Consider the following 72,089-nt stretch of genomic DNA (forward strand, 5'->3'; position numbering starts at 1 on the left):
GTTGAGAGTAATATCCCAATAAGACCACATGGTGCACAAGAGGAGGGAGGGGCACACGTGTAAGGAGGCCATGATGTTTGATTTTGCGAGCGCACTAAATTCAATGACGGAATTCTATTCTGTCGTTGATTAGCGATGGACGATAGAATTTAAATCACTGATTCCATCGCTAAGATTTAGCGACACCAATTTTAGTGACAGAACCTGTTCGTCGCTAAATAATTTAGCGATGGAAATTTAACATTTAGCGACGGAATTTTTCGTCATTAAATGCTGAATTTTTTATAGTGCAGTATAATAAGAAGTTGATACCATTCTTAAATGTTAAGAATATGCGTGACGGATAATCCACAGTTCGTTATACTATAAATATGTTCCTGACCATAGAATTCCTAACCTAGATATTAGCAACTTGCAAAGGTCAACACATCATCTTTCTCCTTATTTAGTATAAGATACTAAAAGATAAGGTTGGTGAGTCTCATATCATTCTGTATGAGATATAAAAGGAAGATAAGTGGGTGCTTGTGACACCCCGCTCTTACCACGGGTACTACTGATGAATAATCGATCAGATTGCTCACCCATCAAGGCCATTAATGAATGGATGAACTATATTTCAATGAGAAACGCCCTAGATTGACACTAGGTTTTGTCATTCCCTTTGCTCCACTCAAGGATTCGGAAACAAAATACCTAAAGAAACCCATCGAAAAAATCCAAAACCCTAAGTGAGCGTCATCCTTCTTTAGCTTAGACCAAAACGAGCCAACGACGACATACCCAGAACCCCTAAAAACGACGCTGGCATCTCACTCAACAACTTGAAACTTACGGCCACCTTGCGAAAAGGCCGAATTTACCTTCATTTTAAAATACTTTGGGTCTCGATTTTAGTTTCACAAAATAGCCCAAAGCCTTGATTCTTAGAGGAAATATTATAGCTTAGTCCACACCTGATCCATTTTCTTTTCCTCAAAAATCCATAGAAAATTTCGGACTAAATCTCCCATAATTGTGTAAACCTAATATTAGATTAAAACGATAAATAAGATTTATCGTGACCCTCCATCGTCGTAGATGATCGTCACTCAGTTGGGACTCTAGCTAACCAAATGTGGGAGGCTACATTTCATGAGAGTAGACCAATGCCCAAGGGATGAGATATTGTTAGTGTACCCACACATATATGGCCTAGAAACCACCATAGTGTTGCGGTAAAAACTGTTCAAGTGGATCATTGACTGAGGCGGTAGGTCAAATCTAACTATGTTATTGTCCTAGAAACCACTATATTGTTACGGATTAGATGGCATGGGAGCCAAAGATCGAACCCCATATGAGATGTGGAAGGCAAGAGTTGCCTACTCAAATATATGGGTATCCCTATGTTGAGATATTTATATTTTGATTTATGACAAAAATAATCTTAAAAAATATATTTTCAATAAATTTGGTTTGTTGATTTCCAAAATATTTTATATAAATCCTTTTATATATGTATATTAAAAAACCTCATACTCATATAGTTATGTATATCTTTCAAAATAACTAAGTATTGATTTTTGGTTGAAGAAAGAATATGAAGCTTATAAATATATTTTTCTTTAAATTGGAGAACTTTATGCTCATGTATCCTTATATATTCTCAAACAGCAAAATATAGTTTTATATTAATCATGTTTGATGTTAAATGTTTGAGAAAATATTTTGAAAGTTTGGTTAAATATAAAAGCCTTTTATTCAACTAAGTATATGTATTTATGAAGCTTTTGAAGGCAAAGTAGCCAAATATACTAATATACTTTTAAAACTTATAAATGTTTCAATCAAGTATTGCTTAGTTCACTACAAAAAAATTAGATTTTAGTGTCAGTTTTCTTCGTCATTTTGCGACGATTTTGAAAATCGCTGCAGATACAGCTGTCGTGAAGTATTTTGCGACGATTTTCAGCAACCGTTGGAGTAATTGCCACAAAGTTATATTTTTTGCGACGTTACACCGTGACAAAAACTATTATTTAGCGACGGTTGGTAACATTTAGTAGCAGTTCTCAATTTAAATGATTTTAGCTATGATTTTAAAAAACCATCGTTGTTCCGACGAGCACGCAAGGGTATCAGCTACAGCCACAAGCGCGTGTGCAAGGCTATCGGTCGCGACCACTCACCTAGCTGCCATGCTACGCGCCCGCCTCCGCACCTACCCCCAGGCATGGCTCGCAAGCAACCCGCGCACAGCCGCTCGCTTGGCTACCCTGCGTGCCATATGGCCACACATCTGCTCACCAAGTGCCTTTCCCAATTTTGATCGCAGGACGTCCCGTACGCACGCACGTGAAGCCAATCGATCTGCAAAGCCTCCTTATCATATAACTATGCATATTAATTATATAGTAATCGAATCACTATTTTTCAGAATTACACTTGGATCTATAAACTCAAGTTTCCATAATTACAATTTGACCCCCAAGAATAATGGAATAAATTAAAAATAAATTAACTAATTAAAAAATAAAAAGAAGAGTTAGCATATTTTTTTAAATTTATTTGTATAAATGATCAAAATTTATATATTTTTTATAAATTAACAAAATTTATTTTTAATTTTATTTCTTAATAATTAAATTAATATATTTTACAACGGTACTTTACAACTGATCAGCCATGTCCGTGGGAGCCAATTTTGAGCTTTTTAGTTGACTCTAAGTACGGAGCAAAGAGGAAAACCCAAAAAAGAAATAAGTGTAGAACTTTTTCTCTTAATATTACTTGTACGCTTTTCTTTTATAAATACCTCTCTCTATATGTTACTACGAACTGCTTTTCACCCTTCATAGGTTCTTCTTCTTTGTAGGAACCATAACGAATACTATACATCGTCTTCCATATATGTTTCAAAGCTTAATTTGGTGCTACCATTTTAGCTAGGCAAAGCTTGGTGATTGAAAGGCGCATTAAGCTAGCTAGCTAGCTAGGGTTGTTCACATCTCCAAAAAAGAATATGATATGCATGCATGAGATGCAATTAATGGTACGTACTGGATATATATGTCTGGTTCCCCGGCCGTGTGCCATCGGCAAAAGTTCAACCAATGAATTGGTGGCCTTCGTCAATGGCATGCGAGGAGCCAGAGCCATACATGGCATTTTATATATTGCTTTATTTGCACCTCTCTCTACTTTAATTTCTCCTTTCCCTCTCTTGTGAGCTTCTTTTTGTAGGGTGATTTTAACACATATACTTCATACGTCAATTAAGAAAAAAAGGATAAGAAAACTTGTGTTTTGAAATTTGTAGTTGTCTAATGTATTATTAATAATGTAACATATGGTTTTGTATTATTTTGTATTTGTTAATGGTCAAATTTATCATTAAAATTATTTTAATGCTAAAACCCTACAATTGTTTTAAGGAACAAGAATAAATAAAAAAAAAAATCAACTTCAACTATCATGCCATGTGGGCAAAAAGTAAGGCTCTATTCTCTTTAGTGTTTTTTTGGCTATTTCTAATATTTCAAAATAATAAAAGCCTGTTTACTTACCTTTTTTTTAAAATAATAAAAAAATTTGTAAAGAAAACTCAAAATAATAAAAAGTTATTTTGAGTATTTTTAACGAAAACATGCTGAAATCTCCAAAACGCGTAAAATAATACTATTCTCCTCTTCTCTCTCCAAGATCCAGGTTGACTCATCTCTTCTTTTCTTTCTCTTTTCTCTTCAATGCTCGATCGTTGACCACGCCCGCCACCGTCGCGAGCCTCCATCAACTTTTCGTCGCTGACGTTGTTTGCTCCCTTTCATCACAACTAGCAACCCAGATCCACCATCGAACGACCATCGCCGTCCCCTTCCAGTCACCACCGCCATTCAAATCGCGGCCTCGCCTCGCCTTCGCCAGTCATTTTTTCTTCCCCTTTGCCATTCGCCTACGTTATCCGTCTCGACTTCTCATAAGGGCTAACCATCAACGACCCATCTTACTCAGATCACCTCTTCCACCACGAATTGCAAAAATTTCTCTACAAGTGAGTACATGGGCCATATCTCTTGCATTGCTTAAGGTCATTAGTAGAAGAGGTTTGTAGACATTACTGATCTTGGAGAAGCTTTACTCACTATTTTGATGGCTCTTATTACTCCCAGGTTTGGTGATACCATTTTTTCCGACGTTAATCGCGTGGTAATATGAATTTTGCAGATCTTATTTTTGTGTCAAAATTTATGTTGATTTATAATTGAAATAGAAAATAGTTTACATCTTTCAGATCATTTTGATGTTTTCTCGTTGAAGTTACGGTAACACTGTTCATGTAAGCACCCCTGCCCGGATATCCCAACCGCCCAGTCTATCCGAACGAGAGCGCCTACCTAAGAGAAGAGAAACAAACACAAGACGAAAATACCCTGGCATGCATACATATAAAAATACAATAGCAGAAGCAAAACAATATACATGCACGCCTACAAGTACCCCGCTGGAACAGCGGTCATGGAGTATATGAAAATATATACAAACCCTGTGCCAATAAGTAGGAAAAACGAGGGACAACCCGGCACAGTCAAAAATAAGAGTCAGGACTCCTAACAAAACATCAGAGAAGACGGGGGCAGCAAACTGTACACTTTACCGACACGGCTGGCTGCTAGGCGGCGCGGTCCTCGCCCTTGACTTTAGCTTTACCCTTGCCTGGAATGATGGAAAGCAAGGTGAGTCGCAAGACTCAGCAAGTTTATATGAAAAAAAAGGCTGTAAATGAAACAGAAGAGGAGATCACCCCAAATATAAACCCACATGTACACACAAGTCATGTGACGTAACAACGCAACAGTGCTGCATAATAAAACATATACTGGTCCTTGGGGCCCACATAAAACACCTGGCACCCAAGTCCCATACCAACCTGTCGCTGCCCTGAAAGGCAACATAAATCACCACAAACCTGTGCGCACTGTCCCGGGTCGGTACTCCCGTCACCCGTATCCCTGCCGGTACTCTCGACAGCCGAGCCAAAGGCTCCCTCGGAACGGTACTCCCGTCCGAGAACTAATAACTACCAATAACCATGCAATGCATATAAAATGCAAGGCGTAATGAGCACCAACGTGATACAAGGCGCCCATACATCCAGGCATCAGGCCATGCTCTGCCCACGTTGTAAATCACACGCAATGCATATGCCCGTGCTGGATGCAACCTGACCAATCTAAAATGTCCGTGATCAAGCATAACCAAATCATGATGATCCCATCATGCAGCCCGAACCCATGTGCATACCAAACCATGCAACAAAAATAAAATAATCAGGCATGCTATAATCACATAATGGTAGAGTAGGTCAGCAGTGCCTGACACCGGTCAGCGGTCAGTGAACAGGAGAGACCATCTAACTGCTTAAAATAGACCGTATAACAATCACACTGTCACCGTACAGCTAACCCTTGCCCTCACTGCCTAACCACTCTAGCCAATAAATAACCAAAAATCTAATAATAATACCCGACAGCTAAGAACCTAGCCCCGGATGAGTACGACATCATTCCCATAGGCTTGGGGGTGATACAAACCCCCATAGGTAATCAACGAATAATACTCTAGAAATCAGGTTAATAAATTAAATTATTAATCACACCGTTTAAATTTCATAATTTATTAACAGTCAAATCCAATGAAAGGAGGTCAAATAAATTGACATTGAAAGAATCGACAATGAGGGTATAAAGAACTTGCCTTTCCGAAGATAGCCTTAGGCTCAATTTGATCAAACGCGGTCAAAGTTATATAAACTGCAATATTCCAATTATAGACAAAATTAATAATATTGGGCTCTAAATAAAATTTCAACCGCAGAGAATATTAATTACTAGCTGCTCTACATACCTGGATAATTAAATCAGGGATTAAACGAGATTTAATCCAATCTTTGGCCTCAAAATTTCTCAAATTTACGTCGCGAGCTCGCTGCCATTTTCTGCAATTTTCCTTACTGTTCGCACGCAAAAAGGACGCCGAAATTAGCTTAAAATTCGGCCAAAAGTAAGCGGAGCAGGGGCGCCACGTGGCAGCGCGTGGCCAGTCGCTAGGGGAGGCCACCGCCTCACCGAAACGACGTCGTTTTGACGTCAAGGGCTGAATTAAATCAGCCATAATTCCTCAGCCTCGCGCGCCTGCCCGCGGATTCGATCCCGCATTCGCTGCCGGGTAGCCCTCGCGCGCGACCGCTCGCGCCCGCACCAACCTTCTCCCTATATAGGTTTTAACTTATACTTAAGGTGACTTTTTGGCCTTTCCGCAATTCGCACCAGCTACCCCCGAACTTCCTTAAATTACACACACACCCCCTATAATAATTACAGAAATGCCCGAACTTTCTAAAAATCACACAAATTAATTTATTTTAATTTTTTTCTTTTTCCAGAAATTCCTAAATAACAAAATTAATTATCTTAATTTCTTATTTCCTTAAAATCACATAATTTAATTTTATTTAATCACCACAAATTATTTTGATATTTCTCTTAAATCCAATTACCCCTAAAATTAAATTAATAGCTATTTACGGGCGTTACAGTTCAACTTCAAATTCTTATTTTATTTTTTGTTTGTATTTTATTTTTGTAATCAGAAAAAAATATTGCATGATTCACCAATTTCAAAATATATATTATTTAATAATATACATATTTTTTAATTTTTTGTTTTTGATAAATAATTTTTTAAAATAATAAAAAATATATATTTTCAACAATCTAAAAATAGACACTCAAAAAATAAAATTAAAAATAAATTCAAAACTCAAAGTTTACAAATGAAACTTGAAGAAAACACTACCTAAGTGTTGCTCCTTGTATTATATGTTTGTCCTTTCTCCCCTTAACAGTTTAATATACCTTATAGCTAAAAGTATTTAAAAACTAAAATCTCACTTAAAATAATTAGCTAAAATTATTTATTCTATGTGAACTATTCTTTTTGTTTTTTAATTTTATTTTTATTTGGATTAAATTACATTTATTAGAGCTAATTAAATTAAATTAATTTAACTTGGTTAATATTTAACTAAAGGAGAGTATAGCGGAGAAAAAAAAAAGTACAAAACCTTATCAAAAAAACTTTTAAATTATAAAAATTTTCACATAAATGGCCTAAAATATATTTTTACCTATTTAATGCCAGATGGTGATGGCTGTTTTGGCCTACATCTATCATCAGTCGTAAGTTTTTCAGTTGAGGTGAGATTCTGTTCATATTTACACATCGTGTTATCACTTAAATTTAACCAATAGAACGGGTGTTTTGTTAATGGAGGCTATGTGATGTAGATATTGATGAACCCACACTACAACAAATCTTAAATTAAGAGGCATTTAAAAATGCCTCAATAGATATTTTATTGGGACATTTTAACTATTAGGGCACTAATAATAATGTCCCGTATAATTGTGCCCCCACAATGTATTGAGACACTTATAAATGTCTCAAAAACAACTATAAATTTAAGTTTATTGCGACACTTAAAAATGCCTCAAAAATCACTATAAATTTATTTTTCATATAGGCCTTCTCTTAATTCTAATTTACTTCTCCCTTAGATCAAATCCTGAATCTTTCCTTCTTCTTGCACACGTGTGACAACCTAATCTACACATCATCTTATGAATATATGTGCCTATATTTATTTTATAGTATATTTAAGTTTCATTAGAATTATTCTATTGGGCACTTAAGATTTGTCTATTAGGGCACTTCATCAGAGTGTCTTGTTAGAATTATTTTAATGGGATATTTCAAAAATTCTGCCCTATTAGATTTATCTATTAAGACACTTATATTTATCTATTAGGGCATTTCATTATCTTGCCTTATTAGAATTGTTTTATTGGGGCACTTCTTTAAATTGTACCTTAAAATGGTATTTTATAGGGCACTTAATTGTTGTGCCTCATTAAAATTATTGTATTGGGGCACTTTTTTAGATTGTGCCTTAAAATAGTATTTTAGAGGACACTTTCTAAAAAATGCCCTAAAAAAAATGCCTCAATAAATAATTTTTGTTGTAGTGCCACCTTTCGAGGAGTAGTGAGCTCTGTACATGAAGCTTGGGCAGATTATCCACGATAGGCATATTGAAGAGTATTTGATCACAAGTGGTCAAGTCATATATCGAGCGATTGGGCAGATATATCAAATATATATTGATGGATCGTGAGTTTAATTTTTATTATGTGTAATGGGATAAAATTTTATATCGACAATATTCTTCCTCTGCCGAGCGACAAGGGCCGTGCAAGAGCAGTATTCCAAAAATATTTGACCACAAGAATTACCCGACATCTGGTAAGACTTGGCAAAATTAAACAAGGGGTAAGACTTTGCGGAATAAGGTATGATACATAATGTAAAATCCCAATTAAGCAAGGACCCACATTACTCTGGTGGTAATTCACAATTAGTGGCTAATTAAGGGATCGAATCTAATTATCTTAATTTAAATATGAACTTATATGTGGTAGTAGACTTAATTATATAAGTTGTGCACTATGGTAGGGCCAAGGGTGATGAGTTTGCGATAAAAAATAATAACTACAATTTAAACCAAATATTCTTTAATGAAAAAAAGGACTCTTATGATTTAAACATCATTAGTATATTCAAACCAAATATGTAATACAGCAGCATCTCTGTAATATATTCACAATACATTATTAAATCGTGTTATATGTACTAATAAAATATACAAATTTAATAATCGAACCAGACTTTATAAATTAAACTTCATTATCAATTATTATGTTTGTTTTATGAAATCCGATGGGATTTTCATTAAAAGGCGATAACAACAAATTAGGTGAGGATATTTTTGAATTTTAACACTTTTGATCATCCTTTTGATAACCTAATTATTTATACAAATAATAGTTTTTTACATTATTAGTGATGACACCATTAAACGTGGCATGACATTTTGCTAATAACATCCACATACACACACACAATGATGCTATTAATTATTTGTTACAAACCTTATAATCATTAACACCATATGGTACATACATGCAACACAGAAACATACATATGTATATATACATGCTTACAACCACAGGAGAGAGGGAAAGGGCAGGGGCAGCGGGCAGGGAAGGGAACTTACTCTCCAAATGTCGTTTGACTTCATTATTTTTTTTTTTTTTTTTTTTTTTGTTTTCATTAGTTAACAGGTGATTTTAAGGTTTTTACTTATTAAAACCTAATGGAATGCTATATTATATTCACAATATTTGTCCGATGCGAATAATAATTTCAGAGGAGGGCATAGGTCCTAGCATGGGCCCCACCTCCTGCATGCCCACGTCACGACCAACAGACCACCTCTGTCTGTTAAGAGCCATCACATCACACATAATTGAATTGAGTGAATTATCAATAGCGCTCTCTCTCTCTCTCTCTCTCTGTTGTGGCGCAGTTATCCGTAGCTTTCATCAGGGATGCTTTTGAACCATTCCGCCACCATTTTCATGCAAACTATAAATTCCACTTTAATAGTGAAATTTGTATTTTCTCATTTTGGTTTCTACACACAAATTTGGAGTGGTAACTGGGAAAGGGTAACTGCAATATTCTTCTTTCTTCTTCTTCTTCTGACACAGATTTGGTACTGCCGAAGACGATACTCCCTCTGCAAAAGTTGGTTATAGCTTTCATCTCCCAACGTGGCTTTGATACGCAGGGATTGCTTTCTTCACAGTCCAACAGAACGGGACGTACGGCGTGGCAGAGCAGCAATGTATACAGAGCCAAGCGCTCGAGACAAAGCAGCAGCAGCACCAGCCATGAAAGCTCTGGAAACAACTCTGCAGCGTCTGAGGCCCCTAGTTCAGTCCAGAGCCTGGGACTACTGCGTCGTTTGGCAGCTCGGCGATGACCCTTCCAGGCACTGCTCCTTCCTCCTTTTGGTTTCTGGTTGTGATTGTGATTTCGTTTTCAATCTCTTGATGATTACTCGTTTAGGTTTATCAAATGGATGGGCTGCTGCTGTAATGGTGGTTACGGTGATCATCCATCTGCTTCCATGGTGAACGAGGAGAGGGCAAGGGAAGAAGAAGACCGCCTGGTTCCGCTTTGCAGGGACTTGTTCTCCAGACATCCTGCAAAAACGAGCGCTTGTGTGGCTCTTTCTCGCTTTCCTCCTTCTATTCCCTTGTATTCCGGGTAAAACCTCCATGCAGATAACCGTACGTTAGATTGTTCGCGTATAAACAGCTATTTCTGGTTTAATTGTTGATTAATTGGGCCAATACTCAGGATCGTTGGAGTCACTTGTGAGTGGCCAATTATATAGAATTTTAGGGGTAGAATGATTTTTAATTTTGTTTGTGGAAAGAGTACCGTATAGTGGGAGGAGGACTTCGCAGTTTTTTAATAGATTATCCATTTGTTGTGTTGAACTATATATTTTAAATTTTTATGTCTTGTTTATCTCTTGATCTCTGTTTGTGATTGTGTAGAAACACTGATTTACAGAGTTTTAAAAGCAGGGTTCATGGGGAGGCAGTGATATCAATGGAAGCAAGGTGGCTTAGCTGCACCGAGGAATTATTGATTTCAAATCAATGCCATGTGCGTATTTGAATCTTTCTACCCTTTCTGGCATTATTGTTTCCGTGAAAATGATATCCTCACATAATTTTTATACAAAATCTCATGACGTTTGTTTAAACTCTGAGCCAGTTTGATCGATTTCTTGATTGGTAAGAACCAATGAGAGTGCTCTCTGAAGCAAATGCACACCAACTGTTTGGTTATTTTGTTGACTCGTAGACTATTTTCAAAGATGCTTACATGCATGTGGCTAACTGGTAGTAACTGTATCAAATTTATGATCAAAAGATGAGAAGATTATGGGATCTGGAGGAGTTTCTTTACAAGATAGTTTGATCTTTGATCGATACGACTTGAAGAATTTTCATTTTCTCCTTGCAGGAGTCAACTGGAACCCGAGTTCTGATCCCAGTTGTTGGGGGTCTTATTGAGATCTTTGCTGCAAAACAGGTAAGACTTGAGTATGTTTTTAATTTAGAATTTGGCTTTTCTTGTTTTGAACTAAGAAAGAATCGAATGAATTTTCTTTCCTATCTCTTTCTAGATTCCCAGAGATCAGAAGATAATAGACCTTGTCGCTGATCAGTGTAAAATCACAATGGCCCAAAAAGCCACAAGTGCACAGGACCACTCTGCAATGAGGCTCAATGCACAGCCTCATGATGCTGAATACTCGAACAATCGGCTATCTCACCTTCAGTATCTGAATCTTTTTCCTGGGCTTCCAATTCATTCCCGGGTTTCCCAACCCGGTGCCTATCCTGTCCTTGAAGGATCACCGGCCAGTTCCAATCCTTCAAATGAACACTTCTCGATGGATTCATGCTCTGGCCATCCCTCTCCAAATGTTTCAGTGAGTGAATCAACTCGAAAACATCCAACCTTGAAAAGGCCCATTAGTAGCAGGGATATGCCGGTGAAGCAAGAGTTTGGCTTTCTTGTTGAAAGTACTCCTAATCATTTGGTTGAGAGAGAGAATTTGAAGTCGAGGCTGAGCCTAGAAAGGGAACAGCACCAATCGAAGAATCTGATTACGGAGAGAAACAGGAGGAAGCGGATTAGAAATGCGCACTTTGCCCTACGCGCTTTGGTCCCCAAGATCACCAAGGTTTGCCTGGCTATACTTTGCGTGTATGCCACTTATTACGATTGCTAACGCACTTTAATCACTCTATTATTGAGTTTCTACAGATGGATACAGCTTCAATACTAAAAGATGCAATCGAATATATCGAGGAATTGCAGGAGGAGGAGAAGAAACTCGTTGATGAGCTCAGAGAAATGGCGAAAGAGGAGTTTGACAATAAGAATGGTCACCCGAACATCCCAGAAGCAGGTGCATACCAAGGCACCGGAAACTCAAATGCCACCATGCAAAACAAAGACCCGTCTAGCGTCGATGAGAAGAAACACATGGAGGTATTAAAAGCTCACAAGTCTAAAATAAGATGGTTATTGTTATTTTCATTGACTGTGTAACGGGATGTTACAGAAGAGAACCCTACAAATAAAAATGACTAGTGAGAGAATTAGTGTATCTGACCCTATATATAGTGAGATAAAAGTTTAATATATTATTGTTACTGTGTCATTTTTTGCATTGAAATCATCAATGAATGTTATAGACTCTTGGGTAGGTGCAAGTGGAAGTGAACCAGATTGGTGCAAGGGATTTCTTGCTCAAGTGCTTGTGCAAGAAGAAGCAGGGCGGGTTCCTGCGGTTGATGGAGGCTGTGGATTCTCTCGGGCTTCAAGTGATCGATGCTAATATCTCAGCATTTAACGGCAAGGTCTTGAACATTCTCCGGGTAGAGGTAAGATTGCAGACATGGATTCCCTGCCTTGAATCGAAGAGTTGAGACCGTCAACACTCCATTAAAACTGTTCTTATTGCAAACTCTCAATTCAAATTTGAAATCCCAGGTGAACAACATGGAGATCCAACCGAAAACATTGAAAGATTCAGTAATCAAAAGCTGCACGAGCAGATCGTCACGACAGTCGAGTATGGAGAATCCATGAAGAGAAGAAGAAGCTGGCAGATTCCTTAATGAAATGAGCCAATTCAAATGGGAGAATTGAGGGCTCTCTCCATTGGTGCCAGGTGTCTCAGTTTCTGTCTAACTTTCTACCTTTAACATCAGCTGTATATTGCTGTGCTTTCTGGTGATTAGCAATGGTTTCTTCTCTTGCTAGTGATTACACTTTCATGTTACATTTTGATCACATGCCTACCCACCCAGTTCAGATTTGGATCACATAATAGGTTTTCGGAACAACATAAAAAAAATTAATTTTATTAGCAAAACTTAAAATTATTAATCTTACGAGTGAACAAAGACATAATGTAGTGCCTTTTAAGTTGACAGGATTTAGCGCCCTAATTATCTCGGAATAATCTGAAAAAAGCCTTGCTGGTAGTTACAGATGCATCGCCATTAACGTCTTTGCCCTTATACATACAAACTGTACATGTGTCTTCCCCTCGTTTAAGCTTGATGTGTCATGAGAAAGCCTGTTAAATGATTAAAAAAGCCCAAAATACTAAAATAATTAAATGGGCTTAAAACGAAAAATCCCGATTAAACGAAATCTCGACCAAAACGGTGAAGGTCTCCTAGAGACTAGAATGAAATAATAGACACCCAAAAAAGTGGTGAATTAAGTTTTCAAGAGCTTTTCTTGATTTTAAAGAGTGTTTGAATAAAACACTTTGGCCTTTTTCAAACATTTGAAGGGTAATGGTTTAAAATATAATATTGACAGAAAATGATATGTATAAACTAAATTTAACACAATAAGATTTATCCTTTTAGAGTTTTTGAAATTTGTTTCTAGGAGTATTCAAAGTGATAATAATTTTGCTCACATAAAACACTTACTGAAAGAAGAATGAAAGTGTTGAAATAAAAGAAAAAAATGAACAATGCAGCACACAAAGAATTTATAATGATTCCACCCAACCAGCTTACTCCACCTCCTTGCCTCCCCATCAAGGATTTAACAAATCACTATAACTATTGCAGACTCAGCTATAATCTTAGTTTTTTACAAGTGCAATTGTAACTTATATTTTTCACAAGCTTAGTAATAACCAAATACACAACTTTTATAAGGCTCAATTGGAACCTCTTACACGGTGCTTTTTAAGGATTCAAGCACTAACCACAAAAGTAAATAATGTTTATGTCAACGTTTGAAATTGGTCGACTGTGATCCGTCGACCCGCACTGATTAAATAAACACGAATACGAAGAGAAGAAACAAACAACACAAATAACAAACGATACGCAAGAGAATTTTTACGTGGTTCGGCCAGAACGATGCCTACTCTACGACTGTTCTCTGATAATTTCGGTAGAGTAATAGTATCTGATTGATCCTATCTCCATACAATGGTGTTTTGACCCCTATTTATAGAGTGGGGTGTTTACAATTTTGATTACTTCTAAATATAAAAGGATAATATCACAGATATAATTTGTCCTTATCAACTCCACAAAATCAAGAATAGATTTCACATTGTCGGGGATGTGGTTTGCTCCAAATAAGGCAAATGGGTCTTACCTCCTGTTATTACGCGGCCTTTTTGTCTTGCGAGCTGAATAGTCGATCTGTGAGCTAAATGTGTTGCTGGGAGCTCGCATGATTCCGCGGCCTGAGTTCAGAGTAGGCGACGTGTGACCTGACTCTGATGACCTCAGCCTTGGGCCTATTTGGGCTTCAGGAGATTGGGTCGGCCTGTTGGATCGAGTCCAACCCGTTTCATGCGATTAAAAAATACATATAACATTAACCCCCCCAGCTCTTAGTGCGACCTGCAAACTAAGAGCTGATGCATGCTGGTTGAATCAGGCTATGCGATTTGTCGATCTTCCTTTTTGACTTCTGCCCAATCACTTCAAATCATGCCAACTCGTGCATGGCTCTGTCGAGAGTTGATCTGCATCGCCAAGCTATATGTCCAGGTAGATGTGCTGCTATCTCAGCTAACATACCATGGCTCTGTCGAGAGTTAATCTACATCGCCAAGCTATATGTCCAGGTAGATCGTGTTGCGATCTCAGCTAACATACCATGGCTTTTACTTGGTTTTAACGAGCTGAGAGGGCACACCTAGGAGCTCACAAACCATAACTTGAATCAAGATGAAATGACCCCAGTTAGTGAACCCTTACCTCGATATCACTAATTGAAGTGGTTGCTCAGTAGGTGTCAAACCATGACATTAAGTCAAGATGAATAGGTCTCAGCTCGCAAACCACGACCTGGGGGAGGACCAAGATGAATGCTTAGATAAGCTATAAACCATAGCACAAAGGCTAAGATGAATGGGCCCCAACTCGCAAACCATGGTATCTCTACCCCCAATTTTAAGGATATTCAATCGAATATGAATAAGAGTAAAGTGCAGTAAGCTTACAGAATGAAAAATTCATAAATTTCAATCAGAATTACGAGAGTTAATTGTAACAAAAAGTTGCAACATAAGTGAGAATCAGTTACGCTCATTGGGAGTGAGGATGGAGGTGCTCCGTATTCCAAGCACGTGGGAGAACAGCCCCATCTATATTTGTGAAGTGATATGCTCTGTTTCCCATGCTTTCTTTGATAATATAGGGGCCTTCGCAGTTCGGGCCTAGTGTCCGGTCGCTAGCCTTGTGAGCTCTATGAAGAATAAGGCTTAACCCGAGATCACTAACATCATAGCATCGAACTTGAATCCTCCTGTTTGTAATACCTCATAGCCCGTTGTTAATAGGCAACCACCTTCATGTGACCTATTAGAGGTTTCTGCAATACGAGGCCCACCATGGATAGTAAAAGTAGTACTTACTACAGGTGCTCAATCCTATTCTAGAGCTTGACGAGTCTCTGGTTGAGCTGGTTGTTGGGGTTGCTAGCTTTCTGGTCTCACCACATAATCATGCAAGTGACCTCTCTTGATCAATTCCTCAATTGTGTCCTTCCATGCCCAACATTCGGAGGTGTTGTGCCCCTCCTCGTTGTGGTAAGCACAGAACTTGTCCTTATTTCTGAATCTATTGGGAGTCCTTATGGGATTAGGCCTTCCAAAATCCTCCCGGCTCTTCTCAGTAGCGAAGATCATATCTTGAGTGTCAGACAGGATGTTATAGTTCTCATAACGACCTTGGCGCAGAGATTGCTCGCCTCCTTGCTCGTTCCTTGCTTTCTTAGCGACCTAATCATTGGAATTTCGCTCCTGGCCCCCTTTGTCATTGTCGCCATTGCCCATCTTCTTGTTTTGGTTAGAGATCCCGGTTTCATCCTTTTGGTTACCCGCTTCTTCCAACCAAAAGTCTCTTCCCATCTAATTTCCTTTACAGCTCATTCGTAGAGCTCGCCCAGGTCCCTTGCGGGAGATTTGTAGATGCTCTCATAGAGCTTCTCATCTTTCTGAAGTCCCACAAATATTGCAGTCAGAATACTCTCGTCTGATGGGTTCTCAACATTATTGACCTCGCGGCTGAACCTCTCTATGTAGTCCTTCAAGGATTCGCTGGATCGCTGGAAAACCGTAGCGAGGTGACATGTTGGGGCGAGCTGCCTTCAGAGTGATCTGTACTAGTTAATGAACCTCCTCTAACACTCATCCCAGCTACAAATACTGCAAGGACGAAGACTTCTTAACCATGTCCGAGATATGTCCCCAGGGTTGCGGGGAATACTCGACACTTCACCAACGAGCTAGAGGTCTGCAGATCCATTTAGAAGTTGAAAGCATCCAGATGGTCATATGGGTCGTGTTTAGCCAACTTGCTCATGTTAATTAAGTTTTAATGATTAACAAAATATTTTTATGATATAAATATTTTCTCTTACTCATGCAAAAAATAAATTTATTTTGAATTAAAAGAGAATTGATTTTAGACATGTTTTCTTGTTTGAATCATTTATGTCTCTAAAGCTTATATTTGAATTTTTAAATTTTGAATTAATGGATAATTGTTTTTAGACATATTTTCTCTTACTCATACAAAAAGTAAATTTATTTTGAATTAAAAGAGAATTGCTTTTAGACATGTTTTTTTGTTTTAATCATTTATGTCTCAAAAGCTTATATTTGAATTTTTAAATCTTGATTTCTCATGCAAAAAATAAATTTATTTTGAATTAAAGGTAAGACGTGTTTTCTTATTGTTTGAGAAAGTTTAAACATTTTTTGAATTTCAAATATCATATTAACCCTTTCTTTAGTGGCTAAAATGCTTATAAATATTCTCCCTAAACTCATTTTTTTTAGTATTCAAGTACTTCTATTGCATATCCAAAGCACCCAAAAGCTCTCAAACGCTCTCAAGCAAAGCATCCAAGCAATCCAAGGCTCTCAAAATATTATTGCACATCCACCGAAGAGCCACAAGGCAAGAGGAGAAAAATTCTTCAAGTCTTCTACGACAAATCCAAACTTCTCTATTTGAGGTTATAAATTTATTTATTTATTTAAATATTATTACCCTGTATAATTTGTTCTTAATTGCTTATTCGTGTCCAAGTGTAGACAAATTATTTGTGACATTTAGATTACTATTGTGGATTGTATAGGTTTCCTAGAACCATTAAAATATAGGTAAATCTAGTTTTCAAGTTAAGTTAAGAAGAAAACCTTGGTGTAGTGGTTGTCTAAAACTCATTATAATCTAGGTGTGTATCTAGTTTATAAGGTGAGTTAGTGTGGAAATCTTGGTGAAATTATTTTAGTGGAACCTCAAGGGTGGTTAGACATTGGGAGAATGGAATAAGTGTATTTGAAGACATCAAACTACTATAAATTGTCTTGTGCCTCATTGTATTTATTTTTGTTATATTTTGTGGTTTACATTTATTATTAATCTCAAATATAATTATTATATTTATCAAATATATATTTTTCAATAAAATCATTAATCGAGAATATTTATTAAAATTGAGAAATATTTTAATCACTCAATTCACCCCCTTTCTTGAGTAGCCATACCCTAAGGGACCAATGGGTAGCTATCTCCATTGTACTGAGGGATGTTGGGGACCTTGAATCTGCAAGGGAGAAGCTCCAACTTGATTTTCCTGGAGAATGGGGTCCTCTCGCTGCGGTCTCTCCTCCAATCATGAGCTCTATGTCGCGCTTCCAATTGTTGGACCCTTTGCAGTAATTCCTCCACGGTTGGGTTTTGATCCACGGATTGTTCGAGGGGAGACCGCCTCTCCCATCCGCTACCTCGCTCTAGTGAATAACAATCTCGTGGCATATGTCGTCTCCTATTCCCAGGATTTGGCGAGTTGCAATATGTGGCGCGACCTGGGCTAATCCTGGTCGAACTCTCCCTTGGACGTGGATCCCCACCTCGCCGACTCCCTTCATGAATCTCTTGACAGCGATCTCTATTACAATTTGCTTTCACCCTCAGATTTGTGGGATGTGCCTCCAGTTCTTTTCCTCGAGATCGCCGCTCCTCTGATCCCCTGGCCCGGGAGTTCAAGGAATGCATAGATCTAGCCTGCCGCGATGTTCCTCTACCTTCCCTTTCGTCCAGAATGGGTCTTTCATCTGGAGGTTGTAGGACATCTTTGGGTGGTGCTACTTCCACCTGATTTTGGACAACTTGTACCTGTGTTTAGGCTAACGCCCTTACTGCATCCGCGAGCTGCATGACTGTATTCTCTAATCCCTCATGTCGTTGTTTCCAGGTATAGATCACCTCTATCCCTGGGACAAGGGTCACAGACTGACCGGGAACCCAGGAGGGGATGCTTGAGGCAGTTCCAACCAATAGGGGAATGGAAGCAGTTGCAGCAGTAACGACTATGCCCCCGATAGGCGGAACTTCCGACAGTTGGCTAACATAGTCTTCAAGTTGGTTGACCACCACTTCAGAACTTCTTGTGTTTCTTCCTTTTTCCATTGCTATCGATCAGAGCGGTGCCCTCCTTCTAGCGCCAAAATGTAGACGTTTGGGATTGGTCGACTGTGATCCGTCAACCCGCATTGATTAAATAAACACGAATACGAAGGGAAGAAACAAACGGCACAAATAAAAAACAATACGTAAGAGAATTTTTATGTGGTTGGGACAAGACGATGCTTATTCCACGGTTGTTCTCTAATAATTTCGGCAGCGTAACAGTATGTGATTGATCCTATCTCCATACAATGGTGTTTTGACCCATATTTATAGAGTGGGGTGTTTACAATTTTGATGACTTTTAAATATAACAGGATAATATCACAGAGATAATTTGTCCTTATCAGCTCCACAAAATTGGGAATAGATTTCGCATTGTTGGGGATGTGGTTTGCTCTAGATAAAGCAGGTGGGCCTTGCCTCCAGTTATTACGTGGCCTTTTTGTCTTGCGAGCTAAATGGTCGATCTGTGAGCTGAATGTAGGGGTGGGCAAAAAAATCGATAAACCACGGAAATCGTCTGCACCAAACCGCGTGATTTTTTGGAGAGATCGGTTCGGTCTAGTTTGAGAAATCCCCAAACTATGCGGTTTGTGAATTTCTCAGTTTGGTTAAAACCGAACCAGCCAAGTAGTGTGTTAATAAAAAAAATTAAAAAAATTAAAAATATATAAAATGCATTATTATAAAAATGAAAGCAATGTTTTCCTAGTTTTATTTTAAAAAAATGAAAACAAGAACAAGAAACCAAAAACAAAAAGCATTATTAAACATTCCCTTAGTTTATTAATCAAGGTTCCAGTTCAATGATGCAGTGATGAGGACTAAATTGCAATCTTCCAAGATAATCACTACTTGGTTGTGTATGTCTAAAATTTGTTTTCATTTGTAGGTATAATTTTAGATTTTGTTTGGTAGTTAGTATTGATTTTATTATTTTACTTAAAAATTCATAAGGTACTAGATAAAGTAGCTGAGGAAGCACCAAACCGCGGAAACTACACCAGACCGCATCGCAAAATGCGGTGCGGTCTGGTGCGGTTTTTGGCACCAAATTAGATCGCGTGGTCTGATTTAATGCCAAACTGCATGTGCAGTTTGGTGAATTATATGTCCCCTAAACTGCCCAAACCGCACCATGCCCACCCCTAGTTGAATGCATGACTGGGAGCTTGCATGATTTCATGGCTCAAGCTTGGAGTAGGCCACATGCGACCTGGCTTTGACGACCTCAACCTTGGGCCTATTTGGGCTTCAGGAGATTGGGTCGGCCTGTTGGATCGAGTCCAACCCGCTTCATGCGATCAGAAAATACATATAATAGTTTATAATTTGAACACCTTGAGAAGTTCTACAAAATAGAGAACAAATAACAAGATTGATTTCTTATAAAGAAAAGAGAGATAGAAAGAATGAAAAAAAAAATAATATAAGCACTTATTCTCTCTTTTTCTAATTGAAGATGAAAGTTTATAAAAACTTTTTGGCTCAAGACAATAGAAAGTATTCAAGAACGACAGTCTTGTATCTTCATCTTCATCTCCTTTTATAGTTGTTGTCTAAAGAGTAAGATCTACATAGACAACTTTCTTTTTTTTTATATATATATAAAAAATCATTAAAAATATTCAAATATCAAGATAAATGATTGGGGTAAAATTTTGAACTTTTTGAAGCCTTAACGGTCCAAACTATGCATTAAAAGCACTTGTAACGGGTAGTTCAACTTCTAGTTTAACAGCTCTATTTTTAAGTATCGGCACAAAATTAATTGACTAATTTTGGCTCTTAGTCGAGTAATTTTGTTATTAGTCAACTAACAGATTTCAATAATCGAGTAACTTTTGTCTACACTCTATTATACTCTTAAACTACTCGATTGAACTCAATAGATACTTGATTATATATACACTGCATGCTGCCTGTAATACCCAAGAACTTCAGGTCAATTGGGAAATAAGTATTTTATTAAAAAAATGGGATTTAGGGAAAATCGGTATCAGAATAGCCCGAGAGATTGATCGAATCGACTGTAAGGAGTGCCTTGGAGCTGAGATGCCTAAGGAAAATGATATGGAATTGTCGAGTATTTCGAGGTATAATTTATGGCATCAAAAGAAATTGGATCGAAAACAGTTTTCAATACAGCTGTGATTTAGGTTGAAAAATCGAATAATTGTAGGGGGCTTTCGAGAAGTCAATGGAACCCCGAGTAGCGTCATATTTAGTATGTAAAGCAACTTTTCAGTGGTTTTAGGAAAAACAAAAGGTTTGCGACCAAAATGAAGATTCGGGCCTAAGTGTAATTTCTCGAATTTTTTTGAGGGAGGTCGAAATGGCATTTTTTTTTTATTTTTGGGGGAGAAATGAAAGGATTAGAACTTGAGAGTCTCATTGGAAATTAGGAAAAGTTCAGGGGCTTTGCGAAAAAGGGCCAAACCATAAGCGACAAAATAGGTGGGGCAAAAGTGAAAAAAAAACCAAAAAAGGTTGGCAATGGGAAACCGACCAAGCCACTATCGGTCGCTGGTCGCTGGCTGTCGATTTCAACCACAGGGAACACGAGGGGGTTGGTCAGGAATGCTTTAAGGTCGAGCTTGGGTCGACAACAGCCATAGGGGTGGTCGAAATTTTGAGAAAATCGATCGAAAATCTGGTCGATTTGTCAAAGCTCTGTAAATCATTTTTTTGGTCGGATAAGGGTGCTTCTAGGTCGATCTAGGGGAGGTAGAGACGTCTAAGGCGTTGGATTAAGTGGGCAAAGGCATTTCAAAGCTCGGTTTTGGCTATAAATAGAGGTCGAAATGGCCAAGAACTTTTAGAGAATTAAAGCTCAAATCGAAGGCGTTTGAGTAACAAGGATAGAGGGATTTTGATCCTTGAGAGTAGTAGAGCATTTCTGAAAATTTTGGTGAGCAAAGGAGTAGAAAGGAGTAGTAACAAGGATGGTCTGACCGAGAATTCGAGCTGTCGGTTGGACCCCTTCCGTCCATCCTTTCGAGCCATTCCAAGCACCTTCTTGATTGACTAGGCCTGTAGATTGTCAAGATGCAAAAATCCAGCATCGTCGGTGTGCCGGAGCCGAGGAAGAAGATCGAAGAGTGAAGCTCACGCGTTTTCTCCTGCTCGCAGATCACGCACGGTGGGTGCGGGCTCGTGAAGGGCTGGAAAAATCTAGAAAAATTCTTGGAAAATAGAGAAAAATAAGATCTAGGTGTTTGTGCAAAAAGTTTTGGAGTTAGTTTTTCTAGTTTCTCGATTTTACGTGCAAACAAAGCATCGGGGTAAGTTCTGGAATTTTATTTTGAAGTTCTTATCATATTATGAATTGTTGTAGAGAAAGATTTGAGGAATTAGTTAAGGAAGTATTTATTTGGAATATTAGAGAGGAAAATAGGTGAAAAAAAGAGAAATATGAAGAAATTATGAGGAAAAATAAGTTTTACCACTTACTTAAATGAATATGATGATTATGATGCTTTGAGGCTTAAGATGAAATGACTTGTGCGAATTTTGAGGTTGGCACGAAAATTGAGGTTGGGCACACAAATTGAAGCAGTGCATGTTTTTTGAGGTACCCTAAATTTTGTCAAAATTGAGAGTTTTTACCCCAAACTTGATTTATTGTGAGTGTTTTTACTTTAAAATTTGATTTGATTCTATCTTAAACTTGATTTGATTACATGCAAAGTTTTGTTGCATGTCAACGGTTTTAACCTAAGATGGTTGGTTTCATACGAGTTTGTCCCGAAATATTTTATGCATGTGCATTGAATTTTGAGCAATAAATTATGTACATGAAATATTGTTTCGTATGATGCATTGAATCATGGTATGTGGCATCGACATGTTTTTTTTAGTTGGATGTCAACATAGGATGTTGCCCCGATAGTGTAGCCATAATTCCCCAATGATGTTTTTCGGAATAACGTACAAGGATATCTCGTGTTGTGTGCTATGATGACTACCTGGGTTTCGTGTCGGGCTAGGTGGCTAGGGAATTTACACTAGGGTGACTGATTGTACATGTGGGATAGGATGTCAACTTATGATGTGGCAATTGAGTGATAGCACTAGGGAAGCGTGCCAAGCGAAAATGCTCATTTGTGACAGGGGATGAGAGTGGACACCACCCTTGCGAGTTGACAAGTGAAGTGGTGGGGCTGAGAACGTACAGATTCCCGGAGTAGCTCAAGTGGTGGGGCTACGAGTGGACGCCACCCTAGGGACCATTGAGCGGTAGTATTGTTTCCAAGATGGACATGGATTCCCAAGATGGTGTTGATCATCATGTGGCCAGGATTGTGTTGACGTGATCCGAAATGCTTCTGAGTGGGAATGTAATGATGATGGGATGATTCCTGAGTTCATGCATTGATGTTCCCCCCTCTTAAGCTAGGACTGTGTTATGCCAATGTGTTGATGTGATTACGTTACCTTTAGAGATATGACATTTTCCCTGGTTAAGGTTAAGTGTTGTGTGGAATTTTCTTAGGCAGGGATTTGTCATGATATTTAAGTTGTTTCATGTCTTGCATACATTTATGAAAATATTTTGAATTCTCACTTAGATGATTCAGCATCTTATTTTGAACTTTGTCCCTGGAATATTCTAACGTTCCAGGTTAAAGCAACTGTGCCAAAAGGAAAGGAATTGTCGAGAATTGACGGCAACTTGTAGGTGGATCGTAGCATGTCTTTTGGATTATTATGTATTTTATTTGGATGATGTGATGTTAAACAATAGCACGATTTTGATGTTATGGATGAAATAATTTCGGTTATGTACCATATCAAGTTTCAATCAAGCTTCCACCTTTATGATGATATTACCTGTCTTAACTTAATGATTCTAAGTTTGAGAAGGTGATACAGGATTATTGGGGAACGATTTATATTATCTATTGGTGGAAAAATATATACCCCCAAAATCCGTGAGTTATTTATTCATATAACGCCCCTTGGGATGAGTGGGGTGTTACAGTTGGTATCAGAGCTTAACCCTATTTGGAGATTTGGGGAATAACAACTTGAAGATTTAAGTAGTTTTGTTACAGTTGGTACCAAAGCGAACGTTTATTTGGAGACTTAGAAAAAAGCCTGACTTGGAGACTTAAGGGGATCTGATACAGTTAAAATTAGTCAAAAACCCTGATTGAAGACTCAAGGGTACTAGTGGAAATTGAGAATGATCGAGTTTGGAATAATTTGGTATAGATCGAGGATCCTAGGGAATGGAAAACTTAGGATAGTTTGGTTAGTGTTTTTGAGAATAGAATTTGAAAATTTTGACGTTTGATTTTGATGATGGATAGTGAGATAAAGATCTCGAAATTGGTGAAATAGGGATTGAGGTAAAGTTAACTCGAGGAAACGACTCATGTGAACGAGTCGAGTATGTTGGGTTTAGTATCGACTTAGAGGATGATATAGTCAAGGTATAGTCTCGAACTTCGTAGAGGTTTTTAGAGTTAGAAATTTTAACGGTTTATTATATGGGTAGGTTACCCCTAAGACGATCGCGTTGAAGCTGAAAACCATTAGCAAGATTAAGGTTTCCTCTAAGAGAGTTTGGCGATGATTAAAGAAAGTGTTCTTCTTTTTCAAATAATGTATACTCGGGAAACATATCATGATAAGCTTTGTATCAGGATGGGTCGTATGACTGCTTTGGGAGACTAGCTGAATTTAGAGTTACTTTAGTTTATTAGAATCTCGTATTAACAACTATTTTGTAGGAACCATATACATTTGGAAATCTCAAGGATTCTAGGGGTTTTGGAATTTGGAATCAATGATTGTGGAGTTGAGGTAAGTCTATTTCATGGAATTCTTATATCAATCTTGAGAATATTCAGGTAAGGATTAATGGTCAATAGTGACAAAAGAAATCGGATATTATGTGAGAGGGATGTGAAGATTTCAATTAGATTTCGGTTGATAATGAAGGTTGAATTACAAAATGAAATTTGGGAGATAAATGGAATTAGTCAAGAATTTTTAAGGATCTCTCAATGTTACAATTAGAAAAGATTTCGAATGATATGAGTCGTTTTGGAATAAGGATGATCGCCTGTAAAGAATTACAACGAGAAATTCTTGGAACCATGGCATGCCTCGTAAGGTTGGATCGTAGGATAATGCAAATTAGGGATTTGCCAAAAGATTAGTGATAATATGTGATTGAGGTAATTGGATGATTTTGAGAGTTGTTACTAATATTGGTGATTTGATTTGCAGAGAGCAAAATTTCGAGAAAGAAATTTCTTGAGAGGGGAGAATGCAATACCTAAGAACTTTGGGTTAATTGGGAAATAAGTATTTTATTAGAAAAATGGGATTTAGGGAAAATTGGTATCAATATAGCTCGAGAGATTGACCGAATCGACTGTAGGGAGTGCCCTGGAGCCGAGATGCCTAAAGAAAATGATATAGAATTATCGAGTATTTTGAGGTATAATTTATGGCATCAAAAGAAATTGGATCGAAAATAATTTTTAGTACAGCTAAAATACAGCTGTGATTTAGGCTGAAAAACTGAATAATTATAGGGGACTTTCGGGAAGTCAACAAAACCCCGAGTAGGTTCATATTTAGTATGTAGAACAACTTTTCAGTGGTTTCAGGAAGAAACAAAAAGGTTTGCAGCCAAAACAAAAATTTAGGCCTAAGTGTAATTTCTCGAATTTGCCCAATAAAGGTTGAAATGGCATTTTGTCTGGATTTTCGGGGGAGAAATGAAAGGATTAGAACTTGAGGGTCTCATTGGAAATTAGGAAAAGTTCAGGGGCTTTGTGAAAAAGGGTCAAACCATAAGCGACAAAACAAGTGGAGCAAAAGTGCAAAAAAAAAAAACAAAAAAATATTGGCAATGGGAAACCGACTAAGCCGCTGTCGGTCATCGGTCATCGGCTGTCTATTTCGGCCACGGGGAACACGAGGAGGTTGGTTGGGGATGCTTTAAGGTCGAGCTTGGGCCGACAACAGCCACAAGGGTGGCCGAAATTTTGAGAAAATCGACCGAAAATCTGATCGATTTGTCAAAGCTCTATATATCGCTTTTGTGGTTAGATAAGGATGCTTCTAGGTCGGTCTAGGGGAAGTAGAGACGTCTAAGGTGTTGGATTAAGCGGCCAAGGGGGTTTCAAAGCTCGGTTTTGGCTATAAGTGGGGGTCGAAGTGGCCGAGAACTTTTAGAGAATTAAAGCTCTAATCGAAGGCGTTTGAGTAGCAAGGATAGAGAGCTTTTGATACTTGAGAGTAGTAGAGCATTTCTGGACATTTTGGTGAGCAAATGGGTAGAAACGAGCGAGATTCGTAGCTTCGCGGGAGCCCTAGGCGGACGATCTGGCCGAGACTTCGAGCTGCCAGTTGGACCCCTTCCGGTCATCCTTTCGAGCCATTCCAGGTACCATCTTGATCGACCAGGCCTGTAGATTGTCAAGATGGAAAAATCTAGCATCGCTAGTGTGCCGGAGTAGGGGAAAAAGACCAGAGCGTGAGGCTCATGTGCCTTCTCCCACTCGCAGATCACGCGCGGAGCATGCGAGTGTGTGAAAGGCCGAAAAAATCTAGAAAAATTCTTGAAAAATCGAGAAAAATAACATCTAGGTGTTTGTACAAAAAGTTTTGGAGTTGGCCTTTCCAGTTTCTCGATGTTTGTAATAACTAGCCTCGTTTTACGTGCAAACGAAGCATCGAGGTAAGTTTTGGAATTTTATTTTGAAGTTCTTAGCATATCATGAATTATTGTGGAGAAAGATTTGAGGAATTAATTAAGTATTTATTTGGAATATTAGAGAGAAAAATGACAGAAAAATAGAGAAATATGAAGAAATTAAAAGGAAAAATAGGTTTTGACACTTATTTAAATGAATATGATGATTAGGGTGCTTTGAGGCTTAAGGTGAAGTGACTTGTGCGAATTTTGAGATTGGCACGAAAATCGAGCTCGGACACAAAAATCAAGGTAGTGCACGTTTTTCAAGATACCCTGAATTTTGTCAAAGGTGAGAGTTTTTACCCCAAACTTGATTTATTGTGAGTGTTCTTGCTTTAAAAATTGATTTGATTCTATATTAAACTTGATTTGATTACATGTAAAGGTTTTATTGCATGTCAATGGTTTTAACCTATGATGGTTGGTTTCATATAGGTTTGTCCCGAAATATTTTATGCATGTGCATTGAATTTTGTGCGATAAATTATGTACACGAAATGTTATTTTATATGATGTATTGAATCATGGTATGTGGTATTGGCATATTTTTTTTTTATGGGATGTCAATCTGGGATGTTATCCCGATAGTGTAGCCGTAATTCCCCAAGGGTGTTTATCAGAATGACGTATAGGGGAATCTCGTGTTGTGTGTTGGGATAACTACCTGGGGTTCCGTGCCGGGTTGGGTGTCCAGGGAAGTTACACTAAGGTGATTGGTTGTATATGTGGGATGGGATGTCAACTTATGATGTCGCATTTGAGTGATAACACTAGAAAAACGTGCCAATAGAAAATGTCCATTTGTGATGGGGGCTGAGAGTGGACACCACCCTTGCGAGTCCACAAGTGGCGTGGCTAAGAGTGTACACCATCCTGGACTAACTCAAGTGGCAGGGCTGCGAGTGGACACCACCCTAGGGGCCATTGAGCGGTAGTATTGTTTCCGAGGTGGACGTGGATTCCCAGGATGGTGTTGATCATCATGTAGTCAGGATTGTGTTGACATGATCTAGAATGCTTCTGAGTGAGAACATAATGATGATTGGGTGATTCCCGAGTTCATGCATTGATGTTCCCCCCTCTTAAGCTAGGACTGTATTATGCTAATATGTCGATGTGGTTGTGTTGCTTTTAAAGAGATTGCATTTTCCCCAGTTAGGGTTAAGTGCTATGTGGGATTTTCTTGGGCGGGGATTTATCGTGATATTTAAGTTATTTCATGTCTTGCATACATTCATGAAAATATCTTGAATTCTCACTTAGATGATTCAACATCTTATTTTGGACTTTGTCCTTGGAATATTCTAACGTTTCAGGTGAAAATAACGGTGCCAAAGGGAAAGGAATTGCCGAGGATTGACGGCAACTTGTAAGTGGATCGAGCATGTCTTTTGGATTATTATGTATTTTATTTGGATGATGTAATGTTAAACGATGGTACGGTTTTGATGTTATGGATGAAATGATTTCGATTATGTACCATATCATGTTTCGATCTAGTTTCCGCATTTATGATGATATTATATGCCTTAGCTTAATGATTTTAAGTTTGAGAAGGTGATATGAGATTGTCGGGGAACGATTTATATTATCTATTGATGGAAAAATATATATCCTCGAAATCCGTAAGTTATTTATTCATATAATGCCCCTCGGGAGGAGCAGGGTGTGTAATACCCGAGAATGATTTGAGGTCATAAATAATATTTAATGAAGGGCATAAATGGAATTTTTGGAAAAATGAGGCTATATGGTACACTATCGCAGCTTTGGATGACTGAATTAGTCGGAAGGAGTACCCCGGACCCTAGATAGCCAAGGATAACGGTGTAACATAGATGAGTAATACGAGTTATGATTTTTAGTGGTGCAAGAAATTAGATCGGGAACAGTTTTCGGTACAGTTGTTGATCTGGCTGAGAAAATCGAATCGACGTAAGGATCATCCAAAAATTCAACGGAGCGTGTCAATGACCTATATTTTATGTATAAAACAACCCTTAAGTGATTTTAGGTTGAAAACGAATGGATTTAAGGTCAAAACGATCAATCGGGCCTAAGTGCAATTTTCTAAATTTGCCCGAGGGAGGTCAAAACGGTAATTTTTTGGGAGTTTCGAAGTTCAAATGAGAAGTACAAATCTTGTAGGACTTAATGATGGTATTGGATAGTTCAGGGGTGCATTGAAAATGGCAGAAAAGTCATTTAAAGAAAGTGGGGGCTAAAGTGCAATTTAGCAAAAATTGCATAGTGTGAACGCAAAGGGTGAAGACGGCCGCCGCAAATCCTCGCACATGGAGGCCAAATCTGGAGATTGGGCGGTTGAGGGAGGCTTGGGGGAGGTCGTATCCGGCGGTGTGAGGCTTGGAGACCAAGTTATGGCCGTTGATTGGCCGAAATACGATCGGTTTTTGGGTATAAAAGGGGCCGAGGGTTTTAGATTTTGGGGCGTGAAATTGAGCTTGTTTTCGGATGTTTTTGGGAGAGTGATTAAGGGATTTCTGATCCTTGCGTCAAGGAGAAGAAAACGGGAGTGTTTTGAAGCTTTTTGGATTAGTTTGGAGGCCATACGAAGCTTGGCCGAGAATAGGTGGCGGACCGCCTACCGCCGCGTGCAACTGGCCGTTTGGGCCATTTTTCAGTGGCCTTTCGTCCTGAAACCGGTACCCATGTGATCGACTTTAAGTGGGCTACAAGGGGGTACCCTTGTTTTGGCCATCAAAGCAATCGCCGAAGACTGGTTCAACGAAGAAGACGGTGGCGCGTGCAGCCACGCGCCAGCTTCCACACGTACCCACGCGCCAAGCGCGTGAGGGCGCGTGACAGGGGAATTTTTGGTATTTCCTCTTCTAGTATTTTTGTTAATTTATTTTAGGAATTACCATGTTGAAATATTTTGGAAAATATTTGAGGAGATAATTATTTTGGAATTATCGAGGTGAAAATTGGGAGAAAATAGAGGAAATTATGAAAAAATTGAGGAAAATAGATTTTAATGCTTATTTAATTAAATATAATGTTTAGGAAGTATCTCGGCTTGAGGTTGAGTACAAGTTCAAGTATTTGGTGATTTGGCACGCAAATCGAGGCTATGCACGAGGATCGAGGCGATCCGAATATGTTTGAGGTGAGTGGTTTGACTCTAGTTTTACCTTGTTTCGGATATGTTTTGGTGTAAATGTAGTGAGTTCAGGTGAACGAGCGACACGGTAGGGCACTCGAGACCAGAACTCGGGATGTTATGCTTATGCGTTTTATTCGTGTATATATGGCATCATTTACATATTGATCATGTGGTATATTGCATCAACTGTTTTTACTTGTAAAAGAGTCTGTGCATGGCGTGTGATTTTCATATCATCGAGGTATTGATTTTCGTGTCGTTATTGGGTCCATATGGGACGGGATGGGGTCTTCTTGACAAATGGGACAAGGTTAATTCTGGTGAACGAGTGACACGATAGGGCACTCGAGAGATTAAGTATGTCGCGGCAAGGTCAACCCCAACGGTGTGTGGAAGGTGTTTCCACGGGAGGTTGAGTATGTCAGAGAGATTTCTCAAGATAGACGTGTTTGCATGTGTCATTTTGTTTGTGTATGCCATGCTCGTATGTTTTTCATGCATTTTGTAAACTGTTTCATGCCGTCACTTAGATGTTTTGTCATCTAACCTGGGTTATGCCCCTGGAATGTTCATTGTTTTCAGTCAGGGACTGCTGCGAGGGCAAGGACATGGCCGGTTGAAGGTCAACGGTGCTTAGATTGATAGTCGTTGTAAACTTTGGGGTTTTAGTATGTATTTCAGTTTGTGTATGAACAATTGTACGATAACGTTGTTATCATTTGATCATTTGTATTACATATTTTGTTATGGAAATACTATGTAAGATCCTCGGTGTTTGATGTTAATGTATCCGTTGCGTTATGATATGTCTCGTTTAGCTGTTAAGATTATTGATCTTGTTAAGTTAAACGGGCAAGACTGGGGTTTTCGGGATCTTGTGTGTGCATGTGAAGGTTGTTCATGAAACACCGCGCATGGTGATGAACTTGGAAAAAAAAGATTCCCGAAAATACCCTTATAGTGACACGCTCGACGAGGCGGGGTGTTACAGGGTGTTACACTACCAACCTAGAGATACATAAAATAATCGACTATTACACAATAATAGTTGATTAAACATCAACTTATACTCAATTGCTCATAAAAAATACTCGATTAACACCTCATAATCATTGTTCAAACACAATTACTTAACTATGGAATTGACATACTCGACTAATACAAGATTTTACTCGATTATGCTTAATACTTAGTTGATTAAGAGGATATATCACTCGACTATCACTTTGATCACTCAATTACTTTTGATATAGTCGAAACCTTGCAATTCATACTCAATTAATGCGAGCACTTACTCGAGTAATATTCAAACATACTCGATTTTACTTAACACCTTACTCGACTATCATTTAATCAACATATATTGTTTTGAATATTATCATCAAAACACTTTTCTCATTAATATCAAAATAACATAAACTTTAAGCTTAACCAAATAGGATGCTTAAAACACAAGTGATATTTGTGAAAGTTGATTAACACTAACTTTTCAATCACACTCACTTGGTTACATAGAGAGCCTTAAAACATAAGAGAGATATATATATCAAGCACATAGCTTTGAGAACAATATATAATACTCAACTAAGAACTTTCTCTTTTCTAGATTGAAAATAAGAATCATTCTACCAAGCTCACAACATGAAAGATAAAGATGCATCAAAATGACTTTATGAAACACACTCACATGAAACATTCATAAGTCAAGTAACTTGTATTTATTTGACTAAAATATATAGAATATTACAAATATGTTGAGCACAAAATATGTTATTCAACAACAAACCACAACATATAACACAAATATACTCTAGCTTGAGCATTATGATCTCTCAAAACAAGAGCACACACGAATAATATCTATAATTTATTCTATAAGCTCTAAAGCATCATGATTTTTCAATCATACTTAAGAATACATATAAGCTTAACAAAGCATATATGACTTCTATCCTGTAAACTTTAAGCTATTATACACAAATACTATTAATGCATACTTTGAGTAATTCTTGAAAGATATAAACTTTAGAATTCTATTACTCAAATACATTCAATTTAAACATGAGCGACACTAGGAAGTATTGCTTGGAACACATACAACATTTAAGTTATTTCAAGAACTATTATGACTATATTTAGATGTTTTAAGATAAAACCACTTAATTACATCTACATTCTTATTCTAGTGATTAATCATCATTCGACTACAAGCCTGAAAAGATAGATTCTTTGCAACTTAACTAGATGTTACTTGAAATCAACAATCCTATAAATACTTGAATCAAAGCAATAAACATTCAACTAATAAAATCTTAAATGTTCTTCTATTAAATTTTAGAACGTTGAGAGTCTGAAGAACATGATATCAAATAGATAACTTAAACTTTATGAAAAAGAACTTAGGATTGCATGCCTAAGCATATATACACATTTACTTAAGAGTATGGATAATTGACATTTAAGCATCAACTAAATCACGTTACCTTTGAACTTGAGTAATGCTTTCACATACTTTGATTACTTAAAATATTCTTCAACCTTAAGCTTACTTTTAAGTGTTGTTGAGGATATATGATATTTATCTGTGACACTAATGCGTTAAGATACTTAAGATATCCCATGAAATCTTATAGCAACAAGCATATTGACAAATCGGAACAAAAACAAGATTAATCACAAATAACCTTATCATGAAAGATAAGACAATATCAATTCTATAGATCAAAACCCAAGTACCCTCACTTGATTATATGATTACTTACTTAAACATTAGATATAAAACATAGAACACATTACTCTTAATCTTTGAATAATATTGTCACATAAAACACTTAGCATAGCATGAGCTTTACAAAATACTCATACATTACTTTACGATAACCCTAAAGAAAGACATATTAAAAATATATTAATACAGTATATGGCTAAAATAAGTTTAACACATGAGAATATTAATAGATAAAATATACTATTAAGGTTCCTTGACCAAGACAACCTCCACATATATAACTTATCAAGATAGGCTTAACATCCATATAGTCTTAACATATCCTTAAGCAATATACTAATGCAAAACATATTAATAAGCCTACGAGAGCATAACATAAGAAGAAATTAAAGTTTTAACATAGAGCAATTATCATCAAAACAATTAGAGCATAAAACTGAACAAGTCTCCAAATAACCAAAATACTAAGAGAACTTACAATCTCCCAAAGATCAATGCGCTAGGAGACCTTACAATCTCCTAGAAACTGATTGGATGGGAGACCCTTTACGGCCTCCTGATTATTAAGAAACCGGGAGACCATTGATTGCTCGGTTGTAGAAGCCCTGGACACTGATCGGTCTCCCGAAGATCTATATCAGGGGACTATTTCTTCCCCTCAAAGACGGTAAACCACCAGTAAATTTCTCCTTAACTGAGAGGGTCCCACACAAAACGCAAAGAAGATAACTCCTGTATCTCAAAATTACTTTGAGAGTTCTATAAAAAGAATAGACATTATGCATAAAGAATTCTAATTCTAGTAGAACTTGCAATATCAAGATGAACATTAATTATTTATAAAAATCTTAATTCTAGTGGATGTAAAAAAAATTTATATTTCTTTATAAATAAATAAGTTCTCATTACAAAAAAAGTGTGTATCTAATACTGATTTTAATACAATCTTTAAATTTTCAAAGTTTAACTTAACTATCAAAGTGTTTGTACAAAAAAAATTTCTATGTTCTCAAATAGTTCTTTTTCTTATAAAGTCTAAACTATTTGATAAAGATATTTTTAATTAATAAATTTATTATTATATTTGAGTAATGACAAATATGAATTAAAAACATCTTAAATCCGTTATTGGATAAGCCGACCAACTAACTGACAACGTCAAGCTGTGAAGAAGGTTGGTTGATGAAAGCTACATAAATATTTTCAATATATGGCCGCATTAAAGTTTAAATAGTGATCTCCATCAACGGTGACGTCAATCTACTTCTAGTAAATGATTGATTGATTAAAAAAACTAACTCTTTTTAATCATTATTTATAATAGGCAATTCAAAAAAATAGCAGTACCTTTGACTTGTGGGAGACAAATGTTACATTATATAGCATCTTAGGTTATTTCCAACCACTTGTCTCTAATCATATTTTTTATTTGACTCTCTACTATATTATAAATAATTTATTTTTTAATTTTATTTTATTTCAAAAATTATATTTATTTCAACCACAATCCCTATTCCACTCTTCTATTTACTTTCTTATTTTATTTATTTATTAATAAATTTAAATTCTAATTTATTTTACCTTATCTATAATTTTTATTACTATAAAAATTTAATATTTATTTTTCAATTTAATAATAAATATTACTAAAACCTAACCATAATCCAATTGTTGTCATGACCGACTGAAAACTCTATTTTCATCCAATCTCCACCTCCACCGTGAGTGACCAAATTTACCCAACAACCATAATTGAAGTCGGGAACCACAATTACATAAATCAAAGGCATGTTGTGTTTATTCGTCTTTCAGACCTTGGGTGATAACGATGTTTTGTCTTCTCCAACCGTAGACTATGGCGATGTCTTCGAATAATAATAAATCAGCTACAACGTGCTTCGACGACAATGGTGATACCTCTTTTATCTTCTTTGATAGAGCTTTGTGCTTTACTCGTGACAATGGTGATGTCTCTCATCTGACGGTGATCGTTGTGATAAGGGATGATGTGAACACTGGGGTAGCCAAAAATGGCGAGAATTTTTCCGTTTGCTATTTGAATGGCAAGCAATATATAGGATGGCGAACTGCATTGGAGCAAATAGCGATCGTCCCCCTCATTAAAAATTTGGCTTGGTAAGAGAAATGATGATCAGTTAGAGATAACCTTAGTAATAGTTTTTCTTACTTTTGTAGAGAAATAAATTTACATTTTTAAATCTCAAAAAATTCACAAACAAAATACAAAATTAAAAAAAAAAAAACTGAAAACATGATGACAAACGAACTTAAAAATTATTAAATATATGTAATAATTTAATTTATAATAATAGTAATAATAATATGTTTTAACTCTTTTGGTTTTAGACTTTTTGGATGAATGAACCCAAAAAGTCAGAAGTAGGTTTTGTATAGATATGTAGCTTGAGTTGAGAGATTCTCAAATGGGGGGGGGGCATAATCATATATATTTTTTTTTAGGGCTTTATAGTAATAATATAATAAAATTTCAAGGTTTCAATATTACAAGTGAAGTGGTCAAGTCTATGGGAAATCTGCTTAAAACTTTCAAATTTTGATTTGTTATTATAATAATATTATGAATTATTATCAAAGTAAGTAATACGAAATAAAAAATTTATAATTGTTTTTATCATAAACAAATAAAACAAGAAGTTACGAGCATTGCTCTCATAAGAAAATAATGATAATGGAGGGGTCCACTTAAAATTAGAAAATATATATATATATATATATATTTCAATTGCGAGGTGAGGTGCAGTTGGGAGGAAGAGGAGGAGTAGGAGTAGGAGGAGGAGGGGGGGTTTGTTGGGAACTACTTGGAACTTTCTACTGGCAACTCTTCTTGACTGGCTACGATACACCGCTAACCTGCGCCGAGAGGTTTGACCCTCGCCGATCCAGAAGGCGTAGTGGGCGGACGATGAATATGAATATGAAAATGATGAACACTTAAACGCATTTGTCAACTGCTTTTTATTTTAGTATTAAAATGTATTTGTAATTTAGGAAGGTGAGGGTGAGGGTGAGGGTGAGGGTGAGCTGTTCAATCCTTGGAATTCTCCTCTCGTCTCCTCTCCATTTATATGGTTTTCACACACACACACACACAATTAAATTTAATATTAATCTAGACAACCCTCCCTATATATCTATATCTAAGTTTGCCATAAAATTATTTACCTAGATTTTCATGAGGTTAATAGTAAATTTATTAAAAACTTAATAATTAAAATTGAAACATCTAAAATAAATTTGAATACAGTACGCTCTTTATTGTACCTCCTCCAAGATCAAAAAAAAAAATATATATATATATATAATCAAAATAATAATAAGAGAGGGATGCTTTTACAAGTCTTTTTTCAAAAAGAACGAGTTCTTTCGGAAATGACACTTTTTTTCCAGAAAGAAGGCCTTCCTTTCTAAAAAGAAGGATTTGAAATTCACAATTGTCCTCCAAATTCTTTGCCATGTGTTCCCGCGGTGATTTTCGATATTCGAACCCTATAAAAGCCAACCTATAGGAGGAGAAATTGAGAGTACATCGTATTACATACATTGAATATTTTAAGTTTCTTTTGAAATCCTAATCCACATTTCTTTCGGTAATATTTTATTCTTTCTACAGTTGACTTAAGTATTGGAGGGTCTTTGCGGGTGAAAATTCCACGTGAACCTTCTGACCCTTGATTGGTTGTTTACAGTTCTCTTCTAAATGACCTTACCCATATCAGAGGGGATTCTAACCCTCTTTGGAATCGCCTGATCACCCTTCAAAAAGAAATTTAGATTCTTTCCGAAGACCGCTCATTTTCTTTCGGAGAGATGTTTTAGAATCTCTCTGAAAGCCGTCAGCCAAGTTGTAGTACTGAAGCGTCATTCATTCGAAGTTTGCTCTTCGAAAGACCTCCAGTTTCTTTTGAAAAGAGTCTCGTCGATAACACTTTTTCTTGAAAGATTAGGCCAACGATACAAATCACATCCTCACTAAGACCTTTATTTTTTTTTTTTGAAAAGAAATTTTTGTCCATGATTCAATCCTTTGGAAAATAAATTCCTTTCAGAAAAGTACTTATTTTAGAAAGACCATTTTTTTTCAAATAATCACAACTCATAGATATCCCACCATGGTTGAATCTTGCTTTGCAACCCTTCTTCCTTCACTTAAATTTTAATTGTTATATTTTTTATTATAACACTTTTTAATGATTCTATTAAGTAAAATAACTCATATTATATTATCATGTAACAAGAAAACAAAGAAAAAAATAAACTTTTAAAGTAAAGACATGGACGTCATTTTGAATGTTACAATATGGTAGAATGATGTAACGACCAAGAAATAAATAAATAAATCAATCAATCAACAAAGGCGGTTAGGAAGGAGGGGCATTTTGGGTAAATTGAAGTGTGTACGGGTCCACGTCTAGTATCCAAACATTCCGTGTAGGAATGTCTAAGAAAAGGATAGTTTTGGTATTTCAAGCCAACGTTAAAAAACAAAAAAAAAAAAAGAGTAACAGAAGAGAAGAGAAGGATTACTTCTAGAACATGGAGAATGGATAGCAACTAATAAAATCGATTTTTCAAATAAGCAGCAGCAGCAGCGCATTTAATTGGCCTGCTACAGTGCCGTAGCTACTATTCCTTTCTTTCTCCCCAAACAAACAAGTGGGTTGTATCTGTATCTGTATTATTATTATTATTATTAAACTACTAGTAAAGAAAGGAGTATTCAGGGAAACTTCTTCTCAGCTCACAGCCGCGCGCGGCGTGCGTGCCACCAGCCCCATCGCCTTGCTATTAAATCCCCGTCCAAATCCAACTCACCCTCTGCAAATCCCACACGCTTCTCATACAGACAGATTTTGCATTCCTAAGATGCACCGGACTTCAGATCTTCCTGATCAATCTCCGGCCGCCTCTGACCTCGCCCAACAGTTTGCCTGCAAGATTGATCTCAACGGCTGCCATGACCAGAGCGCCGACCAATCACCGCCCTCAGATCTAGAGATTGGTGTCGACGACCACGATTTTACCTTCGCCTGTTTAGGCGATCCTGAATCACCGGTTTCCGCAGACGAAGCATTCCACAACGGTCAGATCAGGCCGATTTTTCCGGTTTTTGACCAGAACCTCGCGTTCGCCCCGGACGAGGTGGAGTTGCCTATTCGGCCGCCGGTGAAGAAGGTCTTCGTCGAGGCGGATTCCACCTCGGCGGGGACGTACTGCGAGTGGTCTGGAAAGGAGGTTGAAGCGCCGTCGCCGGTGGTCTGTAAGAAGAGCAACTCCACCGGATTTTCGAAGCTCTGGAGGTTCCGGGACCTGCTCAGTCGGAGCAGCAGCGACGGCAGGGACGCGTTCGTGTTTCTCAACGGTTCCCCGGCGGCGAGTTCGAGTAGAGACGACAAAACAGAAAAGAGCGAGGGCGCGTCGGCGAAGAAGGCCGCCGCCGCCGGTGTGAAAGCGAAAGCGAAAGCGAAAGCGAAGAAGAGCGGGAAGGGACAAACGCCGTGTAATTCGGCTCACGAATTGCATTACGTGAGAAATAAAGCTTCAAGGGAAGCAGAACGCCGACGTTCGTACTTGCCGTACCGGCCGGAGCTCGTTGGATTCTTCACCAACACACATGGCGGATTAAGCAAGAACATACATCCATATTAGGCGGCACAACCCCCGTTCCTCAAAACTTTCTCAACAAATTTCATTCGTTTGTTTTCTTCTTTACTTGTACGTAAAGGATATTTTCTGTGTTTAGATTTGTAGGTTAAAGATTGTTTGGTGATGAATCATGGCGAAGCTCTGTAATTGTAAATTACTTTACGTCAGTTCTGAGTAACATTTTTCAACCCCCCCCAACCACAAGGTTGTGGCTATGGCTATGGCTATGATTAGAATAGACCTCTCAAATTCCTAAATTTGACACTGTTATGGACGAGTTGGACTTTTATATTGAATATATGAACTGTTCCAAAAAGTAAAAATATATATATCTATCTGCAGTTGGGTGGACAAATTATCTCTCAGACGATAACTAACAGCCAGAGAATAGGAGTGTTTAGATTCGATCATGTGCTATTATCAATGTGTCATTTATATCTGATAATGTATATTTATTGTATGTTATTAGGCAGACTTTAATGTGTACAACATGACACTCCTAAAAAGGAGGTGAATTGGGAGATATTTTTAAAATAATAAACAAGAAATAATTTTATGTAAAATAATCTATAACTGCGACCAACTAGCTCTCTCAACTTAGCTCTCCAACACAATTCGGTAAGAAAAATAGTAAATATAAATTACAAAAAAAAAAAAGAAAATATCTCGCTAATGTTTTGCTAGAACAAGGTTAAAATAAAATATATAATAAATGATCAAGTTTTGATAGAACTTCAAGAGACAAAACGACGGGAATTCAATGTTACAATAAAATCAGAAACTTTGTGAACTCAAATCTCTTTCTTCCTCTGTTCTTGAATGCATTTGAATATCAAATTGGCTTGTATTTATAGCCTTAATTGTCTCCTTCAAATTTCTAGCCATTGGCAAACAAGAATAGCAAAGAGTTTGTCTATAGAAATATAGCTGTTAATAATTTCTTAACCTAAAATTATTAATATTTTTGGTAGATAGTCGATAATTTATTTTAAAATTTGAAAAACCAGTTAAAGAGTTTTTCTAGATTTGAAAAACAGCCAACCTTTTAATCTTGAGATATTAATCTATAAAATATGCATTAAAACTGGCTAGACTTGATTTTGGAAGCAATTGGTAGTTCTGAAGAACCAGTCGATAGATATAGGAAAGAAGTCGACAATTCTAAAAAACCAGTCGATAAGCTTAGAGAATAGGTCGACGATCTTTTCACTAGATTCAATGTTTAAACCTGCTTTCTTTGCCTTTTAAAAACTTTTGACAATATTTTATAATCTACAAGGTTTCACTTATTTAAAAAACAAGTTCAAAACTTATTCAAAATCAAAACCTTCAAATCCAAAACACTTATTTTAAGATTATTTTTAAGCAACGGTTATTAAAGTTTTGCATTGAGATACTCATCATCAAAATATTATTAAAATCAAACCAACAATCTCACCAATTTTTATGATAACAAAACTTTAATGATGCTTAACATAGCTCTCTATTTTTGTCATTAATCAAAAATATAATCTATAACTCTCTCTTTTTAAAGGGTTGAGCCACACGCATGTGCCACGTGTCCCACTTTGGCATGTGTTGTAACATCCCGTATTGAGTGATAGGAATATTCGAAACAACTTATCTTAATGGGCCTACGTGAATTTCTCAGGGGGTCACCCATACTTGGATTACCCCAGATCAAGCACGCTTAACTTGGGAGTTCTTTGCCAATATTTAGCCCAAAAGGTATTCAGCTAGTGTTATTTCCTTTCTTACACTATCCTCGATATATACTAACTCTTCTGGGCTCTTGGGGTATTATATTCTCCCTCCTTGAGCACATGACGTTCTCGTCATGCGACCTTACAATCGGTCCTAAACCTTCTCCCCTTTGGAGGCTGTCATCCTAAAGGCCTGCCAGAAGCCGCTCATTGTACAGGCCCTTGAGCCCTGGCGCCACTCCACGCCTTCATCGGACCGCCTTCTCCAAGGGTCGGCTCTGATACCACTTGTAACATCCCGTATCGAGCGATAGGAAGATCCAGAATAACTTACCTTGATGGGCCTATGCGAACTTCCCAGGGGTCACCCATCCTTGGATTACCCCAGATCAAGCACGCTTAACTTGGAAGTTCTTTGCTAACATTCAGCTCAAAAGGTATCCAACTGGTGTTATTTTCTTTCTTACACTATCCTCGATATATACTAACTCTTCTAGGCTCTTGGGGTATTACATGTGTGGCCCAGTCTTTGATGCCTATAAATACCCCTTGGATTTGTGCCTTCTAACAACCAAATATCTAGACTTAATGCAAAATCCAACAACTCAGATCCATTATCCCAAACCTTTCTGAAAACCCCGAAGACACACACAACCCATCTGCATAGAATCTTCTACATCATGACAATATCTAACTTTGGCATCAAAGGGCTCACGCGGGAAAGTTTCCCGTGTGCCTTCCAACTGTTTCTTTGCCGCAGAACATTTGAAGACCCATCCAGAGACAATAAAGTACTAGCTTCTCCTGAAGATCCCCATAGCTCTCCCGAAGTCGAACCCAGTTGAAGGCCTCCTCGGGACTACCTACTCTCGAAGATCCTTTAGGCCACCAGCCATCCAAAGGTCACATTCTTTGGGGAACTTCCCAAGTTACCCTTCCAGATCCCTCGAATAATGGATCGAGTCATTTCTCAGCCAGACACTTGCCAATGCCACTCACCAGCACAGACCTTGTTCCACCTATTTTTTCACTAGGCTTTTCCAAGTTGTTTCTTAGGAAAAACAAATTTAATTGTTGTATCCCTAGAATAACAATTTGGCACCATTTGTGGGAAGCAAACTAAATGTAATATTCCGAAATTTGAAAATAAATAATAATTATTAATTATTATATTTGTGGGTTAAAAAGAAATATTAAATTATTTGGATATTTGGAGATTTAAGAAAAATGTTTAATTATGTTATTTTGAGGAAATAATTATTTATTGGGGAGTATTTGGGAAAAGATTAAAATAAAGTAATTTGGGAGAATTTTTGGAATGTTTGGGGTACAAGTGTAATAGGTGGAAATGGAAATTAGGGTGTATGTGGAGGTTTTCGGAAGTTAGGGGTTTAAAGTGTGATTTGTAGAGATGGGCTGGGATTTCCTTAAATTTATTTATGTATGCATATATGTATGAAGATGTGGGCTGGTCGAGTGGTTGGGTGCGTTTGTGCGGCTGTTGGAGGTCGCGGGTTCAACCTGCGGGAGGCACGCTCGGCTGGAGGAAAAAGAAATATTTTTGGGACAGCAAGGTGCTGCCAAAACGACGTTGTTTTGGGGCGCCAGTGCCAGCCCACTGTGCAGCCACGTGGCGCGCACTGGTGCGCCCCTGCAGCTGCTCTCCCACGCCCTCTGCTACACGAAAATTATGGCCAATTTGGCCATGTATTTTACCCGATTTTTTCTATGGGATTAGATGGCTATTTAATGCTTCAATTGAAGCTTAATTTGGAGGAAAACAGTCAGCGAGCAGGGAGCTTTCGGAAGAAGAAGATGGCGCATTGAGGCTGGAAATAGTGAGAAAATTGGGAGAAACTCAGCATTAAATCAAGTTTTATTACGGTTTAATTAGTTGGGTAAGTAAAGAATTATGTATTAATAATTTTGTACGCTTAGAATTTAATTATGAGTTTAATTTTATTAATTTTGGGTGATTATACTATGATACGTGGATTAATTTGGTGTGTAAGTATATATATATACACTAGTGTACTGTGTGCAAGGAGTGGGCTCATTGTGTGCGTGAGAGTGTATATTATTTTGACTGTAAGTGTCTGTATTGCTATGAGTGTGCCAATTTATATTTATGTATCTATATATATATATATATATATATACATATAAACACAGTGTGAGAATCACTGTGTGTGAGTGCTAAGGAATTAGAATAAAAAAAATAGGAAAAAGAGAAGAAATGGCCCTAGCCGTGTATATATTAGTGGAGATGGTGGAGATGTGCATATGTTATTAATAAAAGATATATATATATATTTCCCTATGTGCATAATCTAAACAGAAAGTGATGTTTGCATATTAATGAGCATTAAGTAGTTATTATTATATATTAATTATATGAATTGAAATATTATTGACATGATTTAATTTAAAATAAATGAGAGACTCATTGGCATTTTATTTCGGTGTGTCTACATGGGCAAAAAGTATTAGAAGCGGTATATGTTTAAGAATTTTATACGGCTAGATTATTTATTTTACACGGTAGATTTATTTAATTAAACTTATGATTTCATTAATTATCAGGAAACGCTTTACTTTGCAGCGGAAGTACTCAAAAGGCAAGGAATGGACATGTAAAGGCAAGCTCCCAACCCTCTCCTCCTGTTCTTTGATTCCCGTGAGAGACTCCGTGGTTTCTCGTACTTTATGCCCTCCCTTATTCTAATTTGGCGCCTAGCATTATTTATTGAGATATTATTCAAATATTTTAATTTAAATTAAATCAAGGACTTCTAGAGTTTTATTTGTTGTGTGCCCACGGGGGTTCGTACCACCCCTAGTCCTTTCAGAATGATGCTGAACCACTTGGGACTAGGTTCTTAGTGGTGTGGGTTTATGTATGGATTTCTTGGGTTTATTTATAGATCGGCTGGAGCTATCGAGTAGTGGGGCAGGGGTCGGCTGTTTGGTGACGTCGGGGTAAACTATTGTACGACCCTGAAGTAGACCGTCGGGTGGACACTCCTAGTCACTGGTCGTTGATCGGTGCCGGGCACTGCTGACTGCCAGTATGTGATTCATTGCATGATTTGACATGTTGTATTATCGTTCATGGTTTGATATGCACATGGGTACGGGTTGCATGTGGGGATATTCATTTATTGAGTATGCTTGGACACGGACATTCTAGTTTGGTTAGGTTGCATCCAGCACGGGCATATGCATCGCGTGTGGTTTACTATGTGGGCGGAGCATGGCCTGATGCCTGGATGTATGGGCGCTAGTGTATCACGTTGATGCTCACTACGCCATTGCATTTCTATGTGCATTGCATGGTTACTGGTAGTTATTAGTTCTCGGATGGGAGGATCGTTCCGATGGAGCCTATGGCTCGGGTGTTGGGAGTACCAACACGGACACACGGGTGGCGGGAACACTGACCCGGGATAGCGCGCACAGGTTGTTGGAGATATTTGTTGCCTTTTAGAGTAGCGGCAGGTTGGTATAGGACTTGGGTGCCGTGTGTCTTATGTGGGCCCCAAGGACCGGTATGTGTTTTTATTATGTTATACTATTGTGTTGTAGCGTCTCATAGCTTGTGTGTACTTGGGGGTTGGTGTTCTGGGGAAGTTTACTAGTTCTATGCAGCCTTCAGCCTTTCTTTTCTTATGCTTGCTGAGTCTCTCGACTCACTTTGTTTTTCCATCATTATAGGTAGTGACAGTGTGAGTCAAGGGCAAGGGAGTCAGCTTCTAGCGATAGAGTCGGTATGGTGTATAGGTATTCCCGTTAGTCCCTGTCAACTCTGATGTCTGAGTAGGATTTACTCTATTATTTTGTACTGTGCCAGATCTTTCCTTAAGTCTCGTGTATGTCGGCACAGGAGTCTGTGTCCATTTATTTATCATGTGACCGCTGTGCTAGCAGGGTACCCGTAGTGCATGCATGTGTTTAGCTTCGCTTCCGCTGTTCTTATTTTTGTGTATGCGTGCCAGGGTGGCCTTTGCCTTGTGTTTCATTCTTTTTCCTTCCGTAAGCGCTCCCGTTCGGGTAGTACGAGTGGTTGGGATATCCGAGCGGGGGTGCTTACACTAAAAGTCTCCAAGATGGTGAGAAAAAGAAGGTCTTCTTGATCAAGAGCATCCCAACCTGAGGCAGTGTATACTAGTTTCCCCGGATAACAGGACGTTGCTACTGAGAAGCGACCTTCAATCACTTCCCCAGGATCGTGGGTTATAGGCCTTGGAGCAACTTCTTTACCACAAGGATAATAAAGCCGAGAGGCCACCTAGTAGTATTCGTCTAAGCAAGATTGGTCCATTAATTATTCATCGTTAACACGTGCTTACCCTATGCGCCTAGCCTATACACACCCCGGGTGGACCTCCGAACAACAAGGACGCCCATCCGAATAGGTTCATGAGTCTGACCAACCTAGTGATGTTGGGGATGTGTCAGGTCCAAGTTGACACGCCAGGAACCTCCTTACACTACAAGAATTTGAGGGTTTTACCCACACACCTAAGTGTGGGTAAAAATTACCTTATGTGTCAACTATAATTTTTCCTTACACATAATGCAAATGTCAAGATGTGTGGGTAAAAGGTGGTAGAAAATAACTTTTACCCACACATATATTTATGTGTGGGCAAAACTTAAGATATTACCCACACATATATGTGTAGGTAAATATTTTTGTATTTGTAGGTATTTTTATGTCGGGAAGTTGTAATTGTGACGTGGTTGATGACGTGGCTAATGACGTGGCTGTTGATGTGGCTTTAATTGGATAATGATGTGGCATGACACATGTATTTGTTTATGTGTAGGTAAAGTTAAGATTATGTGTGGGTAATAATATAAAAAATAATTTTCATATGTGTGGGTAAAAAACATTATGTATAGGTAAAACAAATATTATGTGTGGATAATAATTTAAAAAAATTTAGAATATGTGTGGGTAAAAAAAATTATAATGTGGGTAATAAATATATTATGTGTGGGCAAGAATATAAAAAATAATTTCTATATGAGAGGATAATTTTTATATGTGTGGCTAAAAAACATATTATGTGTGGACAAAACTAAAATTGTATATTTAAAATGTCAATTGTTGAAACATCTATTACAATATAGTTCAAATATATACGCACCAAAAAAGTCATAAAGTCACAAAATAAGCATAAAATTATGAAGTCACCTAAAAAGTTAACATATATGAAAAAAAAAAGAGTATAAAACAAATTATTAAATCTCGTCGCCAAACTCCTGTTCAGTAGAATGGAGGGAGTGGCTAGAGCTGGATGGGTCAAGACGGGAATGGCCGAGGCGGGATCGTCCTGAACTATGATCCGATGGTACATGTGGAGTGAATGGAGGAGGCATAATATTCTTTTCAATTAAAACTTGTCGCAGCATGTTTACATCTCCTTGGAGCTCTCGAAAAAGAGACTTGTATTGGTTCAAATCTTCTACCAATTCATTGTAGGTTGGACGACTAGACTCCTCACTAGTGCATGTTGTCCCGGAAGTACTAGGAGATCGCCCCCAACCAAACAATCGAACAGATTGTCGTCCAAGAACCTTTTCTAAAATATCCTTATCAGTCATTTTATCTGGAGGATTATCTCGACTTAGCTGCATCATTTGTTCCTGTAAACAAATGCAACATATTCTTAATTAACTATTTTTAAATTAAAAATATAGTCTCAATTATGCCAATGTAAAGCAGTTAAATTTATAGGATATATACTCAATTATGCTAATGTTTTTAATTAGTAATTAAAAACATCTTCATGTGTCAGCTGAAGGGATGATGAAGGTATCAAATGTAAGATATATGTCAATCTCCAATCTACTCTAGATGATTCCAAGAGTGTAGTTCTCACTTAGCTAAATTTGTAACATTCTATGTATTCTAACTCTTTTAACTTAGGAAAAAAATAATATACTTACATATTTAGCCTCTAACTCTGGAGATGACCAACCGTGTTCGGAATGCCAATGTCGAAGATGCCAAGTCTCAATATGTCCTGTCGGGGCATCTAAGTTAGCTCCACGAATAACGTGATGACGCGCTGTACTCCTTGAACCATTTCTAGATTCCCACTTTCGTTTTGCACGAGAGTCAGCATTCTTTTGTGCTCGTTCCTTTTAAAATTAACAATTCACTAATAAATATATATTTTCATTAATAAGAAAGAGAAATCCTAAAAAACAATTATAAGCATTACCATAAAAATAGGATTTGTCCAAAGATCACAAAGGTAATCCCAATCCTCTTGGCTCACTTCCTCATGGCGCTTACTCTTGGCTTGAATTAGATCTTCCTCTCCTCTAATTTCTTTGAAGTAAGCATGTAGTTTATATTTGTGGCCTCTCCAAGCTCGTTGCATTTGTTTATCGATGACCTTTTGGACATTCCTATCCTCAATGTTGATATCAAAAACAGTCTAAAAAAGAAAAGAAGTCATATAATATTAGGAATAAGAAAACATATAAATATACAAAGTAAAAGTAACAAAATGATGATTTACTTACAAGAAGTTTGTGACGAAGCGGTGCCCTAACTGTCGAAGGTACACATCTCCACTCCTTATATTGAAAGCTACAATTTTTACGTACAATGTACCCAATTTCATTATTAAACATTTCTGCGTTGTCACAAATAGCTTGCATAAGAGTAAAATTGAACTCCACAGTTAATTTTCCCTTAACATGTTTCTTCAGCTTCCGAGCACGTTGTCCATAAGTACTCCCACGTCCACTTGAACCTTCAGGTGCATCCACATCCACTTCTACAGTTGTTGATCGAGATGAGGTGTGCACATCCACATCTGTAGCTAAAAATGTTAGACATAGAAACTGATTGAATTCTGATTTTGTTATACTTTAATCTAATCATGACTCAAATCTTAATTTCTTAGAAACAGAAATTGACTTTGTTATACTTGGCAATTTATTACATGAAACCTAACATTATAAGCAAATAAACTCATAATAGAATCAACAATAAATCTAAATGCAGCAAACCAGATTGTGATAGTTGGCAAACCAGAGTGTGCGACAACTGATGGAGATGGGACTGTAATAGGCTCCATTGACGGAGATGTAGTGGGGGCAACAATAGGCTCTATATGTTCTCCAACCTGCCCTCCTATATAAAAATAAATATGCATATAAGCACCAAAGATAAATGTTGGCAAAATAATAAAATCAACAATAAATTTAGGTTGGTAGAAACCAGAATGTGATGTAAGGGGGGCAGCAATAGGCTCTGTCTGTCCTCCAATATGTTCTCCTATATAAAAATGAATATGCATATAAGCACCAAAGATAAGTGTTAGAAAAATCATGAAATCAACAATAAATTTAAATGCAACAAACCAGAATCTGATGTAGTGGGGGTAGTAATAGGCTTTGTTTGTCCTCCAACTCGTCCTCTTCGTCCACCCCTACCCCTTCGCCCACCAGGAGCCATGTAAGAACTGTAATAAAAATCATGCATCATCATTATCATCATCATCGTCATCAAGATTTGGGTCATCAGAGTCGTCATCAGTCTCAGAGTCTAAAGTTACTTCATCGGTAATAAAAAATCTACCGTCGTCATCATAATCCTCAATATCTTCCAAGTTATGTTCTCGATCATTAAGAAATGCTTGTTCACTACGTAATTTAACCACCAACTCATGAGGCAAACTTATTGGTTCTTCATTTTGCCGAACCAATAAAGACGTGTCGACTATCTCTTCCGTTGGCTGAAAATACGGTAACTCACTAGATTCTTCCTCTTGAAAGATATCATCGTTCACCCTCTCTTCATCATCATCATGCTCAATTATATCATATATGTTCCTATGATTTACCTTTTGTACAACCATCCAATTCTTTCCCCGACTCCGATCATTTAGATAAAAAACTTGTTGAGCTTGTGTGGCCAAAATAAATGGATCTTCAGCATACCAATTAGATATAATGTCAAGTGATGTCAAATTATTATTAACCACTATTCTTTTTCCTTTCGGATCAGTATTGTACCACTTGCAACGAAACATGAATACCGTACGTTGATAGATGAAATCCAATTCTAAAATTTCAAGTAGAACACCATAATATGTGAAATCACTACTCTCATAATCACCCTCTGTACAAACTCCACTACATTGTGTCTTGAACTTGTCATCACGTTCTTTGCAGCGAAATCTAACGCCATTGACAATGCAACTATGCCAAATTGTGTAACGATCATCCGCATATTGTGACAATGAGTACAAATCATCAGTTGCTTTAGGATCGCCATTGACTCTAAGATTAGCCATCTGTAGACAGCTAATATTAGAGATAATAATTTAAGATGAATTACAAAAAAAAAATATATATATATATATATATATACAGAAGATTTTAACCTTGTTCTTGAACCAAGAAGGAAATTCATGTTTTTGTACGGCTTCGAAATCTTCTTCCCGCACATTTCTCAAACGCAATACTTCTTTATGCTCACTGTAATGAAACAACTGGTCAATACTTATTTTAGAATGAACCATTAATTACATTTTAAAAATATTTTATATGTACCCAACTCACTTTATGTAACCATCAAGTTCATCTCCGCAGTTATTCAAAAGGTACCATTGCACCACATGGTCATAAACCCCTAGCTTACCAAATTTAGAGGCCCCCATCGTACGAATCTTATTGTTGAATAACTCCATCTTATGTTGTGTACTAGGTACATCCCAATTACGTTCTAGACGTGTGAATCTTGTCTCAATATTATGCAAATATCGAGATAAAAATGTCACAGCCTCATCAACAACATATGCTTCAGTAATGGAACCATCAGGGTGTGCAAAGTTACGAACGTATCCCTTGTATGTACCCATGCGACGTTCAATGCCAAACATCCATCTCGGACTGACTGGTCCACCCCACAATGCTTGTTCAGGTAAATGCACACATAAGTGAACCATGATTGTAAAGAATGACAAAGGAAATATCTTTTCAAGTTTACATAGTATGATAACAATCCCTGTCTTCATATTCTCAAGTTCGTTGACATATAGAGTCTTGGCACTTAATTTTTGAAAGAATTGGCAAAACTCAATCAGTGTGGCTCGTATTTTCTTGTCTAAGTATGGGAGAATGGCCACTGGTAGTATTTTTTGGAGCAATACATGACAATCATGTGTTTTCATCCCTCCAAGTGTATGAGAGTCTGTCACACAACGACTGATGTTTGAAGCATACCCATCCGGTAAGCGAACTGACTTGATAAAGTCACAAAACCCCTCACAATCTGATTTACTCAACGTGTAATTTGCATGAGGTTTCTCAAATTTTCCATTCCGCTCCTTTAACCATAATTCTTTACGAATGTTAAGATCTTCCAAGTCTAAACGTGCCTTCACAGTATCCTTCGATTTCATGGGATCATTCAACAAGGTCCCAACGATATTATCACAAACATTTTTTTCAATATGCATGACATCAAGATTATGACGCATCAATAGCTTTGACCAATATGGTAGTTCAAACAATATACTCTTTTTTGACCAATTCAACTCATCAACACCACGTTTACGTTTTCTATCATCATTATTAGGTGCTTTACCAGGGGTGCATATAGGTACCTCTTCTAACTGCAACAAAATATCATCACCGGAAAACTGACGAGGTGGTCCCCTTTTTTCTGGTTTTCCGTCATACTCTGTACTCCTTCGCCACGGGTGTGTTTTACTTAAGAAGCATCTATGTCCTGTATAACATTGTTTTCCCCGAATTCGTCTGGAACGAGTATCCTCAAGGCATATCGGACATGCCAATTTACCCATAGTGCTCCACCCAGACAAGTAAGCATAAGCAGGGAAGTCGCTAATTGTCCACATAACTGTTGCACGAAGAGTGAAACTTGATTGTGAGTATTCATCGTATGCTTGAACTCCGTTACACCATAAAACTTTAAGTTCATCCACAAGCGGTCTTAAAAATACATCAAAGTCCTTACCAGGGGACTTTGGTCCTGGAATCAACAACGTTAAGAGGTAGTTGCTCTTATGCATTGAACGCCAAGGCGGCATGTTATAAGGCATCAAAATGACTGGCCATATACTATGTGTTGTTGACATATTGCTAAATGGATTGAACCCATCTGAAGCTAACCCCAATCGTACATTCCTTGAATCAGCAGCAAAGTCAGGGTACAACTCATCAAAGTGCTTCCAAGCCTTCCCATCAGCAGGATGACGCAACACTCCAGGCTCTTCCGCACGAATTTCTTTATGCCAACGCATGTCTCTAGCTGTGTGTCGTGAGCTATATAACCGCTTCAGACGAGGCGTGATAGGGAAGTATCGCAGCCTCTTATGCGGAATCTTGTTACGAACATAGCGACTATATTTACAGACAGGACATATTGTAGCATTACTATGTTTACCATAAAAGAGAGCACAATCATATAGACAAACATCAATATGCTCATAACCCAAACCGACGTCACAAAGCAATCTTCTAGTGTCATAATAGTTCTCTGGACAATTATTACCCTTTGGGAGCACCTCATGGATTAGCTTCAACAGCATCTCAAAAGAATTATCACTCCACTTGTTCATCACTTTTAAGTTCATCAGCTTCACAACAAATGTTAAAGCAGAGAAATTTTCACATCCATTATATACAGGATTATTTAAAGCTTCATATAGCTTCTCATAACGGGCTTCTTTAATAGCTGGTCGTTCATTTCCAACAAAGTCACTCGTAGGCCCAATATTAAAAAGGTCAACACCAACCGCATCGTGCAATCCTTCTCCCAATTCATCAAATTGCTCATTAAAGAATTCCTCGTTACCCACACCTTCTTCCTCCTCGGATTCTTCCTCCTCAGGTTCTTTCTCACCATGGTACACCCATCGTGTGTATGAGTCATCAATTCCCTTTCTAATCAAATGAGCTCTAATGACATCTATGCTTTGCAACCTCCTATTAGCACAGATTGAGCATGGGCATAGAGTTAACCCTGCAGAATTCAAACTCTCTTTTGCAACAGTTATAAATTCTTCTATCCCTGCCACATACTGAGGAGATACCCTATTCGGGTTCTTTACCCATTCACGATCCATACTCTATATCTTTTCACGTTCTACACAAAAGTAACACATTAAGACATATTAAGTAAATAAATATATGACCGTTAACACAAAGGAATGTTAGTTAAACCTTTATTGCTTTTATGAAACTAGTACACAATAGTTCTAATGTGAAATATTAGCCGGTAACGTGGTAACCTCCTCCTAGATTTTCCAGGAAATACAATAAGCAGCTAGCAAGAAAAAGAATAGCAACGAGAGAATTAATTAATAAGGTGGAAGATAATATATATATATATATATATATATTTATACATGCAGATGCAATCATGCAAATGAAAGAGAAAAGTAACCCAAATCAGTTGTGGGTGGAGGCCAGGTTGCCGGCTTTTTTTATTGGGTCCAAGTCAAATTTGAGTGTACGTTGACAGAATTCACTAAATATTCACAATAATATCTAAACTACACCCATCAATTAAACACATTAAATATTAATTATAAAAACAAACTATTATAATTTCTTACCATATATTTTATTTTCCCAAGCTCAAGTGGAGATTAGAAATCACCGGAAAATATTCACAAGGAGGGCTCACCTGGTGGACAAACTCCAGCCCAAGGGCATGGCCACCTTGGATTGGATACATAACTAATAACTCAACTGATGAAGTGATGCTGAAACTAAATTTTCTTCTTATTATAATATGTATATGTAAATTGGTGCATCATCAAGAGGCTGAGGCTCTCCATTTTTTATTTATCAAATAAGAGAGTGGAACTTTGGAATGGCCATTAATGAATTACTTCATCTCAATCCATTCTCATCTGTCAAATATGTAAACCTAATTCTCTTGTTGAAATGTGAAATCTTCTATAATTGGTACTTGGTTTGTGTTTGGTTGCAGAATAATTAACAGTTGTGATTATTGTCATGAGCATATAATTATGTAGTTGTGATATCGTTTTAATTACTTCTTGTTGAATGAAAACATAAACAGCAATATGAATGTTTATGTAAATTAAAATTTTATTTATATGGTATCATCGCTCAAATATAATAAAAAAATTATTTATTACAAAAGTAGTTGTCAAATCACTTAAAATCTACAAGAAAGATAATGATCAAAAAACACATAAGAGTTCTTGTGTGTATATTTCAATATTTAAGTCAAATACTCAAATATGTTAAAAAAATTGAATACAATATTAAAATTAATATATGCGGCGTACATTTATTGAAGAATTGAATGCAATCCTTATGCACCTATACAACCTATGGATAAATTACATTTAATACTCTTACTTTTTAAAATTATAGTAATTATCCTTATTATTCAAAAGTAACATCAAATTACTCCTTGATGTTATATTTACATTCCAGAGAGGTACGCTTGATGTTTCATAAAACTACACAAAGTTTTTTATAAAACAATGTCAGTTTAATTTCTAGAATGTGGGAGCATCCACTGCAATTTAATGTAGTATCCAAATTTCAATTAGAATTAGCCCAACAACAATGATTTTTGACCCAAATTCCTAGGCCGACACTGCGGGTCAAGTGGATGATACTCAACCCATGTTGGCCCATTTTGACCCAAAAGTTAAGTGTTATTAGTCAAACACCTATCCATAAGATTCATCTCACTTTGGAATTTTGCATTATTCATGAATGAATGAGTGCGGGCAGGGCGCACCATTCATGAACAAACAGCGGCATCTCCAATTTATTTTTATAATTTCTTACCATATAATTAAATATTAATTATAAATAACCTTATCTGGAGTACTGTTTGGAAAGCGGGAAGATGAAAAGGAAAGTGAAAGGAGGGGTTTTGGGGAAACAGTTACAGAGCTTCTCTGTTAAGTCTGTAATACATATACACACATATATACACATATACATATACTCACACAGAATATATATTAGTCACACAGGATACTCACACACAGATATATACATATACATATACTCACACAGATATATACTTACACAGATATATACACACATATATATACATAGACATATACTCACATGTATAACAGGGTGTTTTAAGAGGCGAATCTGGCACGGCGGACGTAGAGGCAAAGCCGGATCGAGCTGGAGGCGGCGGCAGCGGCGGCAACCGGAGGCGGAGGTAGTGGCGAATGGGTCGACGGCGGAAGTACTTAACAGATAGAGAGAGGGAGAGAGAGAGAGGGGTGAGTTAGAGTTAGGGTTAAATTTAGGAATTTACTGATTTGGGGAAAGAGGAGGGGAGAGAGAGAGAGAGATACGTGGGTGTAGTTTCAGCCCATGTTTTTTTTTTAATATTTATTTTTATATAAAAATAAAATAATTTATGTAAATAATATTATTAATTATTTAATTGATAAAAATAAAATAATTTATGATTATGATAACTTATAAAATAATAATTTAAATAATAATCTAAAATATGGTAATAAAATAATTTAAATTATTATATCAAATTAATATTTATTTAAAAAATTAATTACATAATAAATTTAATAATTATAATAAATTTAATAAAAAATAGTTACCTAAAATAATAAAAATCATTAAAAATATAAGGAGGAAGTGGAGTTTGTTGTTTGCCACTTAATCTAATACTCTTTTTCTTTTTGTTGATTAATAAAAAATTTAATCAAAACAATGATATTTTTAATTTTTTAATACTCTTTCAATAATGATATTTGAATTTGAATTAATCAATTTATTGAGTGTGTGAAGGTACAACTATACCCCTTGTGTGGACAGATTGGGAAATTCATTTTTAAATAGTCTTAATTTTGAAGGAAAATCAATCCCAGAAAATTGAATGAAATCATTCACTTTCTTATTCTCTAAATATTTTTAATTTGGTAGAGAGAGAGAGAGAGAATGCTGCTACTACGATTCATTTTAATGTGAAAGTTTTAATGTGAAAGTTTGCTCTTTAAAGTTTTCATTCTAATATTTCTATACTAGTTGCTTTACTTTTACTTAGTACTGTTGTTATTATTATCTTCTAATTGTTAGTCCAATAGCTTTGGTATGCTTAGTTTGTATAGTTTATTATATAATTGTATATGGTATATATATGTGATAAAATTCATTAAAAATAAAATGACCAAATTTATAGATATTAACTAATAGATCTTTAAGACCTCAAATAATTGCTTATACGACATCATTATAACAATTACAAGATGTCGCTAAATTTAAACTAATAGAATAATTTATTATCTAAAAATTATTTTTTTTACAAAAAAATTATCATTAATATAATGGTAATACTTAATTATCATTTGTAACACCACGTGGCTACTTACTCTAAATTGGTGGGTTGATTTACTAATAAAGGCTGCTCAACATGTGAACTAGCTAATTAGGCACAGTGATTCCTATCCTTATTGTTTGACAGTGATCTTGATTGCATTTAATATTTAGTTGTGTTATTATTATTTTTTGAAGTTTTTAACTATCGAGGCTTTTGGTTTAAATCAAAAGTATAGTTTATTGCAAGTAAAAAGAAGTCAATGTTTTGGGACAGGACGCCATCGTGGGTGAATTGGAGGGAAATGGAAATTGCTTTTTCGCTGCTTTGATTTATTTATTAATCAAAAGCATAAATCTGTCCTGAATTAAAGAATAGGCCTAAAACAAAGACATAACTCAAATGTAAAATTAAGAAATCATAAATAATCATAAAAGGTAATTTAAAATGGCTAAAACACAATAACAATAATGGCAAAGCGACTAATTCAATTCGGTTCGTTGAGTTACCCCAAAAGCATATATTATAGGCTGAAAACGGATACCGTATGTGAACTCTATGTCCATAATATCGAACACCGACACTACAATCATATTTTTGAATTCTCGTGTTTGTCCAGATACGCTAATGCAGTACGATCCACATCATATATTGTATTCTTTTTAATATATTCGTAATTTTTAATATATTGTATTATCAACAAATAATTAATGCTTAATTATAATAACTTAATAATTATATTCAAGCATTTATAGAATTACATTAGGAATTGCTTATAATAGTGTTAATTAGATCTTAATAATTATTTTTTGATTAAAATTAATAAAAATAGATTCAATTAGAAAAACCTGTAAATATAACCCTTAAATACCAAAAAATCAGAGAAAATAGAAAGAAGATAACCGGTAGGAGAAATGTTGGAAAGGACGGGAAAAGGTCCAGAGCTTTACAACTTTGTCTCTATTCCTATAAAAACTTATTATGAGGTTAATGATATCATGTATTTGTTAAAGTTTTAGAAATTTTAGAAATGAGCAAAAAAAGGATTTAATTTTAGGGAAAGGTGAATTTTAGTGCAGAGATTTAGTTTTAGGTTTATTATTTGTATTTGTAAATAAAATAAAAAATAAATTATTTTAAGTTATAAACATTAAAACGACGTAGTTTTGTAATTTAAGTATGACATCATAGATACATTGATACTCACACGTATATAACATTTGTAATAATGTGTAGGTATGTTTATAAATAATTACAAACATATATATTTGTAACATTTATTAATATGTGTGGGTTATATAATTCAAAAAACTGCCACATTAACTAATACATGGATACCCACACAAATATAACATTTGTACTTATGTGTGGGTAAATTTATAAACAATTACCCACACATGTGTAACATTTATTAATATGCGTGGGTAATATAATCCAAAATAAATGCCACATTAGATAAAATTTTATCGAAAAATATCCCACCAATCTCTAAAAGTGGAGGGAATTTTTTTCGCCAAAATAAATATGGGTATATCAATTTACCCACACATAATAAATGTGGATAATGTAACGAGTTTGTCTTATTTAATCACCCACACATAATACCTTTATGTGTGGGTAATTTATGTATGGGTAAGTTTATAAATAAGTACCCACACATACGTAACAATTACTAATATGTGTAGGCAATATAATCCAAAAAACTGCCACATCAGCTAATACTTAAATACCCACACATATATAACATTTGTACTTATGTGTGGATAAATTTTTAAACACTTACCCACACATGCGTAACATTTATTAATATGCGTGGGTAATATAATCCAAAATAAATGCCACATCAAATAAAATTTTATCAAAAAATATCCCACCAACTTCTAAAAGTGGAGGGAATTTTTTCCGCCAAAATAAATGTGGGTATATCAATTTACCCACACATAATAAATGTGAATAATGTAATGAGTTTGTCTTATTTAATCACCCACACATAATACCCTTATGTGTAGGTAATTTATGTATGGGTAAGTTTATAAATAAGTACCCACACATACGTAACAATTACTAATATGTGTAGGCAATATAATCCAAAAAACTGCCACATCAACTAATACTTAAATACCCACACATATATAACATTTGTACTTATGTGTGGGTAAATTTTTAAATATTTACCCACACATGCGTAACATTTATTAATATGTGTGAGTAATATAATCCAAAATAAATGCCACATCAAATAAAATTTTATCAAAAAATGTCCCACCAACCTCTAAAAATGGAGGGAATTTTTTCCGCCAAAATAAATGTGGGTATATCAATTTACCCACACATAATAAATGTGGATAATGTAACGAGTTTGTCTTATTTAATCACCCACACATAATACCCTTATGTGTGGGTAATTTATGTGTGGGTAAGTTTATAAATAATTAGCCACACATACGTAACAATTACTAATATGTGTAGGCAATATAATCCAAAAAACTAGCACATCAACTAATACTTAAATACCCACACATATATAACATTTGTATTTATGTGTGGGTAAATTTTTAAACATTTACCCACACATGTGTAACATTTATTAACATGTGTGGGTAATATAATCCAAAATAAATACCGCATCAAATAAAATTTTATCGAAAAATATCTCACCAACCTCTAAAAGTTGAGGGAATTTTTTTCGCCAAAATAAATGTGGATACATCAATTTACCCACACATAATAAATGTGAATAATGTAATAAATTTGTCTCATTTAATCACCCACACATATTACCATTGTGTGTGGGTACTTTAAGTGTGGGTAAGTTTATAAATAATTCCCCACATATACGTAACATTTATTAACGTGTGGGCAATATAGTCTAAAAAACTGACACATCAGCTAATGTTTGGATACCCACACATATATAACATTTATAATTATGTGTGGGTAAGTTTATAAACAATTACCCACACATGCTTAATATTTATTAATATGTGTGGGTAATATATTCCAAAGTAAATGCCACATCAGCTAGAATTTTATCGAAAAATATCCCACCAAGCTCTAAAAGTGGAGGGAATTTTTTCTGTCAAAATAAGTATGGGAATATCAATTTACCCACACATAATAAATGTCGATAATGTAACGAGTTTATCTAATTTAATTACCCACACATATTACTATTATGTGTGGGTAAATACCTACATATAATATGTGTAGATAATTTATGTGTGGGTAAAACCCTCAAATTCTTGTAGTGTTAGTCAGGAGGCCTTCAATTGTGTCTCTTGTGGAATTTCAAAAATTATAGCAGAGGTATAAGGACTTAGGAAAAGTGACGAAGAGAAATCCAAGGCGTTGAAACATTTGTCTTAGATGTTGCATGCACTCTTGCAAACCCCTGGACAAGTCCACGCCACCAAGCCTTCTACTTCGGGGGGAATTAGGATCGACGCCTCTCCCATGTAAACTCTAGCATCACCACTACAATAGTCACCACAGTCCTTGGTGGCCCTGCCAAAGTCACAATCGCACGCCTTTACGCCCAAGGAATTGTACGTGGAAAGGTGTAGGAATACCAACAAGGGAGCTGTATGATAGGAGATAGTGATGAGCACTACCATCACTAAAGGTGTGCGAAGGCCAGCATGGGACTCTAATCCTGGAGCCCTCCTAGCTTCATGGAGTTTCGAGATTAAGAATTTAATTAAAGAAGTCTTTGAACAGAAGATGGCTGTGACAGCTCATGGTGATAAGTAGCCTTGAAGAGTCTCATTTTCTGTGAAAATATTGAGCCACTCCCTTCCTCTGAAGTTCAAGCTCCTGTAGTTGCCTGAGTTTACGGGAAGGTGATATTCTATTCTTCATGCTCAACAATTTCTTAAATGTATTCCTAGTTCTTAGACTTATCAAAAGAGGACTATGATTTGTCAATCAGTGGACCAGCACATGGGCTACTACCACTGTTAGCATGGGATGCTAATAGGAATGGGATGGTGTATCACACGCCACATTGCATGTGATGAATATAGTAGACATGTGAGTGGGTGTTGGTAGAACATCCAATGAATATGAGATCTACAACTAATCATATGGCTTGAGGATTAATGATCTGTCGCTGGCTCTCGATTGTGTATCTGGTCTTTGAACTAGAGGTGACATAGTGTCTTGTGCATTGGTGTCAGAGATTTACCGTTGAGCAGAATCATCTTGTGGAAGAGATGGGGATGTTCTCTGTGTAATCTCTGTGCGGCGGTGTATGGAGATAGATGTTCGTCAATGAGATCTATTGACCTTCATTGGACGGAGGCATACATCTTGTGTGGTCTGTGTTGGTGGTGTATGGATCACACCTTGTAAGATTAGACCCAATTATCGAGTCCTATGAGTTTAATTAGTCCATGGGTTTTACTCGATTGGGATGTCAGTAGAAGGACTATAGTGCACAGTAATAGAGAAGCCTTAATAGGTTCGTATGGAGTTGGACGTTATTGCCATTAGGATCGTCCTGAATCATGGCGGCTAAAGAATAATTAGGATCTTTAAGGGTGCTCTGGGGATTTGGAGAAATCCTCTAGGTAGGTCGATGGGGTTGGCCGACATTAAGGAGTTGATGTGTCCTGATTGTTACATGGTTGTGAACGTAAAAAGTTACACGCATACTGAGTAATGTATTGGATTAGTGATCCGTAGTTATTAGTGTGCTCCTCGTCACTGAGGGTCAGTGATGTTGGTTGCTATTATGTGTGGGACACATGGATCTATGGATTTGGGAGATCACTTGCATTAATGGTTAGTGCAAAGGCTATTAAATGTTAATAGCGGGGTTGGGGTATGAAATATGAGAAGTAGGCGGAGTTGGTATCTTCAACCAGTTCAGTAGATTGAACTTCCACCGCTTTGTTGCTTTAGATCATTAAATGCTTTGATGTTTTGCATGATGAGAGGTATGGGTTAAAGGGAAGCTTGGATAAGAAGAGAATAGGCTCTTGTAGAAATTGGAAAGGGTTTGGAGAAGGTTTGGGATGGCTACTCCTTTCTTCATCTTCTTCTTCCTTCTTCCTTTCTTGTTTCTTCTTCTTCTTCTCAAGCTACAACCATATCTTTTTCTTGCTCCAAAGATTAGCTAGTGCAACTTGCTCTTTTTCTTTTCCCATTAGATCCAAATGTTGGACAACCAAGGTATAACCAATAAGGGATCGCGAAACATCTTTGAGTCACCTCCATCGAGAAGGTTCTAGCACAACTCCGTTGAAGGGTTCCGTAAGCATCTCAGGCTTGGCCTTACTAGGTCCTTTGCATTTGGAGAGGCGGGTGGTCACCTAAACGTTGTTGGTTCGAGAAAGCTTGTTCGACAAGGAAAAAGAGTTATCACTTGGACAATCGGCACCAACATTCACCGAAAGGTATATCGATAAAACCCTTTATGGCATGGGTTTATTTGTTTATGCATATGGATGATACATACTGAGTCTTGGAAGGATTGTTTTCGCTTCCACTATGCGTTGCTTTAATGTATGTTTTGGTTTTGAAAAATATTTTAAAACCTCTTAATCCTTGCATTGATCCACACATGGTTGGTTTTTGGCCTCAGGCCATTATTTCCTTTCAATATTTCTTCAAATGACCAATTGGCATACGTGTTAACTAAAGGATTATCTACAACTATATGCCATAGATTGATCAACAAGATTGGAATGTATAGAATCCACTCACATTCTTAAGGGGGAGTGTCAATGAAGAAGAGGCTAATAATGTCCTTATTCTCGAGTAAGATCATATCAGTTTGATTCTTATTTTGATTAACTTTTCTTTCTAAGAAATAGTGTGTATTTTCTAGCAGATAGATTGTTGTAATTTTTTATATTTTGTTGTATCTTAAATTGTATAGGTTTCCAAATATGAACTTAGAAACTTTCCTATTTTGTGTTTTAGAAACTTTCTAGTTTGGCAGAAAGTTTTGTATATAATTTCATCTATCCCTTCAAAGGGAAATAAGATTGAAAGCATCTTTCACATCTTTCTTGACAAGTATAAACAAAATTTTACTCGATTACAAATTCAAGCATTTGATTACATCAAAATACCTAAGACTTAACAATTTTCTGAAGGATATATACTCGATTATAAATGAGATTTACTCGAGTACATTTAGACAATTACTCGATTACAAATTTTAAGTACTCGGTTAATTTTGTTAAACTAGAAACTTGCATTATCTACTCAACTACAAAAGTATATTTAGTGAAGTATAAGCTTAAGCTTACTCTAATACAAATAAACCTTACTCGATTAAAAGATAGGCCTTATTTGTTTTGGCTTTCAGGCTTATTTTAATGTTTTCGTTACTTGATTATACAACATTTGTACTTGAATAAAAGATTGAATATAAAGAATTACTCGATTGCATAGAACTTTATACTCAATTGAAAGAATAAACTTTCTAACATGATATGTCTAATCGATGATTTACTCAAGTAACATAAGATTGTACTCGATTAAGAAAACTAATATACTCGATTCATTTATAGGCATTACTCGATTATTTTCACTAACATTTGCTATCTCTAGTACACTGTTTTGATCTTCAACAAATATTATCTTATTTTTTCATCAATTCAAAACTTAACAAATTACTCAATAGTTAGAATCAATAAATTCTAGAAGTATATCACCTTTTTGGACACGATCCCTAATAAAATGATGTTTAATTTCAATATGCCTAGTCCTAGAGTGAAATAATGGATTTTTAGTTAAAGTAGTTGCACTTGTGTGTGTCATATTTTAAGGGAACATGAACTAAATAAATTCCATAGTCTTCTAATTGATGTTTAATCCAAAACACCTATACACAACAATTTCTGTAGCCATATGCTTGGCTTCGATAAATGAGAGCAATGGTATTTTGTAACTGTAACATCCCTGAATATTGGGGTAAACAATAATTATTAAGTTTTGCTATTGGAAGTCCATATTGAGTATTTGAGAGTTTGGGAGGGATAAAATATATATATATATAGTAAAAATAATAAAAATAATAATAGAAACCATAATAATAATAATAATAATAATAATAATAATGATAATAAAAGAGTAAATCAAATTAAATTAATTAATTAATTAATGTGTACATATATGTGTGTGTATGCGTGTGCGTGGCCTTGTCTTGGTCGTTCTTTTTTGTGGCTTAAAAGCCACTTGAATTTTGTATAAAATGGAATCTTGGGCAGCAAGTTGGAAGCCATTAAAGGCTTCAATTGAAGGCATTCTAGGGATGAGGTGAGCATGAGAAATTAAGGAAGAAGAAGACGCGGCAGTTGCGAGAAATGGAAAAAAATTTGAGGAAAAATCAAGAAATTTTGGGGTTTAATTAGAGTTTAAATGGTCAGGTAAGTGGGATAAATTATTAGGGGTCTCGTATGCCTACATTATAATTTTTACACGGTTAAATCTAGGTATTTTGGAGCCGTAATCTTATTAATTTCTATAAAATATTTTACTTTGCAGCGGGAGTGCAAGGAAAGCCAGAATCAGCCAAATAAAGACAAGCTCCTAACCCTCTTCTCGTGTTCTTTATTTCCCGTGAAAGTCTCCGTGGTTTTTCGTATTTTATTCTTTCCCTAACTGTGACTCGGTTCCACGCAATAATAATAATAATCCACGTGGTAACTACCCTATGACTTATATTTTATTAATGAATTTATTATTAATGGAATGAGCTAAGCAGTGATTTCTTGGTGTCTTTCATTTTGATCGTCATGGAGCTTCGTATCGCTCCGTTTCCCTTGGCAATGATGCCGAACCTGTGGGGCTAAGTTCTTAGAAAGTGGCTATGGTCAAGGTTATGGGGTTCTGTTAATAAGTTATCATGAATGTGGAGATGGTTTCCTTTGTATGATAATAGATGAGAACGTGAATGACATAATGGTGTCTATGTTGTCATAAGTAAAGTGTGCGAAATGATGGGTTTAAGTGACTAAGTTTAATGTGTGTCTTAAGGGTATGGGGTACAAAGCCACTAACTATCGACCGTAGGTCGTGGCACCAGTCATCAGCTGTTACGATAAGCGCTAGACAGGCCAGAAGAGCTAGTACTTCTAGATTCTCGCCTTGGTTTGTGCATATTATGATGTGTGTGTTGCATAGGGACTGGGTTGCACTCACTAGTGGGACATGCTTTGTGTGTGATGGGATGTGTGAGCATTTGCATGACCCAGTTGATCTAAGAGCCAATTTGGGTACCCTAGGTGTTCATATGCATTTTAAGCATGCCGCATGTGTGTATTCCAATGTGGGTGTAGCATGGCCTGATACTTGGTTTATAGGGGCCTTGCCATCATGTTTATGCTGCAGAAGCCATTGCATTTCTTATGTGTTGCATTGCATGATTCTATTGTTACTGTTATTCTGGGTGGGAGTATTGTGCCAGTCCGGGTGTAACACCCCAAGTTTAAAAATCCTAAACCTAGATGTGTTAACATTTACTTCACTTTAAATGCGGAAATAAAATAAATTTATCTTCAAATTATCTCTTTTTACTTCCTTTATTTACCACACACACACACACATATATATATATTTATTTATTTATTTCATATTTTATTTTAAAAAGAATTTTATAGAAGTTTCAGCGGAGTCTCCCCTGTAAATTTGACTTAGCTAACCTGTAAAGGGACACCGCATCCACAACTATAGAAATATTAACTAAGTAAGTAAATAACTCTGTCCAAATAGAAGATTTGAGTCCAATCAGACCAAAACTATCATATTCGAAATCTCAAAATTAAACAATTAAAGAAAGGGGTAAATAAATGATTAACGAACAAGTGTTATAAACCACAAGTCCAAAACTAAAACCACATGCCATGGATTACTGGGTGAGTCTGCCTCCAAGCGATCTCCTCAACTCATCTAGCTCTCATCACCTGAAACGAGGGAAAACTAAAAGGGTGAGCTAAAGCTCAGCAAGTAAACTCCATGCACATGATGCATGCTTGTGACATGCAAGGTTTGAATAAATTTTGAAAACTACATCCCCATTTACTTTAACTTCTCAAAACATTTCATTTCTATTGTGAGCTCATAGGGTGTGTCATCTAGCCAATCAAAATGCAATGGGCAATTCTTATTTGGAACTAGATTCATTCCACCGATGGTACCACAAAGCGACAAAAATTTCTTTCCACTTTCAACTTTCACATTCACATTACTTTATCAATCGAGTGCGCTGGTCCCCCATGCCCCATTTCCCACTCACATTATTCATGGCATAGATATTCACCAATTTCCTTTTAAACTTGAGTTACATATCTTTGAAAGAAAATTTGCACCTTTACACATCTTTCCTTTGAAAACATTTAACTTTCTCAAATCAATACCTATGCGTGTTCATTGATGCAATGGCATGATATATATATATATGTACATGCTTAATCATTTTCATTGTATGTAAGGAAATGACACAAGTAATGAAAAGATTTAGCATTAAATACCTGCAAGCCAACCACTAAGCACAATTTTTCCACATTAACCGTTCCATATGAGTGAAAATTAGAGAGAGTTTACTTACTTGAAGTCTTTAAAGTTCACTCCTTGGATTTGCAAGTGGAAGAGTCTTAGAGGCCCACGACGTCAATGTGCCAAAAATCCTAGTTCATTATCAATGACGTTAAATTTTTTTTTTCAATAATCTTTACCTTCTAAACATGACTCCAATTCACTATTATTTTTCTTAAGTTAATTTATTATGATACTATATGTATAAATAGTATTAAATGAAAAAAATATAAAGAAAATATTTACAATATAAACCTACTAGTGAAACATTACCCATTTATGAATCTAAACCGTTGGCCCTTACGAAGACAAACATAAATTGAAATTCTTAGCACCAAAATCACGTGAATCCAATTTTGTGAGCTAAATAACTCATAGAGATACATTCTCAATTAAATTCACATCAAGATTTAGATTACAAGACCCTCAAAATATTTTTCCAAATTCACAAACAGAATTTATTTTTTTCTTTTCTGGCAGCATGCAGTAAAATATTTCAAAAATCATTTAAAAATAGGAAACGATATCATAAAATTATAAAATTTACACAGGATTTAGTAAACTCGTATAAGTTCATCATAAAAAAATGAGCTCATTATAGCAACGTTTGGGGTTCCAAAATATTTTTCTATCCTCCAAAAATACTGTTCTCGTATGAATCTGTCAATGTATACGAAAGATGTCATAAAAACTTATACAAGCATCCAAATGAGGTCATTCCAAGTCCAGATGATAGACAACTCATAGGGGTTCATTTTCCAAGAATCTCCCCAAAATTTGACATATACAATTTTTAGCGAATTTTTAAAGTAAGAGTAGAAAAGCTGTTAAATCTAGGCAGTATTATTGTTCCATTAGATCTATCAAAATTTCATGCCTCTATAATACCCAATCAATATTAAATCAAACCAATCATATGTATTCTGCCACATCTATGTATATATATTGTATGTAAAATACCCATCTTATTAAAGGTAGATTTTAGGAAAAATTAAATAAAAGGATAGTTACCTCTTTTTTTCTTCTTTTTCTTCTTCTTCTTCTTCTTCTTCTTCTTCTAGGGGAGAAGTGATATGTGGGTTGAGAGAGAAGAGAAAAGTGAGATGGGTGAAGGAGAGAGGGAAGTGAGATGGGTGAGGGAGAGACGTGAGGTTTGGGGAGGGGAAAGATATATTAGGGTTTCTCTTTCCTTTATTAGGTTTTGAGTTGGGTGGGTTTTATTTGGGCTTTGGGCTTTTGAGTTTTTTTTTTCTCTTATTGGGCCAAAAATGAGTCTTCTATAAATTAGGCCCAACCTTAAATTAATTTGTATTTTAGGTCCTATTGAGTGCTATATAATTCACACCCAAATAAATATATTTAGCCACTTGAATTGGATTTGATAAACATACAATACACCTGAAAATTCTTAAATCAATAGTAACACATTAAATTGCATACTAACAAATTATCATAGTAATTAATTTTTTTTTCTATTTAGCACATTGAGCGTGACGACGTCCATTTCCTTCCACTGCATAACAAGGCTCAATAATTGACAATAATAATTATAATTGAATCATTTATTATGGCATAAGAAATAAAATTACGCAAAATTTATAAATGCATGTAAAATGACACTCGGTGTTACACCGGGTGTCGGGAGTACAGGCCCAGGAGAGCTTCAGCTCGGTTTAGAGATTAGCTCAGGGGAAGCCCGAGGGAAGGACCTTGGGGTGAGACCTACGGCAACAGCAAGACTGGGGTTAGAGTCCCACGACAACAACAAGACCAGGGGTTAGAGTCCCACGACAACGGCAGGATAAGACGATATGATGACAGGAGAGAGCATGTTTGGAATAGTGATGATATGGTAGCCTATAAAAGGATGCCAATGTGTGGCTTATGTGGGCCCTAATAACCCTTTATGGGTAGTTGATTTTATGTTATGCATTTAGAAGTAAAACACGTATGGATCATGACATGATATGGTTGCATTGGCATGAATTGCATGGAATATTGGGAAGAGTCATATCCGTAACCAGTTGCCTTTCTTTCATGAGCTTGCTGAGTCTTGTGACTCATCTTTGTTTTCCATCATTCCAGGTAAGAGAGTTGTCCAAGGGAATAGGTACATTCGACGGTGTTGGGTTCAGTTCATCGAGCCATAATAGCAAGTGAAGACCTCTCCCGAGATTAGATCCTAGGTGTCAACTGTTTGGTCAGAATAATACTTTTATGCTTTTGAGGTAGGTGCAGGTTATGTAAGCCCAGGTGGGCCCACATGGTGAATGGTTATGTAAGGATGATTATAAGATATTATATGATTAAAAAGATATGGTTTAGATAAAGGTTATGTGTGAGTTTTAGTAGTGTTTTTGTTTTATATCACTAAAGTGATGACCCTCTCACGGATCCTCTATGTTAGTGGGAGGTCCGGGAGGCTGGCCGTTACATTTTGTTTCTTGCTAAACCAAAAAATTAAGGAGTTTTCTAAAAATTGATATGACCCACTAGTGCTCTTCTTATCAATCCTACATATGTCATAGTTAGCGTCTGCAAATGCAACTAAATTAAAATTATTCGATTTAGGGAAGAATAGTATAAGACTAAAGAATGAATTTAGATATTTAAAAATTCTTTTTATTGCTATGAGATGAGATTCTTTTGAATTAGATTGAAATCTAGCACACAGACATACACTAAACATGATGTTTAGCCTAGATATAGTTGAATACAACAAACAACCTATCATACTTCTATACACAGTTTTCTTTCTATCGATTTTCCCATCTTATCTTTGCCTAAGGATGATGAGCTACTCATCTTGATATAGGTTTACAATCTTGCAATTTAAATCTTTTGAAGAGGTCCTTGATGTATTTTTGTTAACCAATGTAAATCCCCTCATCCATTTGCTAGTTCCCCATTAGGTTAATCTAAAACTCACTTTGCATACTTTTTACAAATTCTTCACATAAGGTTTCATTCATGCTAATCTCAAACTCATTGTGTATACTTTTTACAAATTCTTCACATAAGGTTTCATTTGAGGCTGAAAAAATTATATCATCAATAAGATTTGTACTGTTAACATATCTTGACCATGTGTTTTGAAAAAGAGAGTTGGGTCAATTTTGCCTATTTTAAAATATTTTTAGTAAAAATTTACTAAGTCTATCTTACCAAACTCTAGGAGGTTACTTTAGTAAGTTTGAAAACATGGTCAAGAAAATGAGGGTTTTCAAATTTGGAGGTCATTCCATATAAACCTCTTCATTTATGAATCTATTCAAGAATGTATTTTTCATGTTTATTTGAAAAAGTTTAAAATCTTTATAACATGCAAAAGCCAATAATATTCTAATAACTTCTGGTTTAGCTATTGGGGCATAAGTCCCATCATAGTTAATTCCTTCTTCTTGACTATACTCTTGAAGTACTATTCTTGCCTTTCCTAACCACAATTCCATTTTCATTCATTTTATTTATAACATACTTAGTTCCAATTGTTGGATGATCATTGGGTCTAGTTACAAGATGTCAAACATCATTTCTTTCAAATTGATTTAACTTTTCTTGCATAACCAAGATCCGACTTTCATTATTTAAGGCTTCATTTATGTCTTTAGGTTCTTTGAGGTAGAAAAGCTAGAATCCTACATTCATTTTTAATTGAGGACCTTGTTCTTATTCCTTGGGAGGGACTACCAATAATTTCATTATTTTCTACATTCTTTCTCTTGGGAAAGAAGATTCTTTCTTTTCTTGGTTTATCGTTAAATGGTTTCTACTTGAAGATGTATCTTCTTTATTTTCTAGCTAAATTTTTTCTAGGTTCCTTTCACGTGATTATCATCTACACATTTTTTTGCTAAGAAATAATTAGAATCATCAATTGCAATGAGGATTGATTCTTCTACAACCAAAGCTTTTTTATTAAAGACTCTATGCTACTTCGAGAAAAATATCCAAGAAAAATGTCTTAATCACTTTTGACATCAAATTCCCATTAATTTGCAAGAAATAGATAGAGTTGCAATCATCACTTTAAGAGCTCACAGATAATAATTGTTACACAGTTGCTAGTCACTGACAAGAAGACAAACAAATGATAGAATGACAAGAAGATGAAAGGACGATGACGAGAAGACAAAAAGACGATAATGGAGGTAGAAGAAGATTAAGGCTAAAAGTTTTTTCAAAATAAAGAAGGAAGAATAAGATTCGGGTTTAACCTCGAATCTCAATTAGAGCTCTGACATGGTTGCTGAATATAGGAAATGGAAACATGTTTTCAATTTTTGTCAAAAATTGTGAAACAACCTTAAAACATTTTTAAAATTACCAAAGTAGCCTGAAAATAATTTTTTGGTGTTTCTTAAGATTTTGAGGTATGAAATATTTCAGAAATGTCAAAATGCTATCATTTTGGTATGGTTGCAAATGAGCTGAGCCATTTATAAGTTGGTTGGTGTTCTACTTGATAAAAGTTCATTTGAATTTGTTTAGCGTTTAAGATAAATGAGTCAAATTTGAATCTCGATTTGTAAAATAGATGAACTTGAGCTCCAAAAGTTAGACTTGTTGAATTTAGTGAACATGTTCAATTAGTAGCTTGTAAACGTGACCGATTAAATTCGTGAACATATTCAATAAAAAAATTATAAATAATATGTTCAATTCATGAACATATTAAATAATATATTTATAATTTTATAAATATATTATTTAATATTATTAAACATTAAATTATTATAATAATACCATTAAATTTAATATACTGAAAACTATTATATATATTAATTCATCATTTAAAATAATTTAATATGTAAATATAATAACCATTAAGGCATTAACCAAACGGTCCAACTGGACCAATTCATACAACTTATTACTTATATACGTACACTCCAATCAGTCTCCATTGGTCCACGGACCAAAGCCTCCTGCGATTGCACAAAGCTGAAGCCGAATGCGTCGCACCCACACAGTCGCACAACCAACCCGAGCCCTCCTTTCTCCCTGAACACCGTCGTCAGCGCCGCATAGCCCTGTGCCCTCTTTATCTCTGAACTCCGAAGGCCTCTTTCACTCCGTCGCTGTCATCTTCACTCTTTCACCGTCGTCTTCACTCCCTCGCCTCCCTCCTTGTCGCCGTCTTCACTCCTTCGGGCAAGGCAGACCTCTTCGTCTCAGGTGACTTTTCTGCTGCTGGGTCGAGCCTGAGCCCAACTCATGTCAATCGAGCTCGAGTTCAAGCCCGAGCCCAATTATTATCTAGTAAACCAAGTCTAACTCAACAAAGCTTTACTTGGCTCAACTAGATTGCATCTTTATCTTTCAATTTTAGGATGGTCGTTCTGATATGACTTCAGGTGCTCGTCTATTCAATTATGTCAGAAGAGATAAATCATATGCGTGAGGCTTTCGTCTCACTGCATAAAATGAAAATCGAATTCACGATTCACTAAACTGATATTAACATATCACTTGTCTAATCACTTGATCTATACCCTGGGGCGCACTTGTTGATCTATACCCTGAGGCGCACTTGTACATATATCAAGTGTTTTAATTGAGTTCAAAATGAAAATTTTAAGTCAATTTAATCACAAACAGTAGGAGGTAGTGTAAATATACTTCAGTTTGACCAGTCAAATACAATGTAAATTGCATTTATAGAATTATTAAAAGTTTAATATTGTATTATAAATTTTGAATGGATTTTCTTTATTGACTTGAATGATTTTAGCACTTAGTTTGAAAATTATTTTATTATTTATTTTTATTTGCTAAAGAATAACAGTAATGACGATAGTTTACTAATACATTGTTTACAATTGAATAAGTTTAGAGACAAATTTGAGATAATATTTCGAGTTTGGAAAAAAATGATATTTTTCTCATGAATACTCAACAATCAGCAATTTTAACTAACGATCATTTCTATGTTTTTTCTAATTCATGTATTTTCTTAGATTTTTGACACATCATTCAAAAATTAACTTGTCAACGACCGAAATATCAATTAATTAATATCAGCACTAAATTATTTCTAACTCCAAAAGGAAATTCATAACTACTTAATGATAACAAGAATTAAGAAAATGAATATAAATTTATGAAAAAAATAAATATTTGATCTATATATATAATTGACCATTTTCAAGGCATTAACAAATTTTCTTAGCAATTCAAAAGAAAATTCATAATTAAAAAAGTAAGAAGAAAAATGAGATCATGGAGAATGAATAATGAAAAATGTTAGATATAAAAAATAAAATCGATGAGAGAAATTGGTGCTTAATTAATTAATGGGTATGATCTTCTAAATCTTTTAGGTGTTTATTTTGTATTACCTATCATTAGAATAGTAAGTAGGTTAGGAGATAAATTAGTAGGGATATTAATTAATTGTTATTTCTTTCATCTTAAATCATTTCTAAATACCATGTCAAAAATCTATAGAAAAACTTATGAAGTCAGGGAAAAGTATAGCATGAGGGCCAAGTTGAAATCTTTCTATTTATTTGGTAATGTTGTTGGGAATTAACAATAATAATACAATGGAAATATATACACTACAAGGAAAAGGGGTATTGCCGGTGAACTTTTCCCGACAGTTTGAACAACTGTTGGGAAAACACCATAATCCCCGACGATTTTAAAAATTGCCGGTGATGTTGGCCCATCCCCGGCGATTTTTAAAACCGCCAGGGATATATGATTTATATGCCCCGTGAGCCCCCGCCCCAGCCCTCACCCCGCCCAAATTAATCTTCCCCTCACCCCCTTCTCTTCCAAAATCCCCCCTGCAAACCCTAGCCCTCTCTCGCTCGCTCTCATCGCTGCCTCCCTCGCCATCGCTCACTCTCAATCGCTCACGCTCAATCGCTCTCGACCTCGCTCGCTCACTCTCAATCGCTCACGCTCAGTCGCTCTTAGCCTTGAGAGTCACGTTGTCTCTCTCGCTCAGTCGCTGCCTCTCTTTGAATCATCAAGTAAGTTGAATCACTAGAATTAGTTCAGATCCTAAAATTCATATTATATAATGCTTCATTAGAGCACTGTAAATGTCCTGAAGAATCACTGGATTTCGCAGTGAGATGCAGTAACTTGGAATGAGATTTAAGTATTTGTGGTGAGAAATACAGAGACTTGTAAATATAACTTGCTAAAATGCATTATGGTGTTTGATACTTCATAAACCTGTTGCTGCTATCAAAACTCCAAATATTTGTCTTGTTTTAGTGGCATAAGCAAGTTGCTGAAGTCCTCTACCTATGACTTTTACAATGCGACACAAGCATGAGTTTAACACATGGCAAGCCATCAAAATTATGCATACTTCATCAAACTTGTCAATATACAGAGCAAGAAACATGAAGTCTCCTGTAATTAGTTAAGTATTCTGTAATACTGCTATGTCCCAATGGTGCAGGTCTTTGTAGAAAGCCCGGACACATGATATTAATACTTCAGTCATTAGACCGTTGCAAGTTTTTAGTTAATTTTTTTAAATTTGAAAGTTAATTGTGTAAACTGTTAATATTAGATTTGATCTAAAGTTTTAAAAGCCTATGACCCCAATAAAATTTTGGTTTATAGGCTTACCTAGGGCCCCCAAAATTCTAGGGCCGGCACTGAATATAGTCATGCAATCTCTTTTAAAGCCTTATGCTCCGTGTCATCAAATTAGGAAGAAATACAAAAATGAAAAATGATGAAAAACTTTTATTTTTGTAATACTGCTATGTCCCAATGGTGCAGGTCTTTGTAGAAAGCCCGGACATTTACAGTGGTCTATTTTTTTATTTAATTTGTTTCATTAAATTTAGGGAGCATTTTTTTTTATTAAATGTTTCATCTTTCATCCTACTGTACAAGAATTTTAGGTTCAATCATCCTATTTGGTTTAGGAAAAGTGGTAACACATCTAGAATGTAGGTTTTCTCAAATAGAAATCTCCATTTTTAGGAACACTAAGGTAGTGTTCTCTTTGTGTTTCATTTTTGAGTTTTGAGTTTTGAATTCATTTTGAATTTTGTGTTTTGAGTGTTTATTTTGAGATTTCTGAAAATGCATTCTCTTTGTCATTTTAAGAAATTGTTTCTCAAAACTAAAAATTGAAAACGCGTTTACTTTTAAATTTAAAAAAAATTATTTTATGATATTTTATTCATAAAGCATCATCAAATAAATTATTTTATTCACAAAATATCATCTACTTAATCCAATTTTTAATTATTTTATTTGTATGCAGTGTATACCTAGTTGTTAATGATAATGTCTAAGAATTTATCTTAATAATAATAAGCTAATTCAACATTAAATGGCTATTTAAATTAAAATTAATTATTATTATTATTTAAAAAATTAAAACAAATATAAAGATGATGAAGTGTATTTTTGTAACACTGTATTTTTAATTTTTAAACAATTTTAAAAAACATTGAAGGAGGCGGTGATGCAATCGCAACCGCCTCCTCTGCTCTTCCTCTTAAACCTAAAGAGGAAGAGCAAAAGATGAAAAGCAGAGGAGGCGGCGGATTTGGCTGGAGGAAGCCGCGAACCTGGGCCGATCTGAGTTACTGGAAGAGGTGGTGGCTGGAGGACGAACCGCGGCTATGGCTGAGGACGAACGGTAGCGGTGGCTAGAGGGCGAACAGCGGCCTCGGAGAGGGTCGATTTGAGGCGATGGCTGTCGGAGAGGGTCGATCTGAGGCGATAGTGGCTGGAAGAGAACGAACG

General features: G+C 36.1%; 3 protein-coding genes across 6 annotated transcripts; 2 read left to right on the forward strand and 1 right to left on the reverse strand.

Annotated features, from left to right (window-relative positions):
- The first annotated feature begins 9,583 nt into the window (after window positions 1-9,583).
- LOC127810159 (transcription factor bHLH90) lies at window positions 9,584-30,103 on the forward strand. 4 transcript variants are annotated; one of them, XR_008025378.1, is made up of 9 exons: window positions 9,584-9,934; window positions 10,012-10,212; window positions 10,509-10,620; window positions 10,984-11,052; window positions 11,147-11,710; window positions 11,794-12,021; window positions 12,240-12,416; window positions 12,526-12,706; window positions 29,933-30,103. XR_008025378.1 is itself a non-coding variant. In XM_052349454.1 (8 exons), the coding sequence occupies exons 1-8, from the start codon at window positions 9,786-9,788 to the stop codon at window positions 12,622-12,624; spliced, it is 1,545 nt and encodes a 514-aa protein (XP_052205414.1). In that variant the 5' UTR covers window positions 9,584-9,785; the 3' UTR covers window positions 12,625-12,877. The 4 variants fall into 4 exon arrangements, 3 of the variants coding, with proteins under 3 accessions (XP_052205414.1, XP_052205412.1, XP_052205413.1); XM_052349454.1 differs by lacking the exon at window positions 29,933-30,103 and having other exon boundaries at window positions 11,848-12,021; window positions 12,526-12,877; XM_052349452.1 differs by lacking the exon at window positions 29,933-30,103 and having other exon boundaries at window positions 12,526-12,875.
- Window positions 30,104-36,983: 6,880 nt separating this feature from the next.
- Window positions 36,984-37,766, forward strand: LOC127809280 (uncharacterized). The gene has a single exon (XM_052348045.1). The coding sequence runs from the start codon at window positions 36,984-36,986 to the stop codon at window positions 37,764-37,766; it is 783 nt and encodes a 260-aa protein (XP_052204005.1).
- Window positions 37,767-46,965: 9,199 nt separating this feature from the next.
- Window positions 46,966-50,586, reverse strand: LOC127809281 (uncharacterized). Its single transcript, XM_052348046.1, has 3 exons — window positions 48,056-50,586; window positions 47,878-47,971; window positions 46,966-47,787 (listed from the first exon to the last, which is right to left on the reverse strand). Exons 1-3 carry the CDS (start codon window positions 50,584-50,586, stop codon window positions 46,966-46,968), a joined length of 3,447 nt encoding a protein of 1,148 aa, XP_052204006.1.
- Window positions 50,587-72,089: the final 21,503 nt, after the last annotated feature.

Source organism: Diospyros lotus, chromosome 9 (assembly GCF_014633365.1).
Source record: "Diospyros lotus cultivar Yz01 chromosome 9, ASM1463336v1, whole genome shotgun sequence".
Classification (NCBI taxonomy): Eukaryota; Viridiplantae; Streptophyta; class Magnoliopsida; order Ericales; family Ebenaceae; genus Diospyros; species Diospyros lotus.

What these genes read in the sequence shown, in the direction of transcription:
- LOC127810159 (XM_052349452.1), top strand. Translation starts at nt 9,786, where the DNA reads ATGTATACAGAGCCAAGCGCTCGAGACAAAGCAGCAGCAGCACCAGCC. An exon ending in AGATCTTTGCTGCAAAACAG is followed by an intron (nt 11,053 to 11,146) that starts GTAAGACTTGAG and finishes ATCTCTTTCTAG; the next exon opens with ATTCCCAGAGATCAGAAGAT. An exon ending in TGGTCCCCAAGATCACCAAG is followed by an intron (nt 11,711 to 11,793) that starts GTTTGCCTGGCT and finishes GAGTTTCTACAG; the next exon opens with ATGGATACAGCTTCAATACT.
- LOC127809280 (XM_052348045.1), top strand. Translation starts at nt 36,984, where the DNA reads ATGCACCGGACTTCAGATCTTCCTGATCAATCTCCGGCCGCCTCTGAC.
- LOC127809281 (XM_052348046.1), bottom strand. Translation starts at nt 50,586, where the DNA reads ATGGATCGTGAATGGGTAAAGAACCCGAATAGGGTATCTCCTCAGTAT. An exon ending in GAACTTGATGGTTACATAAA is followed by an intron (nt 47,972 to 48,055) that starts GTGAGTTGGGTA and finishes GTTTCATTACAG; the next exon opens with TGAGCATAAAGAAGTATTGC. An exon ending in CTTCTTGGTTCAAGAACAAG is followed by an intron (nt 47,788 to 47,877) that starts GTTAAAATCTTC and finishes AGCTGTCTACAG; the next exon opens with ATGGCTAATCTTAGAGTCAA.